General features: G+C 49.9%; 2 protein-coding genes across 9 annotated transcripts; one reads left to right on the top strand and one right to left on the bottom strand.

The window, feature by feature from the left end:
- Window positions 1-16,502: 16,502 nt before the first annotated feature.
- On the bottom strand, window positions 16,503-51,409 carry CD177 (CD177 molecule). 6 transcript variants are annotated; one of them, XM_078438367.2, is made up of 11 exons: window positions 35,219-35,309; window positions 34,663-34,918; window positions 28,016-28,170; window positions 22,276-22,416; window positions 21,565-21,750; window positions 20,516-20,635; window positions 20,202-20,318; window positions 18,349-18,486; window positions 17,495-17,680; window positions 17,227-17,361; window positions 16,503-16,973 (listed from the first exon to the last, which is right to left on the bottom strand). In XM_078438367.2, exons 4-11 carry the CDS (start codon window positions 22,355-22,357, stop codon window positions 16,753-16,755), a joined length of 1,185 nt encoding a protein of 394 aa, XP_078294493.2. In that variant the 5' UTR covers window positions 22,358-22,416; window positions 28,016-28,170; window positions 34,663-34,918; window positions 35,219-35,309; the 3' UTR covers window positions 16,503-16,752. The 6 variants fall into 6 exon arrangements, with proteins under 6 accessions (XP_078294493.2, XP_078294491.2, XP_078294492.2 ...); XM_078438365.2 differs by having other exon boundaries at window positions 34,663-35,057; window positions 35,219-35,294; XM_078438366.2 differs by having other exon boundaries at window positions 34,663-35,053; window positions 35,219-35,293.
- TEX101 (testis expressed 101) lies at window positions 35,348-38,698 on the top strand. Of its 3 annotated transcripts, none has more exons than XM_078438371.1 (6): window positions 35,348-35,455; window positions 36,023-36,124; window positions 36,264-36,407; window positions 36,525-36,719; window positions 38,027-38,155; window positions 38,314-38,698. In XM_078438371.1, the coding sequence occupies exons 2-6, from the start codon at window positions 36,061-36,063 to the stop codon at window positions 38,523-38,525; spliced, it is 744 nt and encodes a 247-aa protein (XP_078294497.1). In that variant the 5' UTR covers window positions 35,348-35,455; window positions 36,023-36,060; the 3' UTR covers window positions 38,526-38,698. The 3 variants fall into 3 exon arrangements, with proteins under 3 accessions (XP_078294497.1, XP_078294498.1, XP_078294496.1); XM_078438372.2 differs by having other exon boundaries at window positions 35,349-35,455; window positions 35,891-36,124; XM_078438370.1 differs by lacking the exon at window positions 35,348-35,455 and having other exon boundaries at window positions 35,712-36,124.
- Window positions 51,410-53,620: the final 2,211 nt, after the last annotated feature.

The raw sequence follows: 53,620 nt of genomic DNA, 5'->3' as shown, positions 1-53,620 counted from the left end.
AAGCCTGTGGCCTTGGTGTCCTGGGCGCTCCCCACAGCTCAGGGTCGGGGCGCACAGTCAGCCCCCCGCAGCCCTCTCTCCTCCCCACGTGGCTTTTCTCTTCAGAGCAGGAGCCCGAGGGGCTACCCCAGGAACTCTCCTCACAGGGATGGTACCCCCACCGGGCATCGGAATCACCTGTGGAACTTTCTAAAGATCGGGAATGCCCTGGTGACTCCTAGAAATGCTGCTTCAGCAGATGGCCAGCCAGGCTGAGACCCCAGGATGTGGGAGTGGGGCCACCTCCTTCTTTCCTGCACCCACAGAGGGTCTGCAGATCCCGTAAAATGCGCATTCTGACTCAGCAGTGTGGTGTGGACCTGAGAGTCCGCATCTAACAAGCTCTCAGGTGAGGCTGGTTGTCCTGGGCCAGGCACACGTTGAATAGCCAGGCTGACGGGGACCTGGTTCTCTCAGAGGACGAGCCTCCTCCCTACTCCGAGTTGGCCTCTGCTGAGCCCTGGCCTCGAGTCTGTCAGCACCGCACACAGAGCCCCAGAGGCCCCAAACCCAGGGGATTCTTTCCATCTGTATCAGAGAAGCCCAGCGGGGCATGGGGTCCCCCCAGTGTTCTCAAATGCTCTGGGGAAGTTGCATTGACTCCTGGCAGCAAGGTCACAGTAATGCTCTGAGGGTGAGAAGAGGGCAAGCAGGGTGAGGGATGCTTGCCAGATGACTGGTGAGGGACCCACTCTCCATCCCTGGGTGTCCCCAGCCCGGCCTCTGCTTCCAGGGACCGAGACCCGGGACCAAGTGTCTCAGGAGCTCAGGTTCCAGGTGTGCAGGCAGTGTCCTGTGTGTCCCGGGAAGAGAAGAGGTGGGGGGAGGTCCGGTGGCGGGAGGTTCCCTGATCCTCGAGGGAAGATCGTAAGGAGACCCTTCCTCTCCGTGTCTGCTGGCTGCACTGTGGCCGAGAGGCTGGCCGTGTGCTCCTGAGCGTCCTGGGCAGCCCGTGTCCTCTGCCAGGGGGACTTTCCTGTGGTCACCCTGCCTCCCCCGTGGCTGGTGCCAGGCAAGGAGTGGGGACCGCACAGGGACCCCTGACAGATCAGGGTGCTCTCGGCCCCACTCATCCTAGTGGGCAGGACAGAACAGCCACATGGGAGGGACTCAGAAGGGTCTCTTGGAGAAAGAGAAATCAGGCTCCTCTACCTCCTTAGGCAAACAAAGCCAGCTTCACATTTTAATTCCCTGTGTGTTGCCTGCGTGTCCCTATGTTGCCCCCTGGAGGCAATGCTGGGTCAGGGATCCTGACCGGGCTCCAAAGGATGCGTGGACCCTGAGCCCTGGGCAGCCTGGGTCCTGGTCCCTGTGGGTCCTGGGTTGCCTGACTCCATTCCAGGGTAGGGTGAGCCCAGGGGTGGACAGGCACCGTCCAGAAGATTCCTGATCGTGAGTCAGGAGAATTGTCCACCCAGAGAGATGTGCTCCCTTAGGAGGAACTCTCTGTCCTTGAGGTTTCAAGGAATGACCCAGTAGAGTCTCTTGAGACTTTGGAAGAGGCACTGGCTTGGGGGGAGGGGGCTGGACACCGCAATGCCCTGTGTCCTCATCACAGCACGGGGCGGGAGGGGGGGGGAATGCATCCGTGTCATCTGAGTCCCTGCTTTTGCTCTAGGCCTCCCCACAGAGCCCACCTGGAGACTCAGCTGAGGGTTCCCAGGGCTTCCTGTGTTACAGGGGAGGAGACCCTCAGCCCCTCTGAGATGGAAACAAATGTAGATCCTGGGTTCTCCTGTCCCATCCTGCACAGGAAGTTCCCCTCCTTCCCAGGACCCCTTGGGCAGGTGAGAAATCTTCAGGGAGCCATAGCAGGTGTCTGTCCCCACAGCCCAGGGACCCTCAGGATGAGGAGTCGCCTCCCGATTTCTTTTGAGGTCAGGGTAGGTCTCTGAACTCCCGTGATGGCCACTCCACCTGGGGTCGTATCCAGAATTTGTGCCAGGTCAGATCTCTGAGAGAAGAGGAGGGACACAGTCTGCCCACCCAGCCCTCTGGGGAGAGGTCGTTCACAAGGTAGAGATGCGAGGGGGTCTGGGAACAAATGGGTGTCCAACCCCTCACTGTAGGAGGCCCCTGTCCTCCCTCCTGAATCTAGGAGGGGTAAAGACCCAACCACCTTAAAGGGACAGCCTGGGGCACTTGCTGGCCTCCTCCCTGCTGACGCTAGTCCCCCTGGGTCTACAGAGAAGAGGTTCTAACCCCAGGATCCACATGTCAGGGTGACATGCGTCCATTGTGTGGTGTCCCTCTTGCATATAACGAGTATTTACGTGTCAGGCACGGGGCTGGGTCCTGGGGACTCCAAAGAGAACAGGACAGACCCGGATCCTGAAACAGGGCCACAGGCACCCAGAGAAAATCATGGCTTTGAGGACACACTTAAAATGGAGGGAAGGTGGGAAGCCTCGGTCGCTCAGTTGATTTAATGTCCGACTCCTGATTTTGGCTCAGGTCATGATCTCTGCGGTGAGATTGAGCCTCTTGTCGGCTGCCCGCTGAGTGTGGAGCCTGCGTGGATTCTCTCTCTCTCCCTCTGCCTCTCTACCACTTTCTCTCTCTCTCTCTCTCTCTCTCTCTGTAAAGTGGAAAAAGGGGCGCCTGGTTAGCTCAGTTGAGTAAAGTGTTCCACTTTGATCAGGTCTTGATCTCATGGTTCGTGGGTTCGAGCCCTGCGTCAGGTTCTGTGCTGACAGCTCAGAGCCTGGAGCCTGCTTTGGAGTCTGTGTCTCCCTGTCTCTCTGCCCCTCCCCTGCTCACGACTGTCTTTCTCTTAAGTGAACATCAAAAAACATTTTTTTAAAATAAGATTGAAAATAAAGTACAATAAAATGGAGAAAAGAGCCGTGAAGGGAAAGCGTCTAGTGTGACAGGAGCAAGTAACGGGGTCTCAGCTGGCCTGGGGGTCACGTCAGCACCCTTGACAAAGTGATCTTTTGGCTGAGACCGGAAGTGTGAGTGGGCCTTTGCCCCTGGAAGGACAGAGGGTGTGGAGGGCTGAGCTGCCTACAGAGGGACCTGTCTCAGCGGGCAGACACCCGACTGGCCGGAGGGGCTGACGGAGGTCAGTTTGGGGAGCCTGGAGAGTGAGGAGGACTGTGACTGAGTGAGGCTGGGGAGGGTCAGACCCTGCTGGGGAGTGGGCAGCCAAGGGACATCAGCAGCGCCCCCCCCCCCCCCCCGCCCCCACCCTACCCAAAGCTCCAGGCTGCGGAGTTTCTCTGCCGCCCTCTGCTGGACCATGCGGAAAACGTGGAAGAAAACGTCCTGCTTGAGTTCCGTATTTTTAAAGTATACTTTAAGTAATATTTCATGTATGCAGATACAATTTTTAGCGACCTTATTGTGTTATAGTTGACATATAAGAAACTCCACATATTGAAAGTATAAGAAAAAGGGAGGGGGGGGGGCGCCTGGTGTCTCAGTTCCTTGTGTGTCGGGCTTGGGCTGGCCCTGAGTTTGAGCCCCGGGGTAGGGCTGTGTGCTGACAGCTCGGAGCCTGGACCCTGCTTCTGATTCTGTGTTTCCCTGTCTCCCCGTCCCTCCCCCACCCCGTGCGCTCTATCTTAAAAAAAAAATTAAAGTATGCAACTTCATAAGCTTTGCCATACGTATGCACCAGAGAAATCCCTCTTACATGCACATAGTGAATGTGTCCCTTACTCTCAAAAATCTCCTCATGCCCTCTTTATTCTCTTCATTCAGCCCCTCTCTCTCCCTCCTTCCCCATGTCCCATGAAACCTTATGCTGGCTTTTGTTGTTATAAATTAGTTGGCATGTTTTAGAACTTTTAAAAGTTGAATCATACAATATGATTTGGGGCAGGGCTTTGTTTCTTTACTCAGCGTGGGCTTCTTAAAATAGTTTTTCAAAATGTTTATCTATCCAGTGGAATAAAGACAGTCTCTTCAGCAAATGGCGCTGGGAAAACCAGACAGCGAGACATGCAGAAGAATGAACCTGGACCACTTTCTTACACCATATACAAAAATAAACTCAAAATGGATGAAAGACCTAAATGTAAGACAGGAAGCCATCAAAACCCTTGAGGAGAGAGCAGCCAAAAACCTCTTTGACATTGGCCGCAGCAACTTCTTACTCAACACGTCTCCAGAGGCAAGGGAAACAAAAGCAAAAATGAACTATTGGGACCTCATCAAAATAAAAGACTTATGCACAGTGAAGGAAACAATCAGCAAAACTAAAAGGCAACCGATGGAATGGGAGAAGATATTTGCAAACGACATATCAGATAAAGGGTTGGTATCCAAAATCTATAAAGAACTTATCAAACTCAACACTCAAAAAATGAATAATCCAGTGAAGAAATGGGCAAAAGACGTGAATAGACACTTCTCCAAAGAAGACATCCAGATGGCAAACAGACACCTGAAAAAATGCTCCACATCATTCATCGTCAGGGAAATACAAATTAAAACCACAATGAGATACCACCTCACACCAGTCAGAATGGCTAAAATTAACAACTCAGGCAACAACAGATGTTGGTGAGGATGTGGAGAACCAGGAACCCTCTTGCACGGTGGTGCAGCCATTCTGGAAAACAGTACGGAGGTGCCTCAAAACATTAAAAATAGAACTACCCTACAAGCCAGCAATTGCTCTGCTAGGTATATACCCAAGGGATCCAGGTGTGTTGTTTCAAAGGGGCACATGCACCCCAATGTTTATCGCAGCGCTATCAACAATAGCCAAAGTATGGAAAGAGCCCAAATGTCCATTGACAGATGAATGGATAAAGAAGATGTGGGGTGTGTGTGTGTGTGTGTGTGTGTGTATAGTGTATATATATATATATATAGTGTGTATATATATATGTGTGTGTGTGTGTATATATATATATATATATATATATATATATATATATATATTGGAGTATTATTTGGCAATCAAAAAGAATAAAATCTTGCCATTGGCAACAGCGTGGATGGAACTAGAGTGTATTATGCTAAGCGAAATTAGTCAGTCAGAGAAAGACAAGTATCATATGACTTTACTCATATGTGGAATTTAAAATACAAAACCAATGAACAAAATGGAAGGAAGCAATAATAATATAAACACAGGGAGGGGGAGGGGGACAAAACATAAGATATTCTTAAATACAGAGAACAAACTGAGGGTTGCTGGAGGGGTTGTGGGTGGGGGGTGGGCTAAAATGGGTGAGGGGCATTAAGGAGGACACTTGTTGGGATGAGCACTGGGTGTCATACATAGGGGATGAATCACTGGAGTCTACTCCTGAAATCATTATTGCCCTATATGCTAACTAACTTGGATGTAAATTTAAAAAAGAGAGAGAGAGAAGTCACAACTAGCCAATATGAAAACATCAGACATTTAAAGGTAACGACAGAATGTTATAAACAACTATATGCCAAATTTGAAATGGACAGATGACTAGAAAAATGCAACTTACAAAGCTAAATTCCAAGAGAAAATCTGATAATCCTATAAATCCTTTAGTTAACCATTCTACTGTTTTGCTAACTTTTCTCTTTAAACTTTTTGTCACTATTTTGCATTTTCAACCATACTTTAAGCAAAATATGTGTGTGTCTATAAATAGTTTATGTAATTCTACATGTAATGAAAAAATAAGGGTAAAGAGTAAACATACATAAATTAAAAAAAATAAAATAAAATGTTTATTTTTGAGAGGGAGGGGGGAGGGGCAGGGAGAGAGGGGGAGGGGTGGTCTGAAGTGGGCTCTGTGCTGACAGCAGACAGCCGGACCTGGGGCTCGAACTCATGAACCGTAAGATCGTGATCTGAGCCGAAGTATGAGGCTCAAAGCCATCCCGACGTCCTTGAAATGGGCGTGTGCTTCCATTTCTCTTCTTTAGAGATCCACCTAGGGGTGCGGGGGGGTGATCACGTGTTTAATTTTTTAAGGAATGTGGCACACTGTTTTCCAAAGTAGTTGCTTTTACTTTTTAATTTTGCTGTCTTGCTTTTATTTATTTAAAAAAATTTTTCTTTAATGTTTATTTATTTTTGAGACAGAGGGAGACAGAGCGTGAGTGGGGGAGGGGCAGAGAGAGAGGGAACCAGAGAATCTGAAACAGGCTCCCGGCTCTGAGCCATCAGCACAGAGCCCGATGCGGCGCTCGAACCCACGCACCGTGAGATCATGACCTAAGCCGAGGTCGGACGCTTAACCGACTGAGCCACCGAGGCGCCCCTGCTGTCTTATTTTTAATTTTTACTTCTTACTTTTCATTGTACTTTAATTTTACTTTCTCAGCAGTGAGTGAGAGGTCCAGGTGCCCCATATCCTCAGCAACACTTGGCGTGGACAGTCTAATTTTCTCAGCCCGTCTAACGTGTGTGAAGTGGCATCTCGGTGTGGTGTTAGTTTTGGTTTTGACTGTGAAAACGTTTTTCGTTTTCTTTTATCTTTATTCTCTTTTTTTTTTTACACTCCCTATGAGCTCTAGCCTCTTAGTAGCGTTCCATTATATGTATGCGCTACATTTTCCTCAACCATTCATCTGTCGATGGACACCCAGGTTGTTTCCACGGCTTGGCTATTGTGAAGAGGGCTGCAAGGAGCACAGGTGTGCTAATAGCTTCTCGAGATCTTGATTTCAGTTCTTTTGGAGAAATACCCAGAAGTGGGATTGCTGGATCGTATGATAGTTCTATGCTTAATTTTCTGAGGACCCTTCATACGGGTTTCCATAGTGGCCGCACCATTCTGCATTCCCACGAACAGTGTGCAAGGGTTCCAATTTCTCAACAGTCCTCACCAACGCTTGTCTTTTTTTAAACAGAGATTTCTTGGGGCGCCTGGGTGGCTCAGTCGGTTGAGCGCCGACTTCGGCTCAGGTCACGATCTCGCGGTCTGTGAGTTCGAGCCCCGCATCGGGCCCCTGTGCTAGCAGCTCCGAGCCCGGAGCCTGTTTCAATTCTGTGTCTCCCTCTCTCTGACTCTCCCCCATTCATGCTCTGTCTCTCTCTGTCTCAAAAATAAATAAACGTTAAAAAAAATTTAAACAGAGATTTCTTACGTTTATTTATTTGAGAGAGAGAGAGAGAGCTGGGGAGAGGGGCAGAGGGGGAGAGAGAGAGAGAGGGAGAGAGAGAGAATCCTAAACAGGCTTCACATCTAGCACAGAACCCAAGGGGCTCGATCTCACAACCCTGAAATCATGACCTGAGCTGAAATCAAGAGTTGGACGCTCAACTGACTGAGTCACCCAGGTGCCCCGACTTTTTTTTTTTTTTTAATAATAGCCATTCTAACAAGTGTGTAGTAACATCTTATTGTGGTTTTGATTTGCATTTCACTTTTTTCTTATACCCTCTCGCCATTGGAGAAAGGTCTATTCAAGCCTTCAGCCCATTTAAAATCAAGTTATTTGTTTGTTTGCTTGTTTGTTTGTTTGTCTTTACCATCTGGTTGTAGGAGTTCCTTATATATGTTGCATATTAACCCCTTATCTGATACATGGTTTGAAAATATTGTCTCCCTTTGGGTAGGTTGCCTTTCCATTTTGTTGACGGTTTCCTTTGCTGGGCAGAAGCTTCTTAGTTTGATGTAGTCCCACTCGTTGATTTTCATTTCTGTTGCCTGTGCTTTTGGTGTCACATTCATGAAGTCATTGCCGAGACCAATGTCATCAAGTTTTCCCCTATGTTTTCTTTAGGAACTGTGTGGTTTTGGGTCTTGCGTTTAAGTCGCTCATCCATTTTGAGTTGATTTGTGTGTGTGTGTGTAAAGTAAGTGTGCAATCTCATTCTTTTGCATGTGGATATCCACTTTTCCCAACATCATTTGAAGAGATGAGCCTTTCCCACTGTGTATTTTTTTAAATGTTTTCTTTTTGAGAGAGAGAGGATCCAAAGTGGGATCTGGGCTGATGGCAGAGAGCCTGGTGCAGTGCTCGAACTCACGAACTGTGAGCTGAAGTCAGACCCTCAACCGACTGAGCCACTCAGTGCCCCAAGGCTATAATTTTTAAAAGGCACAAATAGGGGCGCCTGGTTGGCTCAGTCAGTGAAGCACCTGACTTCAGCTCAGGTCATGATCTCATGGTTCATGGGTTCGAGCCCCTGTGGGGGTCTGTGCTGACAGCTCAGAGCCTGGAGCCTGCTTTGTTTTGGATTCTGGGTCTCCCTCTCTCTCTGCCCCTCCCCCGCTCATGCTCTGTCTCTGTCTCTCTCAAAAATAAATAAACATTAAAAAAAATAATAATAAAAAAGAACTCTTAAAAAAATCAGTTGACTGACAGAAAATGCATGGATTTATTTCAGGATCCTCTGTTCCATTCCATTGTTCTGTCTTTCTGTCAATACTATGACTGGAATGATTACCGGTTCCGAACTCACATTTGGCTGCTTGCCCCTCAAAAATCGACACTTGCGAGACAAGCGATGATGGGTAAAGAAAGGTTGCTTTATTCGGGAAGCTGGCAACCTGGGAAGACGGCGGACGAATGTCCCAAAGACCATCACCCCTTCCAGGGGGAGTGGGGTGCAGGGCGGTCGAAAAGAGAAGGCGCGGCAAAGAGGGGAGGGCTGCATGCAGAAGAAGCAGGTGCCCAGGCGGTGAGTCGTAGGTCGATGTGACCCTGAACGGACTTGCTAGCATCACGGGCACCTGTTTCCGCTGTAGGCAGGTCTTGTCTCCTGGGAGGGTCTGGTCCTTCCCCCTCAAGGTTCTCACAGAGAGTAGGTTAGTTCTGCTAAAGGTCAAGTTAATAACGTATTGTACCCCTTCAGTTTACCCAGGGTTACAGGGCCAATGTATTCAATAAAAAAAGGTTGGGGGGGGGGAGAAGAAACACAATGTCTCTTCTCAATCCAGAAAACCTCTGCACACAGGTGGAAGAGGAAAAAAAATAAAAGCTTTAAAACGTTTATTTATTTATTTTGAGAGAGAGAGAGAGAGAGAGAGAGAGAGAGACTCTCAAGTAAGCCCCACACTCAGCATAGAGCCTGTGACAGGACTCGATCCCATGAACTGTGAGGTTATGACCGGAGCTGAAATCAGAGTCGGACGCTTAACCGACTGAGTCACCCAGGCGCCCTCAAAATAACCGTTTTACGATGGAATAGGCATTAAACCGGAATGTGATGTGCACCCCAGGCGACCCGCCAGGCAACTGTACGGACAGAAGGCAAGCTCCCCCCCCTTGTACAGCCGGGCAGACACGACTCATTACACAATGTTCTCTCTCTGAACAATAGTCCTCAAATAAGAGGCCTGGACGGCACCATTTATCATACAGAGTTCGTCCTAAGTTAACTTGGTAATCGGGGGTGACCATCTGTGTTAGTTAACTGGCTGTATCCGAAGGAAAGATCAACTTCTCCTACCGTTATGACTAGAGGTAGTTTTGTAAGCTGGAAGGAGGTGACCACCCTACATCAGGTTCCTACCCTTCCCCGGATACTGGGGATGAACCGAGCTATACTGAGATCATCTTAGGGCGCTATCTTCCCTGCTGATTGTATTTCAAGGAGATGGGTCCTGCGTCCTTGAGAAAGGCATTCCTGAGCTGTAAAGGGGACAAGAGACCTATTTATGTTTTCAAGATTTACCTACATCCCAAAGAGAAATAATCTACTTACGATTACACATTTCCTAAAGAAAACGCTTCTGAATGGGGCGCCTGGGTGGCTCAGTCAGTTAAGCGTCTGACTTCGGCTCAGGTCATGATCTCCCGGTTCGTGAGTTTGAGCCCCGCGTCGGGCTCTGTGCCGACAGCTCGGAGCCTGGAGCCTGCTTTGGATTCTGTGTCTCCCTCTCTCTCTCTCTCTCTGCCCCTCCCCCTCTCCTACTCTGTCTCTCTTTCAAAAATAAATAAAACATTTAAAATATCATTAGAAAATGCTTCTGGAAAAAAAAAAAAAAAAGAAAATGCTTCTGAAAGAAAGGGGGCTCTTTTTCCCTTTTTGCACCAGGGAAAATTAATTTTTCTTTTCTTTTTCTTTTCGATTTGTCACCCTGTCAGGGGGTGACTGCAGGAAAGAAGTGATGTATCATATCAAATGCCACAAAACTGGCCCGAAGAGTGGCTGGCAGGGTGTCAGTGACCTTGGTAAAAGCAATTGTAGCGAAAGGGGAAGATGGAAAGACGGATGGGTGAGTCAAAAGAGAACACATAGAAGCTAAGAAAGGTATCCAGAGAGTTGAAGATGCTTGTCTGAGAAGAGAAGAGGCGGGACAAGCAATGCAAGACCAACGAAGTGATTTTTTAAAAATGGTTTTTATTCATTTTTGAAAGACAGAGAGACAGAGCATGAGCAGGGGAGGGGCAGAGAGAGAGAGAGACACGGAATCCGAAGCAGGCTCCAGGCTCCGAGCTGTCAGCGCAGAGCCTGTCCCAAGCTCGAACCCACGAACCGTGAGACTGTGGCCTGAGCCGAAGTCGGACGCTCAAACGACTGAGCCACCCAGGCGCCTCTGTGATTTTTTTTTTTTTAAGTGTCTTCAGAGGATGTGTAAGTATAGGACACAGCCGGCACAGACGGGGAAGGGGAAGGCTGGCAGAGCATAGACTGCCTCCCCCACCGCTATCCCAAGAGGCACCATCTTGGGGGAATCTCTTGGGAAATGGCCATTTTAGGTTCCTTAGAGTTCAAGTCTGTGGTGCAAACAGTCAGGGTTTAGGGCCAGGGTCAGGGCTCAGCCTGGTCAGGAACTGGCTGTGAGAGCATAGTCATGGTCAGAATGTGAACTTGGGTGGGGTCGGAGTTAAGGAGCTTCTGATTCTGGGATCAGATTAGAGGTCAACGTCCAGAGGACAGAGGCTGATCTTCAGCTACTATAAACCTAAACTTCACGCTGTCGCTTTTTACTGTCTGTTTATCCTTCTCCATTCTGTAGCTAATTTTCTTTTGCTCGGATCTTTCAATTTGCTTTTTCTCTCTTCCTCTCTTTCCACCTCTTTTTCTTCACCCCTTTCTTGTCTCCTTCATCCTTCCTTTTGCAACTCCTGTCCCACAGAATTTAAACAGCTTTAAAAGCTGGTTCTTTGTTGGGGTGCCTGGGTGGCTCAGACTCTTGATTTTGGCTCAGGTCATGATCTCATGGTTCATGAGTTTGAGCCCTGCATCGGGCTCTGTGCTGACAGTGTGGAACATGCTTGGGATTCTCTCTCTCCCCTCTCTCTGATGCTAACCTGCTCACGTCTCTCTCTCTCTCTCTCTCCCTCTCAAAATAAATAAACAAACAAAAAAGAATGTCCTCAGATTTAAAAACCCAAAATATTTTTCTAAAAAGTTGGTTCTTTGTTGATTGAAATTGACTTTAGACCCAATGTGAATAATTTAGAAATCAAATGACCATAATCTGGCTCAAGTCTCTGCAAATAAATAAAACCTAAATTCCAATTCTTTTTTCTTCTGGTGTAGCCCACAGTTCACTTTTTTTTTTCCTTTTTCCTTTTCCTTTTTTTTTTTTTTTTTTTTTTTTTTGCAATGGATCGGTCACTTGCAATTGATTTTTAAAATCTTGTGACTGGTTTCACAAATCCAATTAGGCAAAAACCTTACTTCCTGTAAGGGGAAATCAGACTTGACTAATCCTCATGCTGGCGCTAAAAAAAGGAGAATTGCCATGTTCATAAGTGCAGATACATTTGAATACTAAATGGTAGGGACAGCAAACGATAAGCCATATAGGAAATAGCCATAACTTAGGAGAAGGACCAACCATTAAAAACCTCAAAGGAATTATATTAGAAATTAACCCTTAGACTTTGGCCACAAAAGTCTTCCAGTTGGAAATGTCAAAATAGTCTTCTAAAATAACTCCTGGGTGATTATATTTAGAAATTAATGGCAGTAAGAGCATCTGTTTCTAATTTCTTTTAATGTTTATTTATTTTTGAGAGGGAGAGACAGAGCGTGACCAGGGGAGGGGCAGAGAGAGAGAGAGACACAGAATCCGAAGCAGGCTCCAGGCTCTGAGCTGTCAGCACAGAATCTGACACAGGGCTCAAACCCATGAACAGTGAGATCATGACTGAGCCGAAGTCAGACGTTTAACTGACTGAGCCACCCAGGCGCCCCAAGAGCATCTGTTTCAAACCCAGCCCACTTTCTATGGACTATTTTACAATCTCCAATGGAAGAATCACAGTGCAGAACTCCAGGCTTTGGAGAAAATCCGTGCCTCCCTCTGCAGATACCAATCTGAAAATGAACTCCTGGCTTGTCTTTGGGCCACTGGAATCTGGATGCTGGGTGCACTGGACTAAATGTGTGGGTCCCACCCAATAATTCGTATGTTGAAACTCTAATCCCAGTGTGAAGGTGTTTAATGCTGGAGCCTTTGGGAAGTTACCAGGTCATAAGCGTGGAGTTTTCGTGAATGGGACTAGTGCCTGTATTAGTCAGGGTTCTCCAGAGAAACAAAACCAACAGGGCATATAGAGAGAGAGATAGGCTAAGAACTCCCATGATCTGCCGTCTGTGAGCTGGAGGCCCAGGGAGCCAGGTGGTGTCATTCCACCCAACCTCAGGTCTAAGAACCAGGGAGCCAACGGTCTAAGTCCCCAGTCCAAATCTGAAGGCCAGAGAACGGGAAAGCTGATGCCTAAGGGCAGGAGGAGCTGGATGTCCCAGCCCCTGCAGAGCTCAAATCCCTTCTTCCTCCACCTTTTTGTTCTATTCAGGCTCTCAACAGATTGGAAGAGGCCCCCTCACATCCATTCAAGTGACATTCTGAAGGCTTCTGGAAACAGCCTTGCAGAAGCACCCAGAAATAACATCTTACCAGCTATGTGGGCATCCCTTAGCCCAATCAGGTTAAAGATCCAATCAACCATCACAGCGCCCTCTTAGGAAGCAAGCCCAAACTGGTTAGCTCTCCTTCAGCCACGTGAAGAAGCAGTGAGAAGTCTATCATCTGCAGCCCACAAGGGGGCCTCCCCAGAACCATGCAGGCACCTTGATCTTGGACTTCCAGCCTCCAAAACTGTGAGAAGTGAGCATCTGTCATTGATAAGCAATGGTGCTTTGCTCTAGAAGGCCAAACTGACAGACTCACCTGGCCATGAACACCAAGGGCATTGTGACCTGAACTGCCCATCACATCCTGGATGAAAACTACCAAGCCATGACATTGGGTGTGCACACAGCATCCATCATCCACAGAAGAGGCATGTATGAGATCAGACTCAAGCACTAATACAAGGCAAAGGCGTATGCCTCGACAGATGGCTCAGATGCCCATGGCGCCTGCTCCTGATGCTTTTTCCTCCACCGACACCTATGGGCTTACGGATATTCCCTGTGATCCCAGAGAAGAGAAATAATAGACCAGGTTTATAGATGGATCTGTACGATGGGCTGGCACCAGGCAGTGGGTAGATGCTGGGTTAGCCCTGCACCCATGTGGTCCTGAAGGAATAATGTAGGGAAGTCCTTCAGGTGGCAAAACCTCAGGGCTCCACCTTACGGGACAGAGGGACGTCCTTAGGTCCACTGATGCACGGATCCATATGAGCCACCTAGCCAAGGACTCGGAAAGAATAAAAGTATATAAAAGAAAGAAAAGACTAAAAGGATAAAATGGATACTGGGGAAGATACGTGGATGGTCCTCTGGGGGTAGACACGGAGCGTGAATCTTCATGACCCACGCCGATGCCCACCAGAATGCACGCACTGAGGAGCGGTCCCATGGGCAGGGGCGGAAGCTCCACACGGTTATAACACATGGGCTACCTCTCCTCAAGGCCGACCTGGGTGTTGACTGAACTCAGGGCCCAAACCAACAGAGGCAGAGGCCAATGCGAAGTGCCTCATGGCGTCGTTCTACAGCAGGACTACACAGCACATACCCCATCGTGGAGAGGGCTAAGCTTCACCCTTATAGGGACTGGCACATACCATGGGTTCCCATTTGCCTTCCTTGTACTCAGTGCTTCTGCCAACACTACCATTTGGGAACTTAGAAAATGCCTACAGGGGCGCCTGGGTGGCTCAGTCAGTTAAGTGGCTGACTTCGGCTCAGGTCATGATCTCGTGGTCTGTGGGTTCGAGCCCCACGTCGGGCTCTGTGCTGTCAGCTCAGAGCCTGGAGCCTGTTTCGGATTCTGTGTCTCCCCCTCTCTCTGACCCTCCCCCATTCATGCTCTGTCTCTCTCTGTCTCAAAAATAAATAAACGTTAAAAAAAATTTTTTTTTAAAAAGAAAATGCCTACAGTATCCCACGAGGTAGTGAGGTAACTAACTTACACAACCATGGAGCTCAATGACCTTCCCAGGTGCCCCATTACACAGAGACGGGTGGCTCATTGGAATGATGGAATGGCCTACGATGGCTTAGGAGGACACCAGGTGAGAGACAGCACCCTGTCATCTATCAGAAATGGACGTCTCAAACCAGCGCTCAGTCTATGGTGCGATATCCCCCATAGCCAGCATGCAGGGGTCCCGTGAAACAACATCAGAATGAGGGATGGGGAGCCTGGGCGGCTCAGTCGGTTAAGCGGCTGACTTCGGCTCAGGTCACGATCTCGCGGTCAGTGAACTGGAGTCCCGCATGGGGCTCTGTGCTGACAGCTCAGAGCCTGGAGCCTGCTTCGGACTCTGGGTCTCCCTCTCTCTGCTCCTCCCCCACTGGCGCTCTGTCTCTGTCTCTTAAAGATGAATAAATGTCAAAATTAAAAAAAAAAAAAAAAAGAATGAGGGAGAGCCCCTCCCACCAGTGCACTCGATGACCCACTTAAAGAATTCTTGCCGGGCGCTTGGGTGGCTCGGTCGGTTAAGTGTGTGGCTTTAGCTCAGGTCGCGATCTCGCGGTTTGTGAGTTCGAGCCCCGCATCAGGCTCTGCGGGGTGGTGTGGAGCCTGCTTGGGGTTCTCTCTCTCCCTCCCTCTCTCTCTCTCTCTCTCTGTCTCTTCCCCACTTGCGTGGTCTCTCTCTCTCAAAATAAACAAATAAATTTAAAAAAAAGGATTCTTGCTTCTGGCCTCTGTGGCCTTGGGATTGAGGTGGGCGGGGAATCCATTGTAGTTCTAAGCAACTGGGAGCCACGACCGCAGCCTCGCCATTTTGTGCTTACCCGCGCCGCTGTAACAGAAGGTGGGGTCATTCTGCTGGTCGCCAGATGGAACCCGACCACCAGAGGGTGGAAACCGGATGACAACTTCGTATTTCAGGGGCCAGTGGCCCTGCTCGATGGAAAACTGCAGACAGCCAACGAAAATGAGATCATCAGACACCCACCCCTCGTAAGAACGATCTGTGTCACACAGCAATTTGTTGCGAGTAGGCGTTGGCAGGTGGCAAGAGGATATGGAGCGTGTGGGGGGAGAAGGCAGTTCTGATCATCTCCCGCTATGCACCCGGGACCTTGGCAGCTTCGTTTTACGTGATCTTCTCCCCCCGCCCATCTTCCTCTCCCCACGGCACTTGAAGAAACAGGTGTCTATCACCGTGAGAGTCCGACGCATCGTCATTAGCACACCGTGTTCCTGTGGTTAAGTAATGGATGAGAATTGCGTGCCTTCTAAATTGAGGACTCTGGTTTTCACCTGGACAAAGGAAAGGAGGGAAGAGCGTGGACCGGGCTGGACACTTGGCTTCCTTCTCCAGATTCCGTCTCCCCTTCTCCCCCTGCTCTGCGCCTTGCGCGGCAGATCCATGGGACCTCCTATAGGAGGGCTCAGTCAACAGAAGCCCCTAACAGGAGACCAGAGGGAGGACACTGAGTAGGGCTGGGGTGGTAATTCCTCAGCTCCCTCCCTACAGAGTGGTCTGGGTGGCTTTTTTTTTTTTTTATGTTTATTCATTTTTGAGAGAGAGAGAGAGAGAGAGAGAGAGACAGGGCACGAGCGGGGGACGGACAGAGAGAGAGGGAGACACGGAATCTGAAGCAGACTCCAGGCTCCAAGCTGTCAGCTCAGAGCCTGACGTGGGGCTCAAACTCATGAACCGCAAGAGATCATGACCTGAGCCAAAGTCGGCCGCTTAACCGACTGAGTCGCCCAGGCGCCCTTTTAGCCTGAGATCAGAGCGCCTAAAGGCAGCCCTCTCTCGACCTCCCCCACCTACCCTTCTCCCTACAGAGCCCAGTAATGGTAATGACTTCTCTTCGCCCTTCTCGGGGCCCAGGGGGACGACAGAGACCCAGTGAGATCAGCCTCAGGAAACTGCACCAACCTTTTGTTTCTCTACTCCGCACAAACCCTAAGTCAAGTTCCTCAGGCGGGCTGAGCCCCCTTTTGTGCTGAGGCCCTGCCTGCTCAGAGAGAAGCCTCACGGGTTGTAGTGCAACGCCTCCTCTCAGGTCATGGTGATGCCCAGATTCCTTGGGCCGGAACATCCTGACGCCCCTGCTGCCACTCAGTCTGGAATGAGGCACGGGCAGCAGGCCGGTGAAGGAAGGGCTTGAGATGGTGAATCTCTCACCGAGCTCCTGTCCTCCCCACGTCAGATCTCTGCGGGTCCTGCCCTCCCGTCATAGACAGACCCCAGCATTCAGGGAAAGGACGACGCCTTTATTATCGGACACAAGTGGCCACTCCTTGACTCTCCCAGAGGGCAAGTTCAGCCGCTCCCAGCAGCGTGTTGTTATCAGGTCACGGAGGTCTGTGGGGATGTCGAGGGATGATCATTCATGGAGAGGACAAGGAAATCATTCAACGCCCAAGGCTGTTTGGTTATGAGGTCAGAGGGAAAGTTGGCTCGGGGAATCAGCAAGGAGCTGAGAATCATCGGGAAATGGGCTCAGCAGAGAGGCATCCCACACCAGAGGGCTAGGGACAAGCCAAGTCCCACCACCCAAGCCAGTAGGCAGGTGGGGACAGCTCCATCTTGGAGAAAGGGCTCGAGCGGTTCCTCCGAATTCTCAGCCACGGAGAAGATCCCAATTTTCTGTGTATGGTTCAACAAGGAGCTGGAAGCTTCGGTCACGCAGCCCTGAATATGTATTTTAGAGATGATCCCACCTAGAGAGTGAAGATTCAGTCAGAGAGGTTTCAAAGGACCATACCCTTAAATTCCTGAGACCCACGGAATCCCAGCCCCCTCAGATCAGGAGGCCGGGCTTAGTCCCCTCCTCCCTCAGAGCTAGAAATCTGAGTTCCCAGGCCCCTGTACCCTCAGACCCATGAGTCAGGGCCTCAAGCACCCTCCCACCTCAGAACCACGGAATCCAGGCCCTCAACCCTGCATGCTTGGGACCTGGCCATCAGGACTCACCTCCATAGAGCCTAATGTAACCGCTGTAACAGTGAGTCGTGCCGTTAGGGCATGTAACGTTTTCCGGGTTTTCTGGGCACGGGGTAGAGCCCTGCACACAGATGGGACACTGCAAGTCTCCTGGGGTGGGGGCAGCTGAAAAGTAGAGAGAAGGTTGGGGCGCACGGCTCTGCTCCTAGCTGTAGCCACCCTCCTCGATCCCCAGAGTCTCTGTGCCTCCCCATCTCTCAGTGTCCCCAGTCCCACCCGGCCCCCTGGGATTCCATACCTGGACGAGGGAGAGAGTTCAGTAGGACGCTGGTACTCCTGGCCCTGTTGCACCTGTTGGAGGAGCAGAAATGGGCATAGGAGGCGACCAGCACTCCGGGGGGCCCCGAGTGTATGGAGACAGTCGGGGCATCCTGCGTCCTGCCCTTGGTGCAGCCTTTGCTTTCCACTATGACTGAGCTCTGTCCTGAGGGGTGAGAGAGAGCAGAAGCTGGGCTGGGGGGAGTTGGGCTCTGATGAGCCAGGGGCTCCCTGACGCCCGGCAGGCGGGTGGAGGGGTAATGCCAGTGCCTGATTACAGGGCACACGGAGTGTAGGGTGAAGGCTGGGGCCAGAGTCAGCTCTGTGGCGTTTTCGTTCTTCCTCGAATGTCACTCGCTCGGTACGGCCTCCCAAGAGCACCTGTTTTCCAACGGCAGCCTTCACCTCGCTCTCCCTGCCTCCTTTCCCGGCCGGGTTGCTCTTGTCTTCACTCCCATGCCTTACTCTGCTGCGTTTGTATTTCTCGCTGCCTCCCCACTGGCATGTAACACTGGAGGAAGGAGGATACGAAGGATCCACGGTGCCACCAACAGTGCCTGGCACGCGGCAGGCGCTCGATAGACCTCGAGTGAGACCGGCGAGGTCACTCCGTGCCCGCTCCGTCCTCCGTCTCCCTCACGTGGCCTCTCGCGAGGCAGCAAGGGCGGTACTATCGCTGTTGTCACTTTGCCCCGCTCCCAGAAGGGGGAACCCAGGCACAGAAAGAGGAAGGCAGGCCTGAGCGTGAGGGGAACCAGGCAGGAAGCTGGGGGACCTGACCCAGGGCGGGGAGACTCGGGAGCCCAGACTCGCCCTCTGCTGCAGCCCACGCACCTGCGTCTACCAGCAGAAGAGTCTCCTCACACACCTCCCCAGGGTCACAAATCTTGTGAGCTGTGGTCCACCTGATGGGCATCCGAGACAGGTTTCGACCAGTGTGTAACTCGCTCCCCCATTCACAGGTCAGAAAAGCTGCACAGAAGGAGTTGGCAGGGTCCGTGTAAGCCAGGGAATCAGCCACACCTTCCCTCCGGGTCCCATGCGTCCCCGAGGATTTCTCCAGGTGACCCGGCCACAGAGTCCTGCCACCTTAGATTTAGGAGGGACCTTGGAAGTCGGAGTCCCATCCACATCCTTCGCCCTGTTTTTGCCCGAACGTCTGCAGGAGCCTTTCTCCACGATCCTTGAGGAAGGCTATTGGGCGTGACGGGGACAACGGCTCCACTTCCTGTGTGGCACTCAGGGCTCTCACCTGGATGAGGAGGGGAGCCTGCCCCCATAGATTTCTTTCAACTGAGAAACCCTGTGTTCCGGAGCTAAATACTCAAAATGCCTAGGGCGTACGGAGCCTTTACTCTGCGTCTGAGCCACCCCCCCCCCCCCGCCCCCCTGCGGCCACCGGGATTACCTCAGTTCCTCACAGCCACCTCCGGCCACCATCATCGCCCCATTGTCCAGGTGGGAAAGAGGGTGCCTGGGTGGCTCAGTCGGTTAACTGTCTGTCTCTAGGGTTTGGCTCCGGGCGCGATCTCACGGTTTGTGGGATCGAGCCCCGTGTCGGACATCACCGAACCCGCTTGAGATTCCCTCTCTCCTCTTTCTCTGCCCTCCCCAGCTCCCTCTCAAAAATACACAAATAATCATTAAAAAAAAAAAAAAAAAAAAAAAGATGGGAAACAGAGGCAGAGGACTCGTTAAGTAGCTTGCCCCATGTCCCACCACAGGTCACTGGCAGAGCTGAGCTGGGAACTCAGGTGTTCTGGCTCCTCAGGTGGGGGCCGGGGTGGGGGGTGACGGCCGTCCTCGGCTACCTCGGCCCCTGCGCCCTCAGGAGTCCCTTTGAAAACCATGAGCCTAGACCTTCTCTTTGGCCCTCATGTGGCCAGGAGGGATGTGTCCCTTGAAACACCTGGGCTGGCGAAGCAGCATCCACACATGCGACCTTCGCCACAAGCCCACGAGGGAGGCCTGCTCATCTTCCCACCACGCAGACGACCAAATCACCCTCTGCTGCCTGCCCCGAGCCCGGACCCGCTTCTCTGGGCCCCGTCCTCCCCATCTTGGCCAAAGGCAGCTGCTCCGGTAAAACATTGCCGTCATCCTCGACAACTGCCTTCCTCTTGGGTTGCACCCATCAGGAAATCCTGTGGCTCAAGCTGCAAACCTACCTCCAGAACCTGACGGCTTCTCACCATCTCCACTGCTTCCGCCAGGCCCGGGACCACACGTCCTCACCTGCTCCCCCACCCTGATTTCCGGCCCACGCCCCCAGCAGCACCCCTCGTAAGGGGAAAGCCGATTCAAGCTCCTCTGCTCAGAAGGCTCCATCCCAAAGGTCCCCATCCCTCTCTGAATAAAACTGTAACTCCAAAGACCCACACAATCTGGCCTTAATAAACATTTAGAGGGGGCGCCTGCGTGGCTCAGTCAGTTCAGCATCCGACTTCGGCTCAGGTTGTGATCTCGCGGTTCGTGGGTTCAAGCCCCGCGTCGGGCTCTGTGTCAACGGCTCGGAGCCTGGAACCTGCTTCGGATTCTGTGTCTCCCTCTCTCTCTGCCCCTCCCCTGCTGTGCTCTGTCTCTCTGTCTGTCTGTCTCTCTCCCTCTCAAAACAAAACCAAAAACCAAACATTTAGGTTACCAGCGGGTCCTCGCGCCCAAGGCTGCGCTTCTCTCGTGACACTCACCGTTAGGGCTGCAGTCCTCACTCACAACGATGGACCCGATTTCCCGAGTCCCATTAAGCACGTTGCAGCCTTCTTGGGACATGCATCCTTGGACTCTCAGAACGGTGAAGACACCCCCTGTGGACAGGGGCGGGGAGGGGGTGAGGGAGGCTTTGCCCTTGGGGAAGGGGGGGTGGCGCGGCTCCCGGAGGCCAGACCCACCCTTCTCAGGTCTCGGCTTCCCCTGGCACCCACCAGAGAACCAGATCTCGGTCTTCAGACCCTTCCCCCACCACCGGTTTTGCGCCCCACGGGGACCTCCTGTCCTGGCTCACCTCCCCTGAGCTGGATTGAGCCACGGTAGCAGTGCATGCTCCCGGCCGGGCAGGTCATCTTTGTCACAGACTCGCAGTCCTGTTTAGACAAGCAGACTGGACACCGCAGGGAGCCCGGGCCTGGGGAGGGGACGGAGGGCTCTGGATTTGGATGGGGACCTACGACTCTCCACCCTGGCTTTGCTGGTCCCAAGGAGCGACCTCCCCAGTCTCCCACCGGTGTGCCCTCCCAGGCTCCTCTCTGCAGACACGCCGGGGAATCAGGGGCGGGTGGTAAGGGAAAGAGCAAGGAAAGAAGGGAAGGAACCAGAGGACCGTGGAGGGGCACCTGGGCCGGAGTACAGGAGGGGGTGCGGTGGGGGAGGGGTGCCCTGGGAGGAACCCAGGTGGTTCACCCCCCGGGGTCCATGAAACAGTGCGAGAACACCAGACACCTATGTTCACAAATGATTCCAGAGAGAAGAGAAACACAACACGTGGCCCCAGACCTGACTGGTGACACAGGGCAGGCAGGGATAGGAATATAGTCAATGGCGCTGTGATAGCGATGTATGGTGACAGGTGGGAGCTACGTTTGCGGTGGGCACAGCGTAAGGCCCAGAGTTGTCCAATCCCTGTGCTGTACGGCCGAAACTAACGTCATGCTGTGTGTCAGCTCGAATTAAAAAAAAAAAAAAAAATGTCACGGGCCAATTTCACTTTGGAAGAGGGAATGCCAAAAGCCTAAATAAAACGTGAGTGGGCCAAATTCTGAAGAGAAAAAGAAACAAGGAGGAGAAAGGAGCAGGCGCCAGGTGAAGGCCATGCTAGGTGCTCGAACACCAGGAAATGAGTGCGGTTTGCTGCTCAGGAGGACGGGAGAAGGGGTGCTGAGGGAGGGAGCCGCAGGGGGAGTGGACAGGGAGGAGGGAGGGAAGAGGGAGCTAAACGGAGGGTCCCTCTGTGCTCACGTCTGCCCCTCAGCCCTGCTGCTCCCGGCTCCCAGTGCTCCTGACAGCCCCTCTCGCCCCCTGTGCCCTCCGGGTCCCGCCTCCCCACGCACCCCGCACCTGCGGTGGAGGGCAGGGCCCAGAGTGGGAGGGTCGTGGACAGGTTGTTGCAGTTGTCTTCCTGGCGGCACACGTGGGTGTAGGAGAGGACGGAGAGGCCGGGGCCTGCCCTGTGCTCCGTGATGCGGGCATCCTGATTCCCCACCGGGGTGCAGCCCTTGGTGAGTACTATGTTCACTTGAAGTCCTGCACCGAGAGAGAGAGGCAGGCCCTGGACCCCTGGGTCTGAGGGAGGAGGGCCCGGGGGCCCTGGACCCCTGGGTCCGAGGGAGGAGGGGCTGGAAACCTGGACCCCTGGGTCTGAGGGAGGAGGGGCTGGGAGCCCTGGACCCAGGAGGGAGGAGGGGCTGGGGGTCTGAATCCTGGGTCTGAGGGAAGAGGGACTAGAAAGTTGGATCCCTGGGTCTGAGGCAGGAGGGGGCTGGGGGCCAGAACTCCTCGGTCTGAGGGGGGAGGGGCTGGAAACCTGGACCCCTGGGTCTGAGAGAGGAGGAGGGGCTGGGGCCCTGGATCCTGGGTCCTAGAGGGAGGGTCTGATAGTAGTCTGGGGTGAGAGGCTGGAGAGGCGACTGGGCGCCCCAGGGGCTGTTCCTGCCAAGGAGGGGACGGCTGCTTGGCTGAGTCCCTATACAACACAGGACTGGGAAGGGAGGGATGTCTCTCCCAGGGAAGGGTGAGAGTCACCCTTGAGGCCCACGGGGCTCTTCTCACCGTTGTCAATGAGGATCAGCGTGTCTTGGCAGCCCCAGCCGTTGGCACATACCTCGTGGTCCGCCTTCCACCGAAGGGGCATTTCCGATACATTAATCAGAAACTCACGTGTTGCCCTCTGACAGGTCAGGGCCTGCGCTCCTGAGACGGGGAGAGAAATCCATCTGAGCCCATCCTCCGGGAAAACGCCCTCCCAGGTCGGGGTCCTCACTCACGGGGCAACACGAGGGTGGCGCCCAGGAGAGCCAGCTGCAGCGCAGGGCTCATGGTCAGGGCAGCTGGGACTCTGGCTCCTTCACCTTCTTCTGGGGGCCCAGACCTTTTATATCTCTTCACACCCCAGGCAGCCAGGAAAGGGCGGGAGGCAGGGCCTTGAGAGAGGAGGTCTGGGCCCACCCTCTGAATCTCACTGGATGAGAAATCCGGATCCTCCCTCCTTCCCCGGACCCAGGGGTCCAGGCTCCCTGACCCCGCCCCCCCACCCCCACCCCAGCAATCAGAAACATCCGGGCCCCCAGGCCCCACTGGTCCAGCCACTCCGCCCCCTTTCCTCCGGAGCCCAGCTATAAGGCTGCCCTCCCCCACCCTGTCTCAGGGTAGTTTGGGAAGGCGGTTTCCTCACTGCAACCTGGCCCCACGTGGGGAAATAGCCCAACAGCCCATGAGGACATTGTTGGGTGCGTACTGGCTACTCTCTACTTTAACCTCTGCCCAATGCGGATTCTGGCTTCTTACTTCTTTCTTCCATTGTTTACCTTTATGTTCCCTTCTCCATGATTTTCCCTCATGCATTTCTCTTCCGCTGTTCTCCCCACTCGTAGCAATCCAGGCCCGCGTCTCCACCTCCCGGCCACCCACCCACTGGGGAGCTGAAGTATGGCGAGTGGAGGGGTTGTAGTGGAAAGTAAATCTCTGTCCATGACAGGATATTCCTTGACAACACGTTTCTTTGCCAGAGAGAGATGGGAAGGGGGATGTGCTAGAAAAGCAGCTATTCAGAAAAACAGCCTCAACGCTGTGCCTTGTAACGTCGATCTATTTCTTTTTTTTTATTTAGCTTTTTTTTTTTTTTAATTTTACAGATAGAGTATGAGCAAGGGAGAGGGGCAGAGGGAGAGAGAGACAGAATCTCAAGCAAGCTCCACGGGGAGCCCAATGCGAGGCTCAATCGCATAACCCTGGGATCATGACCAGAGCCGAAATCAAGAGTCCCATGCTCAACCGACTGCGCCACCCAGGCGTCCCAACGGGGGCCTATTTCTGTGGTATAAATAGTTCTGCCATGTCTGATTTCAAGCTACCAGTCATTTAACACATAGCTGGAAACATTCTGAAATATTTAACAATCGGCTTTTGCAAGCCTGTACAAACCAGCTCTAGCACACTGGGTAGGAGGGGGCCGGGGAGGAATAAGGGCTATCTGCCCCTGTGTGTATGAGGAAGAGGAAAGTGGGAGGAGCCGTAGCAGAGGAGAAAGAGACTAACGTGTAACTTACAACTCTATGTTTATTTTTGACATCTTTATACATTCTAGTTCACGTTTAAACTTTGCCACACAGGCAGAGTCACATTTCCCCATCTCTCAGTGCATCGACACTACCAATGGGGCATACAATGAGTGTTCAATAAATACTGATTGGATAAACGAATGAATGAATGAATGCTCGGTGAAAGATGGCGAGAGAGCCATCACTACGTCTGTACGGGTTGTGGGGCCGTAGAAACACCACCCCCTCCCCAATGAGTCACATTGTTGCTGTGGGAATAATGGCGCCCTCTGGAGATGCGCATGGCCTGAAGCAGTGTTTCTGAGTGAGCAGGGGAGGGGCAGAGAGGGAGGACAGAGGACCCAAAGCAGGCTCCCCACGGAGAGCGGAAGCTCGACGACGCGGGGCTCGAACTCACAAACTGTGAGATCATGACCCGACCTGAAGTTAGGCCCTTAACCACCTGAGCCACCCAGGCAGTGTTGGGCCCTTAACCACCTGAGCCACCCAGGCAGCCCCCTGGAACAGTGTTTCTGGAGGAAGAGAAGGAAGGGTGGGCAAAGAGGCACATAGGGTCATAGGTAGTCAATTCGATGTCTTGCTTTTAGTCAACATATATTTATTAAAGCTGGACTCTGTGCAAGGCACCATCCCAGTTGTTGGGGATTCAGGAAGACCAACAAGAATGAGGCCCAGCTTCTGCTCAGCTCACACCTGATCGAGAGAGATAGACATGGAGCAAACACATGAGCATACACACACACACAAATGGTGCTGGGTGCTGGGCAGGGTGAAGACCAAGTGATGTGAAAGTTAAGTGACTGAACTGGGATCAGGGAAGGTCTCCAGGAGGAGATGGCCTGTGAGCTGAGAGCAGGATGAAAAGAAAGAGCTTACCATGGAAGACATGCACCAAATGCATTCCAGGCAGAGGCAAGAGCAGGTGCAAAGGCCCTGGGGTGGGCCCATGCCTGGTTTATGGAGAGGATTAGAAAGAAAGCAGGCGGCTAGGCTGGAGCAAGGAGGAGGTAGTGGGTGTTGAGAGTGGCAGGTTGGCAGGAGCCTGGCAAGGCAGGACCGAGTCAGGATATTAAGGCAACCTTCCTGGGAGTCCTGTGTATTTCAAGTAGCAAATGCAAGGCTGGGCGTGGAGCTATTTAGCAAAAAGGCTTACAGTTTCGGGTGTGTGAAACTCTGCTACCAGGCCGGATCTTGTCGCTCCCTGATTGTGTAGCCTTGGGTCATTCCCTTCCCCCCCTCCCAATTGCTTCACCCTCTTCCGTACAGAAAGGGTGATGATTATCCTCAGCTCATGGGTTGTTCATAGACCTGGGACTTCACAAATGAGGGGGGAGGCCGGATCCATTTGAGAAGGACCCTGCAATGCCACCAGGGGTGTAGACAGTGACTGATCCCCTGTACCAGAAAGACTGGAGGCTATTTATCCGGGGCAGCTGGGCACCGGTCAAAGGCAAATAAATGCTCAGACCTTGCAGGGATTATTTGGATGATGGTTCTGGGTGGACGTTAATCCCCGCCATGAAGGAGGTCGGCTCTCCTGCTCTGTCCTATAATATGGTTCAGAGGGACCCTGATCATCTGATTTTCTACAGAACATCACACTCACCCACTGCATTGATGGATTTGTGTTATTGACTCGGACACAGTGAACAAGAGGTAGCAAACACCCTTGATGATTCAGTAAATGAGACGTGTGTAACAGAGGGTGAGAGATCAACGGGGCCACATCCAGCAACCCCATCATATTGGTGTAAACCCTGGGGCCCCATAGGTCTAGGGCATGTCCCCAAACAGCAGCCCCCCCGTATCCGCGGAGGATACATTCCAAAGCCCCCAGTGGATGCCTGAATGCACAGTAGTTCCAAGCTCTCTGTATACTGTTCCTTTCCTACCTATACATACCTATGCTAAAGTTTCATTTTTTTAAGTTTATTTATTTTGAGGGGTTGGGGAGGGGCAGGGAGAGAGAGAATCCCAAGCAGGCTCTGTGCTGCTAACCCAGAGCCCAACACGGGGCTTGAACCTACGAACCGTGAGATCACAACCTGAGCCGAAATCAAGATTCAGACGCCTAACCGACGGAGCCACCCAGGCACCCCCCACGCTAAAGTTTAACTTATAAACTGGGTGCAATACGAGATTAACAACAATGACTAATGTTTACATAGGACAATCATAACAATATACTGTAAGAGAAGTTATGTGAATGTGCCTCTCAAAATATCTTACTGTACTGGGCTCACCCTTCTCTGTGTGATGATGTGAGATGATAACATGCCCCCGTGATGAGTCAGGGGAATGACCGGGGGGCTGAGACAGGGTGTTAAGCGAGGACCCGACCTTCTGACCCTGTGTCAGAAGGGGGATCAGCTGCTTCCAGACCACGGCTTACGGCAGGTAACTGAAACTGCAGCATTCTTTCTGAGACAATTTGCTACACCTTATGCGGCTGCCTTTAGAACAAAGATAGGTCTCTAAAGATTTGGGGGGTGGGAGACAGAAATGTAGCACATTTTGACGTGTTACTCCTACTCACTTTTGAGGGAACCCACAAGACCGCCAGTTTTGAGTAGATCCTAGAGTAGGAAGGGTCTGGAACGAAAGTCATATGACCCAACAGACCCAACGGCTTTGAAAAGTTTCTGTGACAGAAAGAGCTAAGAGGATAAGTGAGAAAGTCGGGGTTTGGGAGCAAAGGGTACGTATGTCTCCTTTTGCAAATAACTATCCTCCGGTTAGAAAGCAGCTCCTGGCTTATTACTGTGTCCCAGGGGAGTCTGGCTACTGGCCTGTGGGACACCAAGGGCGTTGTGACCTGCACTGCACATCACCTGCCGGGTGGTGTCTGAGCTACCAAACCGTGACCCCGGCCAGGCACGGGGGGCAGCCACCACCCAGGGAAAAGGTGCGTATGGGATCAGGCTCTCACGGGGTGGGGGGCACAGGTGAACGCCTCGGCAGGTGGCTCAGGTGCCCACGGTACCCGCTTCTGCCGCCCGTCCCTCCACACGCACCTGCGGGTTCGCGAGGCTACTCTGTGATCTGTTTACAGAGAAGGGGTAAAACAGCCCGGGTTTAAGGACAGGTCTGTACGGTGGGCCGGGGCCAGGCAGTGGGTAGCTGCTGGGTTAGCACGGCACTCGGGTGGCCCTGGAAGACGTAGGGAAATCCTGCAGGTGGTGAAACGTAGTATTCACTGAGGGCTGCGCCGTGGCAGTGGGCCAGGAGGCCCACGTCCCGGAGCCCAGGGCAGCCCCCGGCCTCTGCGTCCATGTGTCCTGACAACTACTACAAGAAGCTGCCCACACCCTCCAGCTCTGAACCCCCCTACACACACACACACACACACACACACACACACACAGGTGCCCAGAGAGTTCAGCCAACATTCCTCTCTGTGGATGGGAAGTGAGTTCATGCAGGATTCCAAGGTCTCCCTGAAGACCCCAGAGGACTCAGACCTCGTTCTTGCCCCAAAGGGGCTTCTAGGAGGAGGGGAGACATCAGAGATACAGGTGGTCATAAGGCTGTGGCAAGGTGCCTCGTTAGCGCAGTAGACAGCGCATCAGTCTCATAAGGCTGTGGCGAAGGGAGTCTGGGAGAGCTCAGGGGAGGAAGCCACTAATGTCCCGGGTAGGGGGGAGCATTAAGGAGGGCTTCACAGAGGAGGTGACCCGTGAGCTGTGTCTTACAGATAAGCTGCAGTTTATTGGCAGAAGAAAGGATGGTAACAGGCAGAGGAAACAGCACGTGAAAGACCTGGAGGAAAGAGCAAGGCTGCTGTTTTCAGGAAGAGTCTGCCTGAGGGGCGCCTGGGGGGCGCAGTCGGTGAAGCATCTGACTCTTGATCTCGGCTCAGGTCGTGATCTCACAGTTTGTGAGTTTGAGCCCCGCATCCGGCTCTGCGCTGATGGCACAAAGCCTGCTTGGGGTTCTGTCTCTCCTTCTCTCTGCCCCTGCCCCCCTTGTGTGCTCGCTCTTTTTCTCAAAATAAATAAACTTTAAAAAAAAAAAAAGGGGTCTGCCTGAGAAGGGATCATCAAGAGGATGGGGTGCAGCTGGAACTGGGGGTGATTACGAGTTTTCCAGGCAGACAAGGTGGGTGTGGGCAACAAAGGGAGAGCCATTCTAAGCAGAAGGAACAGCAGTGCAGGGTCAAGGAGGCAGCAACGACCTTGGGAATGGCTAGCGGCGGGGGGGGGGGGGGGGGGGGGCCGGGGCTGGTCAAGTACCTGCAAAGCCAGACCGAGGGGTCGGCCTGTCTCCGGAGGGCAGGGAGCCATGGAGAGTTGCCGAGCAGGAAGGGACACTCCGCCAAGGAAGCTTTCTGACCGCCCATCGCTTTTCCAGTTGGACATTCTCATCTTCCGGTTGCTCGGTGTTTGCTCTGTGGGGTCATCCGAAGGAACCGGCTGACGCCTGCACCAACACATTCACCACCGTTGCCGCAGGAACGGTGCCACAGCCACCGCACCCCCCAATACTGCACTTTCCGCTTCTGTCACTGCCACCACCAAGTGATCATTTGAGCAACTGTGAAATGATCATAGGACTGGCGTTACCTGTGCTCCATCGGACCCCCGGTCGAGCTCTGCCTGTGCTTCTTCCGTGTGGTAGAATCCCCCGCCCCGAATGCGGATTTGTTTCCTGATCCTACTGATTGTTGAATCGGTCACGCTCCCAGAAGGAAATGAACGGTACAACCCCAACTTGGGTGATTTGAGCAGAATTTATTAAAGAAACTGCTGCTTACAATGGTAAGGCTGGATCCAGGGAAACACAAAGGATGGGCAAGAGTTGGGAACAAGCCTGTATTTTAAATATGTTGTCTGCTGTGACAATATATAACAAAGAGTCAGGACCACTGAGAACGTAGGTCAGGTTGCGCACTGCACAAATGCTCTCCATCTAGGGGACGCGATGCACGTCATAGACATATAACCTGTATGAAAAGGCTCAATACTGAAACGGGGAGAAAGCTCCCTTCTACATAAATCTGCCTCTGAACATAAGGCCAAGCACCCTCATGGTGTGCTGGTAAATGTTTAACTGCTTCCCTGAGGGGAGAAATAAAAGCTCTGACTTGTAGTGTTTGCCTATTCCCATGGTGTAAATATTCCCACCATGACTGATTTCAAGTTACCACGATGTCACAGAACAGGGAGTTGGGAAGAAATGCCCCGTGGCAACCATCATATAATATTTCTACTTACAGATATAATAGATTTATAAAAATAACCTCAAGAACATAGGTAATAGGGGCGCCTGGATGGATCAGTCAGGATCTCACAGTTTCGTTCGTGAGATCGAGCCCCACATCAGGCTTTGTGCTGTCAGGGACCCTGGGCTCATGACCTGAGCCGAAACCAAGAGTCAGACGCTCAACCAACTAAGCCACCCAGGTGCCCCTAACTATGTAAGAGTTTTAATTGAAGAGGTGAGTGTGTTTTCTGTAGCTATCTCCTGACACAGAGAGCTGGCATTTTATAGAATTCTCTTCGGCTCCTTGAGTTCCAGAGAGTTCCGGAGATTTGCGAACACTTCACTCAAAGAACCTAAGGTCTGAATTACCTGAGGCCAAAGGGGAATGAATTCATTGACGCCCCTTTGCCCTCTTTACTATTAAGAATTTCCACGGAGTTTTTGATGGTTTTAAAAACGGAACCTCAGGAAAGATCGACTGTTACTTTATTGACATCAGTGAATAAAGTTTTAAACCCACACTAACTCTGAATGCCTCCTTTTGTGTTACTTGATATAGAAGTGGGTCGGGGCTATCTTTACATGCCAAAAATGAATTTAAAAAGCCACAAATAAAAATGCCATGCTACCTGACTGGGGTTAAGCAAGCGGATACATAGAGGCAATTTACTTTAGAATGGGGGAGCGGGGGAAGCCCCTTATCTAAGTTTGTGAATTCTGGTACAAACCTAAAAAACCTTCCAGGGGGCTATATGTAGAACAATATCCAAAGCTCACACAGAAAGGAAAACATTCAAATTCCAATAAACCAGAGCAGACAGACCTCAATGAACATATAGGACATTCAGTAGAGACCCCAGAAAAGTTATACCTTAGGAGTAGGGCTAAACTAGTCTATATCCATGCTAAAAAAATTTAAATATTCTACACTATTCTGTATTACATATTCTTAAATCTTTCCAGATAGTAGCAATGAACAACTGGAAAGTGAAATATGTATTTTTTAAATACCACTTGCAGGGGTGTGGCTGGCTGGCTTGGTTGGTGGAGCATGCTACTCTTGACCTTGGGGTTGTGAGTTCAAGCCCCACGATGGATGTAGAGACTACTTAAAAATAAAATCTTAAAATAAAATAAAATACCATGGGGCGCCTGGGTGGCTCAGTGGGTTAAGCGTCCGACTTCAGCTCAGGTCACGATCTCACGATCTGGGAGTTCGAGCCCCACATCGGGCTCTGGGCTGATGGCTCAGAGCCTGGAGCCTGCTTCCGATTCTGTGTCTCCCTCTCTCTCTGCCCCTCCCCTGTTCATGCTCTGTCTCTCTCTGTCTCAAAAATAAACGTTAAAAAAAATTTTTTTTTTAAATAAAATAAAATAAAATAAAATACCATTTGCAGGGTGCCCAGGTAGCTTAGGCGGTTAAGTGTCTGACTCTTGATATCGGCTCAGGTCATGTTCTCACGGTTGTGGGATTGAGCCCCACATCAGGCTCCGGGCTGAGTATGGAGCCTGCTTGGGATTCTCCCTCTCTCCCTCTCTCTCTGCCCCTTCAGAGAGGAAGCATATGCAAAGGGCCTGAGATGGATATGTGCCTGCCATGAATCCAAGGAACAGCCCAAAGACCAGTGTGGGTGGAGAAGAATGAGGAAAAGCAGGGCAGAACATGCAGATGAGGAGGTAGGGGAGGCCAGATGCAAAGAACCTTCAAGGCCATTTCAAGTATTTAGAATCTTTCCCTCCCTCCCTTCCTTCCCTCCCTTCTCCTTCCTTCTTTCCTCCCTCCCTCCCTCCCTCCCTCCCTTCCTTCCTTCCCTTTCTGTAAAATGGGAAAATCCATTGGAAGGCTTTAAACAGAGAAGTGACACAATCTGGCTTATATTTAAACAGATCATTCTGATACCAGGTAGGGAATAGATCACCGTGGGGCAGGGGGAGGGCCTGTTGCAATACTCCAGGTGAACAATAGTGGTGCTATATGTGTTCTTAAAAAGAGGTCCAAGTTCCCTTTTATTTTATTTTTTTAATATTTTTTAAAATTTTGGGGCGCCTGGGTGGTTCAGTCGGTTAAGCGTCCGACTTCGGCTCAGGTCATGATCTCGCAGTTCGTGGGATCAAGCCCTGCATCGGGCTCTGTGCGGACAGCCCAGAGCCTGGAGCCTGCTTCGGATTCTGTGTCTCCTTCTCTCTCTGTTCCTCCCCTGCTCACCCTCTGTCTCTCTCTCTCTCTCAAAAATAAATAAAGATTAAACAAAATTTAATATTTTTTAAAATTTTATTTATTTTGAGAGAGAGAGAACGAGCAGGGGAGGGGTAGGGAGAGAGAGAGAATCTCAAGCAGGATCCATGCTGTCATTGCAAAGCCAGATGTGGGGCTCAAACTCACGAAACCGTGAGATCATGACCTGAGCCAAAACCAAGAGTCAGACGCCCAACCGAGTGAGCCACCCAGGTGCCCCCAAGTTCCCTTTTAAATCCAAGATTGAGGGACTCTGTGGTCAGGTCACCTGGACCGTGACTCGAGAATATGATCACCTTTGCAAGCCTGGAACCTGGAGGGACAGACATGGGCTGATCGCAGATGCTTCACTATGTCACGGTTCAAAGATGTCGAAGATGGGGCAGAGCTGCAGGCAGGTGAAATCCCGCAGCACCCCCTCAAAATCAGACCTAGTGCCTGGAAGCTGTCTCCCGTTACTCATCTCACAATGGAATCGGGTGAAAGGCTGGGACAGGAAGGGATGATCTCTGCACAGTCACCCACTGGGAGGCACTACATACATCCTGTGTTCACAGAACCTTGAATTCAGCTCACTGCTTGCTGGCTGATTTGGGATCCCCGAGCGCAGCCCCTGGGCCCCTGACTTGCTCCAGGGATGCCCCCTTGATCCTGTGTCTTCACGCCATCCCTCACCAAGGCAGCCTCCTTGGGAGGCAAAGGCTGCATCGGGAATGATGCTAAGGCAGAAGGAATGACAAAACAGCACTGGGACCCCCGTGGAGCGCTATCCCACCCTCAACCACTTCGACTGCAACACAAATCGAACAGTCTGAGATAGCTTGAACTGTGTCCCCCCTCTTCCCAAATTCATATGTTGCGGTCCTAACCCCCAGGACCCCCAAAAGTGACCTTATTTAGAGACAAGGTCTTTACAGAGGCAATCAAATTAAGATGAGGTCATTAGGGTGGGGCCCAAGCCAGTATGACTGGTGTCCTTTTTTAAAAAAAAATTTTTTAATGTTTATTTATATTTAGAGAGAGAGAGCAGGGAGGGGCAGAGAGAGAGAGAGAGAGACAGAATCTGAAGCAGACTCCAGGCTCTGAGCTGTGAGCCATCAGCACAGAGCCTGATGCGGGGCTCAAACCCACGAACTGTGAGATCATGACCTGAGCTGAAGTCAGACGCTTAATGCTGGTGCCCCATGACTGGTGTCCTTATACAAAGGGGGAAACCTGCACACAAACACACATAGAGGGCAGAGGATGTGAAGACACAGGGAGAGGACAGCCAACCACAAGCCAAGGAGAGAGATCTGGGACAGATCCTTCCCGCCCACCCCTCAGAAGGAACCGACCCTGCCAGCACCTTGACTGTGGGCTTCCAGACTCCAGAACTGTGAGAGACAATACCCTTCTCCAAAACCAAAGCCTCCCAGGTGGTGGCACTTAGTTACTACGACCCCAACAAACAAATTCCCAGGCCAAGAGCCAATTTAAGATGATGTTCATGACAGAAACTAGAAGCCAGCTGTGGAACCGGGACAGAAGGCAGGACAAGTGCTAGTCAGAGGGATGGGGAGGGATGAGGGCACAGAGATAAGATTCTGGAGTTCGAAGCAGGTGGCTGTGTAGCTCCCAACCACCCTCTCTGCCCTCTGGTTCCCTCTGACCCCATTGGTCCCATACTGGCAGTTGTGACCGAACACTGGGACCCAGCCCCTCCCCCGTAGTCACACAGTGCTGCAGGGAACCGGAGCACTGTTAGAGACCGAGAGCTGTGAGCACTGGAGCCTGAGTCCTGAAAAGATGGGAGGGTGGCTCAGACCCCCAGGGCCTAAGGGACAGGGTCCTTGGGACCAGAACTACCTCTTCATATTTATATTCACTGTCCCTAATGTCTTCATTAATAACATATTAGTAATTATATTTAATACTAACTGTCCCCAATTGAAAGTTCTTAATATATGTTTACATAAAATTAAGAGCTTTTACTAACACCATTCTTACTGAGGCATTTTCTCTATTAAAAATAAATATTCATGGGGCACCCGGGTGGCTCAGTCAGGTGAGCATCTGACTCTCGATTTCGGCTCAGGTCATGATCCCAGGATCGTGGGATCGAGTCCTGTGTCGGGCTCCACGCTGGATGTGGGGCCTTCTTAAGATTCTCTTTCCGTCTCCCTCTGGCCCTCTCCCCCACTATCTCTCTCTCTCTCTCTAAAATATAATTAATTTAATTAATTAATTTAAAAAGTATTCATTTATATAGCTTTACTTCCAGAAGTAGTACCAATCCTGAAAGTTCACAAAGGGTACCTTATTTTTATGTTACATTTAGATGCTGAGAGTTGAGGTGGGTAGTGACTTGGGTTTCTGGGTCCAGGTGACAGTAGGCTGGGGGCAGGACCCCTGGGTCTGAGGGAGGAGGGGCTGGGGGTCTGGACTCCTGGGTCCAAGGGAGGAGAGAGCTGGGAATAGGGACCCCCAGAGTCCTGAGAGATGAGAAAACTCGGGGCGAGGCATCAGGGACCCCGTGTTTGAAGTGAATTTCTTGCTATCTTTTCTCTTTGCTCCTGGGGGTGGGATCAAAACCACAGTAAGCACTAAAAACTGCTTATCTCGTAAGTCTGCTCCTTGTTAAAAGGCATCAACCAAGACGGTCCCTTCGTTTACTCTCAGAACCGCCGAATGTTCCAGGGTATTCCGACCAGACAGTGTGGACAGAATAGCCAGGCTCCCCACCATCATAACAGACAGACCTCCTCCCCTGAAATCTGTGGACTCTACCCCCAGACTGGTTGCTGGGGCAAGGCTGGGACTGGCCATGGCCCTGCTGTAAGGTGCTTTATTCTTCCTGCCTCCTAATGATCCCAACCCAGCCTGTCCTGTAGTCCAGGACTTAAAGGCATCTGACACCTAATTATTTCTCATCCCATGAATCACATGCCTCTTCTTAGTGTTTTGAACGTTAAAACGTGAAATAATTAGAGCTACACTATAACCTAATGGCAGCTTTTTTTTTTTTTTTGTCCTGGATTAATCTTTGAAAACATTTTTGGGGGTGCCTGAGTGGTTCAGTCGATTAAGCATCCGACTCCGCTCATGTTGTCATCTCACAGTTGGGGAGTTGGGGCCCCACGTTGGGCTCGCGGCTGTCAGCAAGGAGCCCGCTTTGGATCCGCTGTGTCTCTCTCTCTACCCCTCCCCCACCCCCCAAAAAATAAACAAACATTAAAAAAAATTTTGGGGGGGGTGGTTTCTAAAAGGTCAGAATACTCTTCCTAATCTAGACAAATTGTTTTCGCTTCACATTTGCATTAACTGTTCCTAGTTGTTTCAGTTCTCATTGTAGTATTTTCTCGATTCAAAATAAATACTCACTTACAGAAACAGCACCAAGTCTGAAAGCACAAAAAGGGCACCTTTGCTTCTTGTTACATACATATCTGGAAAGCTTACCTATAGACGAAATAGAATTTTCAGCCAGGAACAAGAAATCTGAATGAAAGGCACGTCTTAGTCGTGGCAGTGGCACGGCCACGTGGGTCGGCCATAACGGCAATCTGCGCCTTCAGAGTTGAGGCTCATGCACACATTCGGGGATGCTGGAAGGAACCCTGAAGCCGGCATTTCTCTCTTCGGCCTTCCAGAAGGCCATGGAGGGGCCGGTGCTGTGATGCGATCAGAGGGAGGCGCCCGGGCTGGGCAGGAACCACTGCAAGTGAGGGTGATGAGCTCACGTTGCCTCCCCAGTGCCTATGGCCACCGGGTGGGTGCTGGGGCAGGAGGCAGACCATTCGGACAGGGAGAGAACTTCAGTGGGTGATGGCCAAGGGTCTGACCTCCTAGCCTGGCTGGAGAAGCAGAGATGAAAAGGGTCAACGAGGCCACTTGAGGACGGGCTGCCCACCTTGCCTCGCATGACGCGTACCACAAACACCAGCTACGTCCCTGGGCTCACACCCCGCCACCCGCCTCCCGTTTGCTCGCCGCGCGCCAGCCTGCGCCTGCGCACCTCCCAAGACGGCCTCTTCTCCGGGGCCAAGGGGGTGCGGCCTTGCTTCGGGTTCATCCAATGAGCTCATCAGATGCTTTCACATCGACCAATGGGGCTTCGAGTGACCCGCTGGGCGAAGCTGGCCCCGCCTTCCGTGCCTCCGAGAGACAAAACGAAGGCCAAGTGGAACGAGAAAGCCGTTCCGGGCCGTTCCTTCGGCTCCTTTAGGATTCTTGTGAGATTATCCAAAGCCAGGTGGAATTTGGGTCCCTTAAAGAGAAAAAGGGGGGGGGGGGGCTGGGGATCCTGGGTCCTGAGGAAGGAGGAGGGTGGGCGCCAGGACTCTTGGGCCTGAGAGGGGAGGAGGCTGGGGGCCCTGCGGGAAATGGCGGCGGCTGGAACCCAAACCCCTGGATCCCTAGATAGAACGGGGCGGGGATCTCAGAATCCCGAGTTCGGGGGGCGGGGACTGGGGGCTGAGAATCCCCGGCCTCGGGAGAACGTAGGTTTGAACCCGGCCTCCCCAGTATGCGGGAGCAGGGGCCTGTGGGCCGGGACTCCCGGATCCCGTGGTTGGAGGGTACTGGGTTGTTGACGTCCTCTGTCCTCGGGGGACAGCTGTTTGGGTCGGAGAGTTGCAGCTGCGGAAACTGAGGCGCAGTGAACGCGTTATGTGGTGCAAACTTGCAGGCTCGATCGGGACACGCCGACCCTGGAGGTCACGGTCTTCTGTAGCGCAGACGTGCCCGTACTTGCCAGACGGTCCCTGCAATCTCGTTTTCTGTGAGGCTGAAAAGCCCCCTCGTCTCTGTCAAATCACAGATCCTGAGCCGCGCTTCCAGCCCTCTCTAAAGGACGCCATGGGTACCCGTCGTGCCCAGAGTTTGTTGTTCCTCCTCCTCCTGGGAGCCCCCTCCATGGCCTGTAAGAACGGGGGGGGGGGGGGGGGGCCGGGAGGGGGAGAGCTGGTTCACAGGGGATGGATCGCTGGTAAAGGAGGGCTGACGGGGGGGGGCCCCACAGAGAAGAGCAGGCGCTCACCCAGATCTCCTTTTCTCCCCAGCGGTGCAAAACTTACATTGTCACAAGGGCGTGTTCACCAGTATAGAAGAGGACCCAAGCAGTATGTTTAACTGGACCACGGAGAAGGTTGAGAGTTGTGAGGGCGGGTCATTCTGCCAGGAATCCCTTCTGATGGTCAAAGCAGGTGAAATGAGAAAGGGCGGGAGGAGGGGTGAGTATGTCCGGATCAGTGCTGCTCCCACCCACTCCCCGAAGCCTCAGGCCCACCCTCCGCTTTCTTCCCCACCCCGTCTCCTAACAGGGGCCAAGACCGCAGTTTTGGCCACTAAGGGCTGCATCTACGATGGGACGCAGGCGGTGACGTATGTCCAGCACTCCCCACCCCCAGGCATAATCACAGTCTCCTACACCAGCTATTGTGAGGATTCCTTTTGCAACGGCAGAAAGGACCTCAAGGAGCTCTGGAGGCCGGCGGAGACCCTAGAAGCCTCGAGAGGTGAGAGACGGGGACTCGGAGAAACTATCTGAGCCCCTGCAAAGATGGTTTTGCCTCCTTTTTCTGTGTCCTCATTTGGCTCAGGCCCTTGGGGGGCCACACACAGAAAAAGAACCTCAGACCTTCCGCCAGGCTTTTTCTAAATGGTTACCTTGGGGTCTAAACGCTGCTCGGAGCACCGGGACATCAACGAAGTCTGGGGTATAAGTTGGCTTTTGTGTTTGTTTATTAATTTTTTTTAATGTTTATTTATTTTTGAGAGACAGAGAGAAACAGCGTGCGAGCGGGGGAGGGGCAGAGGGAGAGGGAGACACAGAATCTGAAGCAGAATCTGCAGCTGACAGCTCAGAGCCCCATGAGGGTCTCGAGCTCAGGAACAGTGAGATCATGACCTGGCTGCTTAAGCGACTGAGCCACCAGGTGCCCCATGACTTTTGTATTTATTAAGCAATAAAGTGTCAGTGGAGGTTTCTGAGCAGGGCGGGGTGGCCTAATCAGTCTGGCAGTTACTGCTTCCCCAGTTCCCCAATGTGGCCAATGTGGCCAATGTGGCCGGGGGCCTATAGCAATCTGGCCCTGCCTGCTCTCAGCTCACTTCCTTCTCTCTCCTCCCCCTTTACTGTGGTCCAGTGGGGGGAGGGGGGCTGGTATTCAAAATGCTTAAGTGTAGATACGGTCCTGGCCCAACCAGAATGGGTGCTGGCCATAAAGATGGGCCCAGCCCTCCTGTGCCTACCAACCGAATGCCAGCCCTGCAGTGTCTCCCAGTCCCGGAAAGCCACCCGGCTGGCTCCCACCTCCGGGCCTTTGTCCTCGCCGATTCCTTTGCTACCCCACCCACCCCTCCACTTTCACGCAGCTAACTAACCTCTGTTCACCCTTCACCTCAACTCAGGTGTCCGCTCTGTGAAAATACTCGGCAAATTGTTCCGGAGAGTTAGGTTGTCCTCCATTCCTTTGCCATCATACCTTGGACGCAGTGCCTACTGAGATGTATTATAATTCCTGTCACATCCTTCTCCTTCTAGACAAGGGTCCTCGATGGCAGGAACCGTGTCCTTTTCATCTCTGTCTCCACACCCAAGCACACAGTTTGGAAGTCACGTTGGATGGGTTCTGACAGCGAAGAAAAACAGTTGGAGAAGCCAGCGGCTGGGGGGGGCGGGGGTACGGGGTGGGGGGAGGTTGCAGTGATAGGTCGTGACTGCTGTGGTGTCAGCAGCAAAGACTTGGGAAAGGGAGGGAAGCAAGAAGAGACAACTCCAGAGGCCGGACACACCCTGATTGTCCCTCTGTTTCCCCTCCAGCTCCCAGTACATCAGTACCCTTCTACTGCCCAACCTGTGTGGCTTTGGGGACCTGTCTGACTGCTCCTTCCCTTCCCTGTCCCAATGATACAACTCAGTGCTACCAAGGAAGACTTCAGATCACTGGAGGTAAACTGAGCATCTGGTGGTTTCAGAGGCTGGAAACCCAGACATCTGAGTGCATCCAAGAGGTTCTGATACTCAGGGTTCTAGGAATGAGGGAGGAATGATTCCTCTCTGATTTCCCAAAACATCTATGTGTCTCCCCGACCTTTCTTCTTCCACAGGAGGCCTCAATTCTTTTTTGGAGGTGAAAGGTTGTACATCCATAACTGGTTGCAGGCTGATGGCTGGGTTCTTTACCATAGGGCCCATGTGGGTGAAGGAAGTTTGTCCGTACCAGTCTCTCCCTCAACCCCGAAAGACTGAAAATGGGGCCACCAGGCTTCCTGTTTCAGTTTGGAGGTTCGAGCTGCTGCTGCTGCTGTTACTGCAATAACTAACTTGTCCATTGTTCCTGTGGAGACACTTCTGGTCCTGGATCACAGGACACCTCTTTTGACCGGGAGCCTTCTGACTGCTGGTCACCAACAAGTTGAGATTTGAAGAAAGGAGCGTTCTTGTGGTTGTGTTTTATATTTCTAATAAAGTTTCTACTGTAATTTGTGTGTACCTCAAGCCTAGAAGTGGAATTTTAGTGCTGAAAGGGCCCTTAAAATTCATTGTATCCAACCCACACGTTTTGCAGAAAGGGAGGCAGAGATCTGGAAAACTTTAGTGAGTTTCTCACACGGATGTAGCTCTGGGCAGAGCAAGACCAGAACTTTGATACTTCGACCTAAAGTCTGGTTTTGCTTTTGCTTTATTGGTCACCTTCTCTTGCTGGCTGGGCAAGAGATAGGCATCAGACTCCTCCAGAGCACTCCCGGCCCAACCTTACGGCCACAGTTGGCTGTTTTGGTTCTAACATTTCCCTGGCAGGTATAGCAGAATTTGAAAAATCAGACTCCAAATTCTTCCGTTACATAACGGGCCCCCTCTCCTATGTCCTGTCTCTTGCCCCTTTACATCATCCCTTCCCTTCTCTGCTGCCTACGTGATCATCCTCAGTGGGCAGAGGGAACGCAGGAGGCAGCTGGGGCCCAGCAGGGTATGAGGACTGGGGGCCTGGGACTCTTAAGACTTGTTTTGAGCTTCTCATGCTTGTTTATTTATTACTCAAGAACACATAAAACCCATCTTATAAAAGACTCCAATGACATAGGAGCTTATAGAGAAAAGTAAAAAGGTGGGGTAAGGGTAAGGAGGAACAGATATTTATTGTTTTATTTGAATAGCTTTATCGAGGCTTAATTGACATAGTCAATTGCACCAGGGGTGGAAGGAGACTTAATGTGAACGATTGACCCCTCCCACAAAGGACAGGGGAGTCTGGCCATAGTATAGTCCAGCCAAGTTCTTTCTAGAAAGTTCTCTGGTTCTAAACCAACTCTTTTTGAGTTAGAGCCCCACTCCAGCTAATTCTTCATCTTTGTCACTAGGCCTCCAGCTCCCCATTGTGTCAGTTTGCCAGTTTGCAGAAGAAATCACAAACAACTCAAATTTGTTCATGAGGGGATTTAAGAGTTTCTGAACGATAAGTATTCAGAGCCATGGCTGGCAAACGCCATCTAGAACAAAAAAAATAAAAATAAAGAAAATAAAAAACAAAAAAGCCAAGTAGACGTTTCCCATAGGACAATGGCTTTCTGATGGCACTGAAGACAGTTACAGGAGAAATCCCTGAGTGGATGGAAGAATGACACCATTTTCTAAAAGCTGGCCTGTGGATTATTCTGGTATCTTGCAAATTATATGTATCATATGCCACAGAACTTCAGGCAGCATGAGCAAATTTCTCAGGGCACAAACCCAAGTGTGTAAACTTTCCAATAACATATTTAGGTAAATATACATAATATAAGAATATTACAATATATTATTTATTTTTAGGATACCTTTGTTTATCACGATCCCTCATCCAACCCAGAGGTAGGCAGAAACTCAACCAGTTTGAATAAACTCAGCCGCCCCGGGGTTTTCTCCAGTCACTTCCAATTTCAGCTCCGTCAGTTCAGGGCTTTCTCCCTTTCTACCCTCCTCACCCAGGGCGTGGCTACAGGACTGGTGGGAAGGAGGTGACGGTCTGGTTTTCGCCTCTCTGCTGCTCATGTCCAAGTTCCTGCAGTTGCCTGGCAGCTGGCTCTCGTTCCTGTTGGTGCCCACCGGGAACCTCCAAACCTGTCTGGGCACCGATGGGCACCCACGCCGGTCCCCTCGGCTCTGTCATCCCTTTCGGCTACGTCGGGGTCTCTCCCAACGGCTTTCGAGTGCCACTGCGGTGCTTCAGGAGCATAGGAAACTTTCGGAGTGGTAGGTATGTCCCTAATCTTGACTGTGGTAAGAGAAGAGCTTTCAAGGTATACACAGGTCAAAAGTCATCGAGTGTTATGCTCTGAATATATGCAGTACACTGCTTGGCCATCACGCCTCCATAAAGTTGTAAAAACCAAAAGGAAAGCAAGCACAAACCGTCACACGGTAATAACAGTTTGTTTCTCAGTCCTTCCTTAAATTACCATTTCTTGACAAGTGAGAGCAGAGATGGAGGAGAGGGCTGTTACACCAAGAAAATTAACTCTGTGTCCGCTGGCCTGCCAGATGCCAATCCATCCCGTTCCTTCCTACCGTCCCCAGTGAGTCAACTGGCTTCTTCGCAACACAGGAAAATCTCCCGGATGTTGTCCACTTCTCTGCTCTCAAAGCCAGCGTCGGCCTGGCCTCGGGAGGCGACCACAGCTCGCTCTCCGCCGAAGGGCTCCCTTCTGTGAATCGGCAGCACTTCCTTGCGTCGATTCCTCCTTAACCTTCCGTCGGCCGTGGGGAACGCTGCGCGGTATCTCGGCATTTCTTGGTGCCGTCCCAGAACTGAAGGTCCTCCATGTGCTCCCACATCCTAGGCCAAAACCGTAATCTCGACGTGTGTCCAGCCTGAGAACGTGGAGTCTCTGGTCCTAATCAACTATCACTCGCCGGTGTTTTGCTTCTGTGCCTTCGGCATCACGCGATCACATGCTACTTTTCCTTGTCGTCAGCGCCAACCAATCTCCTTTAAAAGCCCCTTCATCAGGGGCGCCTGGGTGGCTCAGTCTGTTAAGCGCGACTTTGGCTCAGGTCATTATCTCATGGCTCGGGAGTTTGAGCCCCAAGTCGGGGCCTCTGCTGTCAGGGGTGGAGCCCATTTCGGATCCTCTGTCTCCCTCTCTCTGCCCTTCCCCCGCTCTCGTGTGTGCACACACACGCTCTCTCTCTCTCTCAAAAATAAACATTAAAAAATTTTTTTAATTAACAAAAAATTGAAGTCCTTTCATCAGTTTATAACTTCACACTTGCCCACTGCCTTCTTCTCCATTATTTACTGTTACTACTCAGTTACCTGGCTCTCTCTCCTTAACCACCTCCCCTCTACTGACCTTTTTCTTTCTGTCCTCTTCCTCATTGTCATCACAAGTCCATTGAAAATACTGTACCATGGAATAGTACTTGGCAATGAGAAAGAATGAAATCCTGCCATTTGCAGCAATGTGGATGGAACTGGAAAGTATTAGGCTGAGTGAAATACGTCAGCCGGAGAAAGACAGATGTCATATGTTTTCACTCATATGTGGATCTTGAGACACTTAACAGAAGACCATGGGGTAAGGGAAGGGGGAAAAAATAGTTACAAACAGAGAGGGAGGGAGGCAAATGACAAGAGACTCTTAAATACAGAGAACAAACTGAGAGTGGATGGGGAGGGGGGGAATGGGTGATGGGCATGGAGGAGGGCGCTTGTTGGGATGAGCACTGGGTGTTGTATGTGGGTGACAAACCACAGGAATCTACCCCAAAAACCAAGAGCACACTTCACACACTGTATGTTAGCCAGTCTGACAATAAATTATATTAAAAAAATAAAAATAAAAAATAAATATGGAAGGGGCTGTTAAAGTAGAAAGAAAAGAAAAGAAAAAAGAAAAGAATGTACCAACCTTGAAATGTCAATTAAATGCCTCCCACATTGAACAACTATAATATAAAGGAAGAGAGTAATAGGATCTGTATGGTGGTAAAATTTCTACATTATGCTTGAAATGGTAAAATTCTGATTCTAAAGAGATTGTGAAAAGTTAAGTATGAATATTCTACTCCCTTGAGCAATCACTAGAAATATGACACAAGGTTAATTATTAATGACCAATTATTATAAAAGACCAGTAAGTTAAAATTACAAGAGACCTATTATTAAAAGATCAATAATCAGAATAGATTAAAAACATGAGCCAACCATAAACTGTCTATAAGAAATCATTGCAAATACAATGATGCAGGTAGGAGAGAAGCAAAATGATAAAATGCTACACTTGTACTTCTACCTCAAATGGAGTAACAGGGACTGGATTTATTTTCCTACATAAAATAGCCAAAAAAGCAGAGAAAATACATGAAATAATAATTTTCTTTTTTTTTAAAAAATTTTTTTTTTTTTTACGTTTATTTATTTTTGAGACAGAAAGAGACAGAGCATGAACAGGGGAGGGGCAGAGAGAGAGGGAGACACAGAATCAGAAGCAGGCTCCAGGCTCTGAGCCATCAGCCCAGAGCCCGACGCGGGGCTCGAACTCGCGAACCGCGAGATCATGACCTGAGCTGAAGTCGGACGCTCAACCGACTGAGCCACCCAGGCGCCCCAATAATTTTCTTTTAAAACATTTTTTTAGTGTTTATTTTTGAAAGAGAGAGATAGACAAGAGAGAAATGGAGACACAGAATCCGAAGCAGGCTCCAGGCTCTGAGCTGTCGGCACAGAGCCTGATGCGGGGCTCGAACCCACAAGCCATGAGATCATGAGCTGAGCCGAAGATGGACGCTTAACTGAGCCACCCAGGCACCCTGAAATAACAATTTAAAAACAACAAAGGACAGTAATCCTTGAGAAATGGGAAAGGAAACAAGGCAAACCCTATCAATTACATCAACTTTCTATCTTGAGAGTTTCCAGGCCATGGTACGGGGAGCGAGAACTCAGGGGGTGCCTGGCTCTCTGTCTGAGTTGAGGATAATCCAGAACTCAGAATCTAAGGAAATCGAGGCAGCTAGAGTTTGCAGGACAGAATGCCACTGCGGAGAGAACAATGTAGAGAGAGAACTCTGGAGATCCGCAGAGGGTCCCCCTTGACCATGCAGCTGAGTGCTAATCATCACATATGTGTGAGAAAACTAGCAGGACTGGGGTGAAAACAACCTGAAAGGATCAGACATGAGTCCTGGCACTCACGTAGGGCAGGGAATAACGACTGTTGCCAGAGTATTGAATTGAATTGATTCATAACCTCTGATTTGCCAGAACTGAAATATTCATAACCCCTGGGGCACTGGACTCAGGAACCTCTTGCCTCAGTAACAGAAATAATTAGCCCCAGGCAAGCAGTGTTCCAGACCTGCCTAACAAATCATAAAAGCAAGACCCAAAAGTATCAAACTGTTTCCAAATAGCTACACCGAATTCTAGAACAAGGGTCAAGAAGACTTACAGGTACACAAAAATATTTAGCACCAAACAAAGGTAAAATTCACAATGTCCATGCTGCTATTAGTTATAAGAAAGCTGGAGTGGCTCTTTTACTATTAGCAAAGTGTATTTCACACCAGAGAACACTATCAAGGATAAAGAAGGTCATCTCATACGAAAAACAAGTCAATTCATCACAAGGACGTAACTATTAAAGAGGTATGTCCTCGGTAATAGAGTTTTAAATCCATGAAACAAAAACTGAAAGAATCGCCGGGCACTTATCCCAGAGAAAGGAAAATTTATGTCCCTCCCAAATCCTGTACGTGATTGATCATAGAAGCTTTGCTTGTAATAGTCAAAACACCTTCTAATAGGTAGATGTTAAACAACCTCAGTAATTAAAAAGGAACTACAGAGGGACGCCTGGGTGGCTCGGTCGGTTGAGCGGCCGACTTCGGCTCAGGTCATGACCTCGCGGTCTGTGGGTTCGAGCCCTGCGTCGGGCTCTGTGCTGACAGCTCAGAGCCTGGAGCCTGTTTCGGATTCTGTGTCTCCCTCTCTCTGACCCTCCCCCGTTCATGCTCTGTCTCTCTCTGTCTTAAAAATAAATAAACGTTAAAAAAAATTTTTTAAAAGGAACTACAGATACACACAACAACTTGGGTGGATCTCAAAGGCATTAGGCGGAATGGAAAAAGTCAATCTCAAAAGGTCACATATTATACAACTACACTTATGTAACATTCTTGAAATGGCAAAATTGTTGAGAAGAGGTCTATTTTATTTCACTGAATATATCCAAAATATTGCCATTTCTACATGTCATATAAAAATTTAATGAGATGTTTTGCATCCTTGTCATACTAAGTCTTAAAAATGCAGTATTTTACATTCATCCTAATTTGGATTTGCCCACATATCAAGCGCTCACTATCTGTAGGTGACTAGTGGCTACCACAATGGACAACAAAGGTCTAAGCAATAGGAAATATCTATTCAAATCTGTTGCCCATTCTTTACTGTGGTGCTTGTTTTATTTTATTTTTTAATGTTTATTTATTTTTGAGAGAGGGAGGGACAGAGCACTAGCGGGGGAGGGTTAGACAGAGAGGGAGACACAGAATCCAAAACAGGCTAGAGGTTCTGAGCTGTCAGCACAGATCCTGACTTGGGGCTTGAAACCACAAACAGTGAGATCATGACCTGAGTCAAAGTCAGACGCTTAACTGACTGAGCCACCCAGGCGCCCTGATCTACTGGTAATCTTATTGAGAATCCTTTGCATTGGTGATTTGCTTCTCTTGGTGCTTTCAAGATTTTCTCTTTGTCTTTGACTTCTGAATGCTTGGTTATAATGTGTCTCAGTGAGGGGCTCTTTAAGTCCATTTTATTTGGAGTTTATTGAGCTTCTGGGATGTTTATATTCATGTCTTTCATCAAAATTTGGAAAGTTTTCAGCCACAACTTGGAAACAACCCAAATGTCCATCAGTATTTCTTCAAATATTCTTACTACTTTCTCTCTCTCTCCTTCTTTTGGGACTCCCACAACATGTGTATTTATTCACTTGCTGGTATCCCACAGGACTCTTAGGTCCTGTTTACTTTTCTTCAACCTTTTTTTTTTTCCTGTCTCAGACTTGAAAATTTCCATTATCCTACACTCAAGTTCATTGGTTCTTTCTTCTGCCTACTCAAATTTGTCTTTGAATCCCTCTACTGAATTTCTCATTTCAGTTATTGTAACTTTCAGCTGCAGAATTTCTTTTTGGTTTCTTTTTAGGTTTTCTATCTCTTTATTGATATTTTCATTTTGTTCCCATGCTCTCTTCTTGACTTCCTCCACATCCTCCTTTAATTCCTTGAGCATTTTTAACACAGTTAAAGTCTTTGTCTAACATATCTGCCATTAGGTCCTTTTTGAAGACAGTTTCTGTTGGTTTATTGTTGCTCCTTTGAGTACCACATTATCCTGTTTTTTTTGTATGCCCTGTGATGTTTTGTTGTTGTTGTTCAACACTGGACATTTGAGTCTAATAATATGGCAACTCTGGATATCAGATTCTCCCCTTTCGTAGGGTTTGTTGTTTTTATTGTTTTTGTTTATATATATTTTTATTGTTGCAGATTGTCTCTTTGCTGAGGGTCAGCCTGAGGTGTAAACTCTAGGTCCTCTTGTGTCTTTTCTGAGGCTTTCCTTGGGCATGTAATATTCCCCATATATGTAGTTGTTTTTTGAATATCCTAGTCTTCTTTTTTTAAGTTTATTTATTTATTTTGAGAGAGAGAGAGAGAGAATGAACAAGGGAGGAACAGAGATAGAGACAGAGAGAGGGAGAGAGAATCCAAAGCTGGCTCCACACTGTCAGCTCAGGGCCCGATGTGGGGCTTGAACTCGTAAACCATGAGATCATGACCTGAGCCAAAACCAAGAGTCAAAAACTTAACCATCTGAGCCACCCAGGTGCCCCTGAATATCCTAGTCTAATGTCAAGCTCCCAAAGGGGAAAAAGTGAAAATGAAGGGAGGAGGAAAGGTGTCAGCCCTTCACATCCCCCAGAAGTCACTTCAGCGGGAGAGAAAGGGGCTTACGACAAAAGGGAGGTGCAACAACGATGACTGCCCGTCTCTTTTGTCTGCAATTTTCATTTTGTTCACACGCTCTCTTCCTGACTTCCTCCACATTCCTTGAGCATCTTTAAGACAGTTAAAGTCTTTGTCTAACATATCTGCCATTAGGTCTTTTTTGAAGACAGTTTCTGTTGGTTTATTTTTTCTCCTTTGACTACCACATTATCAGAAGCAGCAATCAGCGATCAGAGCACAGACCCCCAATATTTGGAGAACAGAGCCCTTATTGCCCACACTGGCTCCCACAGCTGCATACAAGTTGCTCCAGAAACACACGCACAACAGCCCGTCACATGGCTAGGAGTGGTGGATGGGTAGCCGAGACTGTGCTGAGAACTAAAACTGGCCAAACTTAACCACAATTTACCCTCCAAGCCCTCCCCTGGAAGTTGAAAGCCTTCAACGGACTCTGCAGAGTTCCAAAATCGTATCAGACAGATTCTGCCGGTGCAATTGTAGTCTAGATGGAGAGACAGATTCCTGGTGCTTCCTATTCTTCCATCTTCCCACTGTTAGGCTTATGTTTTTTAAGTTTTATTTATTTATTTTGAGAGAAAGAGAGGGCCCGAGCATGTGCTCAGGGGAGGGGCAGAGAGAGAGAATCCCAAGCCAGCTGGGCACTGGGCACTGTCAGCGGGAGCCTGAGGTGGGGCTCGATCTCACAAACCATGGGATCATGACCTGAGCCAAAATCAAGAGTCAGTCACTTAACCGACTGAGCCACCCAGGCGCCCTGGTTTGTCATATTTTTTGTAAGCTTAGATCAACAGTCCTAACTACCACGTTAAAGGGCATTCGTGGGGCAAAGGAATGTGTTAAGTGACACCAAATGTATACAATCACCAAATTCCAGACTGTGGGAACTCTGCACAATGACTTGGCTTTGTAAAAAATTATGTTTACAGGAGAGAAAAAAAAAAAAAAGATGGGAAGCCATAACTTAAAAGAGACTTGAACACACAAAACCGAGTGCAATGTGTGGACCTCATTTGGAGCCTGACTTGAAAACCCAGGAAAAATATTTTTATGAGACCAAAAAGGAAATCTGTTAATTGACTGGCTATTTAACCATCTTAGGTATTTTAAATTCTATTAGATGTAAGAACTGAAACCACGTATTTCAACATGACAATGGTTTGTTCCCAGAAAGTCTTGCCTAGAAGGAAAAGGCTGTAAAAGCTCACTTATCAGACAACAGCTTGTTTATCAAGACTGTTTCAAGACCCCCATTTGTTGTGTTCACTAATCCTAAACTTGTTTTTTTTTTTTTTTTTAATGTTTAACGTTTATTTTTGAGAGAAACAGAGTGTGAGCAGGGGAGGGGCAGAGAGAGAGACAGACACAGAATCCGAAGCAGGCTCTGGGCTCTGAGCTGCCGGCACAGAGCCCGATGGGGGGCTCGAACCCACGAACCGTGAGATCATGACCTGAGTCGAGATCAAGATGCTTAACTGACCGCACCACCCAGGTGCCCCTAATCCTAAACTATTCTGTCCCAATCCTTGCCTAATCCTAGCCAGTTTCTTGCTATGAAGAGCCTGCCTCAATCAGCCTTACTTGACTTTGCCTTCTGTGGCACCACTGAGACTCTGGTGGTCTTTGTAAGAGGGTCAACTGTGAACCGGTATAATAGTTTTTTGTGCCACGTTTATTTTAAAAAGGGGAAGTTTATCTCCTCGAAGGCATATATTGAAGGATTTACGTATTTAATGAAAATAAGACTGAGACTTGCTTCAGTACCATATGGGAGCGAGAACGGGTGGAGCATAGAGAAAATGAAATTGACCATAAGGTGATCATTATTGAAGCTTGTTGGTAGCTACATGGGGTCTCCTACACTCCTTTTGTCTACTTACGTACATGTTTGAAATTGTCTGTAATAAAAAGGTTTATTCAGTGTGCTACTCAGACCACAACATTGGAGTTACGCTTAATCATCTCTTCTCCTCCTATGATGTGGCCAATCCATTAGCATATCCTACAGATATTCAGAATTCCTCTAGAACCTGACCATTTCGCATTACCTCTGCTTCCCCGCCCAAGCACCACCATTTCCCCCCTTGATTATTGCAATAGTTAATGGTCTCCATGCTTTAGCCCTTGCCCTTCCTCAACCCCATTCTGTTCTCAACACAGCAGCCAGAGTGATCCTTTAAAAAAATAAGTCTAGGGGCACCTGGGTGGCTCAGTCGGTTGAGCGTCCGTCGGCTCAGGTCACGATCTTGCGGTTCGTGGGTTCGAGCCCCGCATCGGGCTCTGTGCTGACAGCTCAGAGCCTGGAGCCTGCTTCAGATTCTGTGTCTCCCTCTCTCTGCCCCTCCCCCACTTGTGCTCTGTCTCTCAAAAATCAATAACCATTAAAACAATTTTTAAAACTTCTCCTCAAAACATTGCAATGGCTCTCCCTCTCACTCAAAGTCAAAGTTCTTACAATGGCCTACAAGGTCCTACACTCTCTGTCCCCCCACGCTTTGTCTCTCTGACTTCACCTCCTAAGTCACACCCTTTGGGCCACTTCAGTCACAATGGCCGCCATCCTGTTCCACCAATGCACCAGGCATGCTCCCACCTCAGGACATTTGCACTTACTGCTCCTTCTGGTCTATGATGCCACCTCCTTCAGGTCTTTACACAAATGTCCCCTTCTCAATGAGGCCTTTTCTGACCCCCGCCCCTCATTTAAAATTGCAAACATCCTGTCTCCCCACCCAGACACTCCCTCTTCCCCATCTTTTTTTTTTTTTCTTTTGTACTCATTGCCATTATACATCATGCTTGTTTACAGTACTGTCTCTTTCCTTAAAACAAGCCCCACAAGAGCAGGGATTTCTGTCTGTTCTGTTCCCTCCTGTAGCCCCAGTGACTAGAAAGGGCCTGGAACAGAATAAGTGCCCAGTCAATATTTATCCAATGACTTTGGTCACTAGTGTCTTCTGTACAGTGTCCTCGGCCACTGCACTATTCCTCCGGGGTTAAAACTTAGCCGTTAGGTCCCGATGGGATAATTAGGGAAAAAAGTCTTGATTTTTTTTTTAATGTTTATTTTTGAGAGAGAGAGAGAGCACAAGTGAGGGAGGGGCAGAGAGGGGGACAGAGGATCCTAAGTGAGCTCTGCACTAAAAGCAGAGAGCCCGATGCAGGGCTCAAGCTCAACTGTGAGATCATGACCTGAGCTGGAGTCAGACACTTAACCAACTGAGCCACCCAGGCATCCCGAAAGTCTTTATTAAAAAAAAAAAATAATAATAATAATTATATATATATATACACACACATATACATATATATACATATATGTATATATATGTATATGTATATATATGTATATGTGTGTGTATATATATACACACACATGTGTGTATATATATACACACACATATATATATATATATATATGTGTGTGTGTGTGTATATATATACATATATATCCTAAGGGAAGAGAGGTAGGGTCCTAGCCCAGCAGTCTGTGTAAATGACGCTCTCTGGGAGCCAGAGTCTGTGAAGGGTGCTGCTGGGGCCAGGCCCTTGGACCATGGCATCACCCGTAAATCGTCCAGTGTGCTGGGAGACTGGAAAAAGTGTGCACTTTCTCCTCCTAGGAATGCACAAAATGCAAACGAAACAATAAGTTACTTTGGCAGCTTTACAAACAAGGGAAGGCGATAGGCAGAAATGAGCAAACTTTGTTCAAGGCACACTTTTAAAGCAGCATTTGAGTTTCTGGGCATGTCTTCAGACAGATGCCTCCGACTTCTGCCTCTTTTTAAAACGCCGACATACTTAACGTCACGAAATCAAAAATACCAGTGTGCACTTTGGAACGACCGTTTGGCAGGACCTACCAAGACTATACATATGGGTGCCTTATGACCTACCAATTCCACATCTGGGTATATCCCCAAGAAAAGTGATTGCGTATATCCACGTACAAGAATGCCCACGGCAGTTCTATTCATAATAGCTAAAAACTAGAAACAGCCCAAATGTCCACCACCGACAGACGTGGGAAATAAATGCGGTATATTCGTAAAATGAAACGCTTCCCGGCAATTTTTTAAAAATAACAATACTGCCGTATGCAACAACATGGTGCACCCTCACGACATAATGTTGAAAGAAGCCAGAGACAGAAGAATACATAATTGTATGATTCCTTTTATATAAATGCCAGAAACAAGCAAACCCAATTCATGGTGAGAGAAATCAGAAAGTGGCTAGCTCTGGATGGTGTTGACTAGGAGGGGGCACGAGGGAACCTTCTAGAATATTAGAATATTCTAGTGGTGCCCGGGTGGCTCAGTGGGTTTTCCACTCTGGATTTCGGCTCAGGTCACGATCTCGTGGTTTGTGAGATAGAGCCCCACAGCAGTGTGGAGCCTGTTTCTGAGTCTCTCTCTCTCTCTCTCTCTCTCCCTCTCTCTGCCCCTCCCCCACTCACACTTGCTCTCTCTCAAAATAAATAAACAAAATTAAAGAAAAGGAAGATTCTATATCTTGACCCAGGTGGTAATTACATACATATATACACATATGTATGTACATGTATACAATTACCTAAATTCCTTGAGCTGCACACCTCAGCTTTGTGCTTTAAGTCATAGCCCAATAAAAAAGTTAAAATTCTTAAAAATTATAAAGAAAATAGAATAAATGGCTGCTACTGTTAGTACCTTCAAGACCTGAAGCACCAGAATGCAGGGCTGGCCTGGTGAGGTATACCCGTGGAGAACAGGGCCAGGTTCTAGGATCCCCTCTCTCTCCACAAGGTGGCTCTCTCCCCTCAAGTCTCCTTCCCGATCCTCTGGGGAAAACTCAGGAAATCTCCCAGGAAGAGGAGGAGTGTGTGCTCTGGAAACCACAGTGTGGGACCTGGGACAAGAATGCTGCGTAATGACCCCGGCGGTCTCACTACAGAAGAGTATAGCCCTTTCAAAGCAAAGCCTCGAATCCCAGTTCCGCCATTTTCTAGCTGTGTGGCCTTGGGAATGTTCCTTAATTTCTCTATGCCTCAGTTTCCTCATTGGTACAGTGGAAATAATAATAGTGCATACCTCGTGGCGTGGTTGGTGGTGGTGGTGCTGTTATTGTTGTTGGCGTGAAGCGGGTTCACCCTCACGGAACTCTCAGAACCTCACCCGGCACAGAAGAGGTCAATGTCATTACCTGAGTTAATATTAAGAGACAAAATGTCAGTAACGGATAGGGGAACACCTGGTATCTCACTTCCTCGGGGACCAAGCAGGTACTGGAGACCTGGCTGAGCTGGAGATGAAGAGAGCCTGTTCTGGCTTCTGTGGTCTTTTCTAGAACCTGATGACCTACTCACGGTGGCCCCAGCGAGTACCGGTCCAGATCTGTGGCTCAGAGGGTTTGGCTGGTCTTTCTGTAGCTCTCAGAGCTCTGCACCTCAGCATGGGAAGCAGAATAACGGTCCCCCCCAAAAGATTTCTACACCCCCATCCCCTCTGGACCTGTGAATATGGTACCTTACAGGGCAAAAGCGACATTGTCAGTGTCGTTAAGTACCTTGAGACGTGGAAGTTATCCTGGATTACCAAGAAAGATCCAAGGTAATCACCTGGGTCCTTATAGGAGGGAGGCAGGAGGATCAGAGTCAGAAAAGTGAAAACGAGAACAGACACAGAAGTCAGAGTGATACGGCTAGGAGCCAGGGAACACAGGCCGATGCTGGACACTGGAAAACACAAGGAGCGGATTCTCCCCTAGAGCCTCTGTAAGAACTGTGGGGGCCAGGCCGCCCCGAGATCTTTGCCATGAAGACTTTTTGAATTAAAAAGCAATGGAGGGGCTGCACCTGGGTGGTTCAGTCGGTTGAGTGTCTAACTCTTGATTTCCGCTCCGGTCACGATCTCGCGGTTCGTGAGGTCAAGCCCCGCATGACCTCTGCGCTGAAAGTGCCGAGCCTGCTTGGGATTCTCTCTCTCTCTCTCTCTCTCTCTCTCTCTCTCTCTGCCCTTCCCCCCATAGCTCGCACACTTGCTTTCGCTCTCTCTCTCTCTCTCTCAAAATAAATAAATAAAAACTTAAAAAAAAAATAAAGCAATGGAAACCCAGAAGATTCAGGCTCTGTAATTTTCCCTCAGTGGACTAAAAAGAATTTAGATCAAGGACCTGATGCAGGAAGAGAGACATCAGAATAGATAACTACATTATGATATGAACTAGGTATGGTGGGCAGGAACTTACTGGCAAGACCACTCTGATCAAAGCCCTCTCTCTGTCCCATTGTTTCTAGGTGGCCCAGCAAACATTTGTTTCCCAAACATTACTCTTTGTTTCATCGTTGTGTGAATTGCATTCCTTTCCTCTGAAAGCCCAGACGTGCCTGCTCCCTTCTCCTCCATTCAAAAGGACACATAGAGGGGGGCCCGGGTGGCTCAGTTGGTTGGGCGACTGATTTCAGCTCAGGTCATGATCCCACGGTTCGTGGGTTCAAGTCCCACGTCAGGCTCTGCTGTCGGCTTAGAGCCTGGAGCCTGCTTTGGATTCTGTGTCTCCCTCTCTCTCTCTCTCTCTCTCTCTGCCCTTCCCCTACTCACACTCTGTCTCTGTCTCTCTCTCTCAAAACTGAGTAAATATTCAAAAAAAAAGGACACACAGACCTCATTTTTGCCTGAGTGTCTGGAATCTCCATGTCTGTGTGGCTTTCCTGTATGTACACCTGTTAAATTTGATTTTCTCCTGTTAGCCTGTCTCATGTCAATTTGACTCTTAGTCCAGCTAGAAGGAGCTAGAAAGGGACAGGAATTCTTGCTCCCTGGCAAAACACAGCCTTTGACATTAGCCCCGTAAGACCTATTTCAGATTTGGGACCTCCGGAAGCATAAGGTAGCACAGCTGTGTTCGTTTAAGCCGCTAAGCTTGTGGTCAGCTTGTTACGCAGCAACTGGGAACTAATACACTCGAGTCCAAGCAATGTCTGGGCAACCCGGTGGCATCTATAGTTGTACGTCTGAATGTCCTTCATTTATTAAAACGGCACATGCAATCGCATGGTTCAACATTCAGTAAGTACGTACAACCACCTTGGCTGACCATCTGCATACCCCCGGACCCTGCATTGCCCGTTCCGCCTACGTTCTCGGCAGAAACGCACAGGTGTGTCCACCAAAGGACCTCTACAAGAATGTTCCTAGCACTGCTATTTGTTGTTGCCAAAATTTGGAAGTGACTCAAATGCCTGTCGGCAGTGGAATAAAGAAACACACTTGTCATTTAATACGCAGCCACCTTGGGCCCCGAATCTGCCTTTCTCGGTGCTCACAGCAGGGAGGGGTGCCTGGAAGGCTATGACCCTTAGTAATCACTTATAATATCGACATTCAGTATTTAGGGTGCTTACGAGCAGGG

This window comes from Panthera onca, chromosome E2 (genome assembly GCF_046562875.1).
Source record: "Panthera onca isolate mPanOnc1 chromosome E2, mPanOnc1 haplotype 2, whole genome shotgun sequence".
Taxonomy (NCBI): Eukaryota; Metazoa; Chordata; class Mammalia; order Carnivora; family Felidae; genus Panthera; species Panthera onca.
This window is presented reverse-complemented; position numbering and strand designations above follow the sequence as displayed.

Coding starts and splice junctions, on each gene's coding strand:
- TEX101 (XM_078438370.1), top strand. CDS start 35,872: ATGTGGTGCAAACTTGCAGGCTCGATCGGGACACGCCGACCCTGGAGG. Junction 36,125..36,263: donor GGGAGCCCCCTCCATGGCCT/GTAAGAACGGGG, acceptor TTTTCTCCCCAG/CGGTGCAAAACTTACATTGT. Junction 36,408..36,524: donor CCTTCTGATGGTCAAAGCAG/GTGAAATGAGAA, acceptor GTCTCCTAACAG/GGGCCAAGACCGCAGTTTTG.
- CD177 (XM_060651310.3), bottom strand. CDS start 22,542: ATGAGCCCTGCGCTGCAGCTGGCTCTCCTGGGCGCCACCCTCGTGTTG. Junction 20,319..20,515: donor CTCAATCCAGCTCAGGGGAG/GTGAGCCAGGAC, acceptor CCCTGTCCACAG/GGGGTGTCTTCACCGTTCTG. Junction 18,487..20,201: donor TGAGGACTGCAGCCCTAACG/GTGAGTGTCACG, acceptor CCTTCTGTGCAG/CTTTTCTGACCTGTGAATGG.